Here is a 72,089-nt window from a genome sequence, read left to right on the forward strand (position 1 = left end):
CAGGTATGTTTCAATTTTGCCGTATGCCGTTTGGCCTGGCTTCGGAAGCCTCGGTCTTCCAGCGAGTCAAGGTCAATCTACTCAAAGGAATAAAAATGTAGCGATCTTTCAGGATGATGTCTTTATATATGCCAAAGATCAAGCAAAACATGATATGACCTTGAGTAAGATTCTCTCCATCTTTCAAGAACAAGGAGTTCTTCTCAAACGTGACAAGTTTGTGTTCTCTAAAGAAAAGGTGGAATATTTGGGTCACACTATCCCCAGTGCGGAAGTCACACCTAAACCCAGTCTCGTACAAGCTATATTGGATGCCTCAGCTCCAAAAGACAAAGCTGGTGTGAAATCTCTGCTTGGTTTGACAGAGTTCTATGCTCGCTTTATTCAGGACTATGCCACCAAAATACGAGCCATTTCAAAATTGTTGAAAGACAAAAATGAATTTGTGTGGGACAATGACTTTAAACAAGCATTTACATGGCTCAAAGAACAACTAAGCACTGTCAAAGCATTGAGACCATTTGAACCCTCTGTACCATGCACGTTGACTGTGGATGCCAGCAGTTACGGTCTGGGTGCAATCTTGACGCAGGAAGTTGAACATCAGGAACATACTATTGGCTTTGCATCAAGAGTACTGAGGGACACTGAAACACACTACTCTGTAATTGAAAAATAACTTCTAGCATGTTGCTGGGGCATTGAGAAGTTCAAAAATTACCTATGGGGCAGGAAATCTACATTACAAACAGACCACAAACCTTTAGTTGCAATTTTGGGAAACACCAACCACCGTAATGCTACACCACGCATATCATGTCTTGCATCAAAGATTTTACAATTCAACTTTGACGTCATAGACATAGCAGGTGGAAAAAATGTCAGGGCTGATGCACTGTCACGTTTGCCTCCAGCGCCGAGTGAGTCTGGCCAGTGTGATGTGAACATTGATTACGGTGAAAAAGAAGACTGTATAATAGCTAGTGTTGAGTTAATGAATGTGTGTTCAATGGGTGAAGGGAGTTGGTGTCCAGCTATGGACAATGATGAAGTCTTGAAAGATGTAAAAAAATACATAATCCAGGGGTGGCCCAAAGAAAGGAATGTAAATGTGACTATTCAACCTTTTGTAAACATCTGTGATGAACTTTCAATAGAGGATGGCTTGATTTTCAGATTAGATAAGTTAATACCCCCTATAAGCATCAGGAGCACAATTCTTAATAAAGCACACAAGGGACATCTGGGAGCCACTCTCACCAAATTCAGGGTTGGAGAATACTTTTGGTGGCCACAAATGGATAGAGACATTGATGCCCTAGTGCTGGAGTGCACCATTTGTGCTAGCAGCGATAAGAGTCTCCTATATGACCATTCCACCTCTCACTCCCATACCTCTTCCTGAATCTCCTTGGGAAAAACTGGGCATTGATGTTCTAGGACCTTTCTACACCTTGCCACATCAGAACAAATTTGCCATTGTAGTGATGGACTATTACACGAAATGGCCCGAAGTAAGATTTGTACCCAGAGCTGATTCTAAGGAGATCCTTGACTTTATGAAAGAGATTTTCATGAGGGAGGGCTTCCCAAAATCCATCATCTCAGACAATGGGGTGCAATTTGTATCATCTGATGTGGAAGAATTTCTTAAAGAATCTTCTATCACTCACCTCAGAAGCTCACTTTACTATCCCCAAACCAATGGGCGTGTGGAGAGACTAAACAGAGTTATTGTGGATTGTGTTAAGTGGGCCATTGAACACAATAAAGTAGTACCTCCTTTGGTGAGAACAATGTTGTGGTTCTACAGTACCACACCTCACTCATCCACAGGTGTCTCCCCTTTCGAACTACTTAGAGGCAGAAAGCCGTGCATGGAATTTAAACCTGAATGGATGTCCAAATGGTTCAAATCCAACACTACACCTCAGGAGCTAGATGAAAGTGTCAGACGCAAAGTTTGTGATGTCCAACACAAACAAAAGAAATACTTTGATAACAGGAAGAATGTTTCCAGCAGGGAGTTTGCTGTAGGTGATCTAGTAAAAATAAAGAAACAAGGTTTTGTAAAAGAAGAATCAAAGTACAGTAAACCTGCTGTTGTAGACAAAGTGTGTGGCAGTGCTGTACGCGTCGATGGGCGCAATTGGTGGAACATGAACAAGATCGTAGAAGTAAATGATGTGGTCAGTGAAACGCGAAGTTCTAATGTTGATGTCGATGTGTCACGTAATTCTGTTTCTAGTAACAGTAAGGTTCATGATTCAAGTAATCCCCTTACTTCCCAAAGGAGGAGTTCCAGAGTGGTCAGACTACCGGCCAGGTACAGGTGTTAGTGCTCTGTAACTTCCGCCTTTTCTTTTTCCTCCATCCTTTCCTCTTTTATTCCTTCCTTTCTTTTTCTCCCTCTCTCTCTCTTTCTCTCTCTCTCTCTCTCTCTCTCTTCTCTGAGAAAATGAGATATATGTAATGGTCCCATCCCCTGTGCGCCCTGCGCGAGGACATTGGTCTGCCCTGGCCACGCGCTGCTCGTTGGCACGCAAAGAATGTTTGTCTGTGACAGTTGATTCGGTTGGCGGTTTACCAGTTTATGCTGTGCTGGCTTGCACGCCAGACAGTTTTGTGGGAACTGAATAAAGCTTATCAATTTTTACATCCACTCTTGTCCGTGTGTCATTACACACTGTTTCAGTAAAGAAATAGTCGCTGTAATGCCTGTGTGCGCAGAGCCCAATCCATTGTGTGCAGCTTGTATTAAACCTTGCCAACGATCCATATTTGGTATTACTCTATCCCCCACTCCAGGAGTCTGAGCATATGGTATGTTTTGTGCATCTCACTTGTAGGAGTATTTAAGTGGAAATTGTTTAGGTACTGCTGAGCTGCCTTTGCATGAAGCGATGACAGATACCATAATATCTCAGTCTATTCTTGTTTTTGAAAGAGTGAGTGCAACTAAGGAAGCCATGCGACCAACAACCCCCTGTGCGGCTTCATCAGCCAATAAATTCCCTGTAACGTGAGCGCCATCACGTTGATGACTCAGTGTGTGAATCACGTGAGTCCTCGGTAGCTCTGCTTTCAACTATGCTACCTGTTCCCATAGCATTTTATGCATAATTGTGCCACCTTTCGCATATTTGAATCCGTTTTGTTGCCAATGTTGTAAGTACTCCTTGAATGACTCTACACAGTAATAAGAATCACACATGATTAGTGTGGGAAATTCGTGGTCTGTATTTACAAGTGCTTTTAATTCTGCCAACTGTGCCATGCAGTCTTCTAGAGATTGCGTTTTTGTGCAACTAGGATGGAACTTGCTATCGCGCATGCAACCTTTAACGATAGCACACACCAAAAAAATATTGCTGCTTACTTCCTATGGCCGGTTGCACAGATCGGTCAGTATAAATAATATATTCATACTGATCGAGAGGCAAGATTTCATTTGGCAGAGGATATTCTTGTTCGTATTACGGTAATGCATGTGTTTTTAAACTTGGATCAAATCTGTATTCAACATCTGTTGCACTAAGAAAATTAGCTCATGTATCTATCTTGGATGTAATGCTTTCGCATTTGGGATGCTGGTCTTTGTAACAGATTCTAAAGCCGGTACCATAGATAAGACAATAAGGCGCTTCCCTTGAGCCAGTGCTTTTTCTCCTGCTACTGCAGTCTGAACGTCTGTCAGGATTTTTTCTGTTGAAGTGAAACACATTTCTGCATTTGTGTACAGGTGTGATTTGTATGTGATTGGTACTGTTTCTCCTTCATTGAAGGTCAAATAAGTGTACCCGCATTGACCTGCAATTATTCGGATCATCAAGTGGCGTACTTTTGCACATGTTTGTAAGTGTTTGGAAGCAATCATGTCTTCCTGGAGTAAACGAAGAATATTAGTATTTTCTTGTGTCCAATTTCTAACTGAAAGGTCAGGTTTTATTAAGACATAGAAAGGTTTTACCCTTTGTGCGTAATCTTAAATGTGTGTTCTACCGAAATTTAGGAATTCTAGTATTGATTGTACATTTTTCTTATGATTTTGGAGGCTGGAGCAGAGCACACGTTTCTAAAAAGTTAGCTGTCGACTTTTGTCTTCACTTCACAGCTCATATCCCAAAAATGGGACATTGAGGTGGGCTATTTGTAGTATCTTGGTATTCTCTATGTTATCTCCCTCTACCTCTTTTGGAATGTACATGTGATGCATCTATCAGAATGTTGGTGATCTGCCTGACAGATTACAGTTGGCTGGGCTGAGCACCATGTTGGATGCTCCTGGTGGGGTCTCTCTGTACATATTGGATTAAAGCATCTCTAAACTACATCATCTCTTGTGGACATCTCATCATTACATTTATGGCGACGATCTTAAGGAAGAACCTACACCTGTCAAGTCAAGAAGTACTTAAAACTCTAAGATATTAAGAAAGAAATCTACAAAGTATGAAAGGAACTCCTGCAACAAGAAAAGCTACCCCAACTGCCAGCATGACCCCACCAGTGACCTCCAACCGGTCGCCCACAGCAGTCTGGCAGTTGTCCTGTGTACCAGTGAGTCTACAAACTTTAAATTGGAACTGTGCCCTGATGCTGGGTAGGCCTGTTTGTTTTGACTTTGAGACTCACGCTGTATTCTCACATGAGGGTAAGCATTTTATTGGGCAACTCTGCATTTTGTCCTATTTACAAGGAGAGTCTACATTATGCTGTGTTGGAGCTGTGCCCTTTAATGGGTTAAACCTGAATCTTTTTGCTCCTGGCTCATCCTGTGTTTTGCCTTCACATAAGAGTAGGCATTGACTTTCTTCCAATCTCTCTATGCTGTTTGGGGAAGAATTGTGTCTGACCTAGTATGGATATACATGAAACTGTGACTTTTAATTACAAAACCCTTGAAGGTGAACTTTATCTGTTTCAAGATTTATATGACAACAGGCTGATTGAGTGCCTCGTGAACTGAAGCATTAATTCCATCGTTTTCTTTTTTATTACGATTCAAATGGTGTTGTAATTTCATTAGTTTTGCCAGCTTGAGGAAATTAATACTTTCTGCAACCTACGGAGGAATTTTTGGTGAACTTTGGCTATTCTGTTCCATGTTACAAAGTGAGGTTTGCCTTTCTTATGAGCTAAATTCAGCGAAAATCGAGCCACTGTAGCCATCAACAGTTCAACTGTCTTTTTCTTATTTAAAAATCCAGCGCGTGTCGTCCACTGTGCACGCACTCACCTGCTGTTGTACGCGGTGCTACTGTGACGTCCCTCTTCTCTGCCAGATTCTCCGATGTCGTTTGCTGTGTGGGGAAGCGCCGTGAGCCACCCTGCTGTGCGTCACTGTACGTGCCGCGCCTTTTACGTCTGCTTCAACGTCATTTGAGTTTGTCTCATGCGATCTAAGTTTCCTTTTCAGTCTTCATTTCCTTGCGATGCAGCGAACAGGGAGATACACTACACGTGACATTTACTCTCATTCTCAACGAAGTGCTGAGACTAATCTAAGGTACTGTGCATTTTCCTGCAGTGGGTTTTTAGTCCTACTTGCCAATTCATGATGTTTTTGCGATGGGTCACAATCCCATTTGTCTGTAGTGGGTCCTATTCTCATCTGCTTTATTCAAATGTTTATGCTATGGGTTTAAGTCCCAATTTATTGTAGTGGGTTTTAGTCCCACCTGGCTCTACGTCAGTTGTCCACATGGACCTTGTCTATTTTTGTTTTGTGCCTGTTTGGTGTGTGTATTTTTGGTCTCCTTCAGAGGAATTATGCTAGATTTAAAGTTTGTTCTGATTTGATGTATCTTTATTGCAACTTTTTGCACTTTTACCTCTTGCATTACATTATTGTATTTTGCTTAGTGGTAATAGTGTTTTGATGAGGTTTCACCTCTACTTGTCCTCATCTTCTTGAAATGAAGGTTTCTTTTGTTCTTTCTCTTTTCTATTACCTTCCGTTGTTTTCTTCTTTTTAAAGTTCTGTAAGAAGAGAGGATGGTTTATATGGTGTAAGAAAGGAGTTTGGTTTATATGTTTTTTTTCCATTCTTCTTTCTTGTTCTTTTTTTAAGGGTGTTTCCTCTTTACTGTTCCTGTTTCCGCTTTTCCTCTATTTACTTGCTTTCATTTCTTCCTGCTCTCCGTTGTTGTTTTTAGCTTTTTGTTTTCTGTTTAAGAGGAGAGGATAATGTAGTATCTTGATATTCTCTATGTTATCTCCCTCTACCTCTATTGGAATGTTCATGTGATGCATCTATCAGAATGTTGGTGATCTGCCTGACAGAACAGTTGGCTGGGCTGAGCACCATGTTGGATGCTCCTGGTAGGGTCTCTCTGTACATCTTGGATTAAAGCATCTCTAAACTACATCATCTCTTGTAGACATCTCATCATTACACTATTTTTGATTTATTAAAGTAAAATTTGTAGCACTCAGTGTCAAATCCCGTAATAATGGTGCTTACGATAGTCAAGTGCCTCTCTAAGTCGTCGTATGTCAGGAAAATATCATCCACATAGGACAACACTTCTTCATCAAATTTTTGAAGTAACTCTGTTACCCTTGCTGAAAATACCCCGGGCTGTTCATGTACACTTGGGCTAGTCAACAAAATTGTCGTTGGGACCCTAACGCAGAGAATGGGGTCAGATACCTGCTTTCAGGCACTATATTTTAGCAGAAAAATCCATTTAAGATACCAAGTGTGGTTTTGTATTTTTTGCGCACAATGTTATTCAATAATGCAGTAGAATGTGCATTTTGGACAGAAAATGTTTTTATGCATGAGTTTAAATGTCTGTAATCTAAAACTAGGCAATATGTATTGTCTGGTTTAGAGACGGGAAACAAAGGATTGTTCATTGGAGAGGTATATTTTTCAATGACCCCCTGGTATTCAAGTTGATCTAAGGTCTCCCTGACCTGTTTTTTAGCTTGATATTGCTTCAGAGCAATAGGTGAAACTATTAACGGGATCACGGGGTAGGTTGAGATCTCATCCCACCCAATGTAATTTTCGTACAATGCTGGAGCTTGGGCTACTGCCCACTCCTGTGCATATGTTTGTTTAAGGTGAACTGGAACATGGTTGGATAATACAGGAAAAATAATACTTCCCCCCCTGGGGCACTCCAATAAGAATACTGGTGGCCAATATTGTTCTGCTAACAGGATGTCATAACCAGATGATAAGTTCTTCCAAAAAATGCCTTTTACTTTGCTGGGCTTGTCCCCCTCCATCCGGAGTGTTATTTTATATGTCTTATGTGGGATGCTTACCCTGGCGTCTGGTGTTTCCACTGTGATGTAATCATTCAACTCCGCTGTCACCAGAAATTCTTTCAAATTCTGGTGAGCTATTGTTACTTCAGCCGCACTGTCTTGCATCGTCAGAGCCTATTCTTCGTTCAGAAGTGTTGTGCTCAGAATTCTGGGCATGTCTGATTTTTAGACCAGAAACTTTCTTTTTCTTAAATTGAGGTTTTGAGTTTTGCTTATCTTCTTTTTCAGAAGTAAAGTCTTGAGCACACTGCTTGTCTCTGGACTGCGTGCGCTCCTCTCTGTGTTCTGACCGTCGTTCTCTTTCTGAGCTTTTCTTTGAGCCCTGAAAGGAACCTGTATCAGTATCCTGATACCTGTCAGGTTTCCTAATATTATCCCTATTCCTAAGATTGCACCTGTTTTCAGAGGGCTCCTGTTGAGGAGACCTGTCTCAGGACTGAGATCTCTTGTCTTTAGAGTTTTCTTTTTTATTATCCCACTTCTTTTTAGAAGAAGTAGGTGTCTGTTTAGAAGTGTCCTTCTCAGGGCTGCCGAGTAGTTGATGTTTTAAAGCTTTTCCCCCCCAAACTATCCCTACCTAATTCTGCAGAGGGAGTTTCATTATTTTGGGTAGTTCATTCACCTGTTCTAACGGAGAGAACTCCCATAGGAGTTGGCGGATCGACACTGATGCTGCTTCCCCTTTAATGTTAGCTACTATTATGGCTGATACCTGGTCGTATTTATTTAATAACTTCATCCCTAAGCTTAGAGCAGGCTCTGCTCCGTACTCATTTTGTATTTGTCTTAATATATCAGGTATTACTGCTAATGAAGGAATACCATGAGTTCTGGTACATATAACAGCAAAGACTGTACCTCAGGATGTACAATCCTATAATTGTGGTAGAAACCACATGGGCAAGCAGCTTGTTAACATTCTGTGTTTTTCAAATGGTGTTGTATTTGGGAATACTGCTTCTAACTGGGTTATTTTCTGAGCTATCCAGAAAGTAATTTGTTCACGTTTTGTTGGCAATATACCCATTACAGCAGGGGTCCCCAAACCGGTCCTGGAGGGCCGGATCCATGCCAGATTTTTAAAATTACTACATGTATCTCAATGGGGATATCCAAAAATCAGGCATGGATCCGGCCCTCCAGGACCGGTTTGTAGACCCCTGCATTACAGCATGTAATATTTGTGGTGTAATTTTAGTAGCAGTGCTCTGTGTAGGAGCAGAATTAGGTGTAATTACTGTAGTTTGGACCGCTAGTGTCTTCAAGACGAAGTGTGTCATGTTTCTGTAAAGGTTTATCAACTCTTTGTGTTGAACAAGCAGTTAATCAAGTGGAACTGTGTCAATGTCAGGATGTGGTGCAAGGTCGTTAATATCGGCCATGTTGCTCCTGGTCTTCCTAAAGGAACAAGCCTTTCTATTATTCTAATGTGGGGTAGAGCGCCATTAAACCAGAAAATGTTTTCATGTTAGTAAGCGGAATCTCAATCCCCTCAAACAGAGTGTAAACCGCTGGTGTCTCTTCATGTGTTTAATAATGAGAAGTGTTTGTTATGGCATTCGCTGCTGGGAATTTAACCCATGAGTGAAATACCTCTGTTTAGAAATCTTCGTGTGCCTCTATCACAAATATTACTACACCTACTCTGGGTGGTAACCCATTTTTGAGTAGTTTAACTGTCAGAGTGTGTCTTACTTTGACTGCAATATGTATTGTATTGACATCGTCCTCACCTTCTGATTGATTCTGTGTCTGGTCTATTAGGTTTACTATTCCCTCTTCGTTTGCCATTGTGTATATAACACAGACTACCTGTCCAAGGAAATAATGAAAAGGTTTTATGCACACTTCTGGGAAAAATTCCTTCAAGCTTGAATGACCAATAGCCAATAAATAGGATATTACGCCTACTCAGCTGTGGCAGAGTTTTTGTGTCCACCCACTCCAGACGTCTCTGGGTTTTGTAGATAGGGTCTCTGAGAATAAGCATGCATGAGCTACTCAGATTCTACTGTTAAATAAGTACCAAACGTTGGTGGCGCCATGTAGTGTAGTTCCTATAGTACCCTCATGCAGGACCTGCGCTTTTGGATAACATACACTGTGGGTCGGGTGGTAGACTGATTCTGTCTACCTCCACTGCTAATGTTAGCCGTGTTTTGCATTACGTAGCTCACAGTGGCACTAGAATTTCCTTTTTTCAGAGAGATTCGTTTTTGGCAACCTCAGAACACAACAAACCCTGATTCCTCAGACTTGTGGAAACAATATACTACTTTTCACCCAGTCACTCGTGCTTGCTCATTTTCTCTCAGAGAGATACACTGAAGAAACTGCCAGGCGTGTTTACAATAAGAATTTATTGTACTGTTGTACTTCTAGTGTAAAATATATGCGCTACTATAACTGTTACACAGTAGCAGAGATATAGGATCAGCAGTACAGTGAAAAAAATGAATAGTAAAGCTATACCATTTTGCAATAGTCATGAACCGATACATGATTATAAAATGCATTTATAAAAGATAGTGCATACTTCCATGATACCTGTCTAATGTACCTAAGTGTACCTAGCATGTACGTAGGTACAAGAGAGTCTATGCCTAAGACCCTAAGAGCCAAGAATTCCACTAGGATTCAGTTGAATCCCATTACCTGAAATAGTGAGAGTGTGGGACTTCGTCCTGGACTCGTATTGAACACCCCGCAAGGGATAGTCAGACCACTGTCAGCTGGAGCGATTGCATGTCGGAGCGGCAGCGCCTCTGGTTAGTGCGTCGGTGTGAAGTCTCGGTCCCTCCTCCTTATTGATAGCAAGAGATGCTGTATTTATACAGTCCATGTGCGTGTGTTAGCTATTGTTAAGTATGAGGATAACGTTGGGGATTAAACCTTGTGCGTGGATGGGAGAGGTGAAGTATACCCCTGGGTATTGTTCTCATAAATTATTCATATGCGCTAAGGATGACATCTTAGCAATATCGTTTGGGAAGAACCCTCCCTCAGCATGGAAGTAGGTGAAAGGTTTAGTCCATAAAAGATGTCAGTACTTATAAGGTGTTCAGTCCCTATAAGGCACTATGGGCCCGATGTAGGTGCCCTAATACCGGTCGGAAACGGACGAATTCTGCCGTTTCCGACCGGTATTACGGTTTGCAGATGTAGGGCATGCATTTACAGAATCGGTGTTTACCGATTCTGTATTTACCGATTCGTTAAAATTACAGAATCGGTAAATACAGACTCGGTAATGCCCATTGATTCCTATGGGCTGCAATGCCCATAGGAATCAATGGGCTTTACCGATTCGGTATTTACAGAATCGGTAAATGCCAAATCTTAACGATTCGGTATTTACTGAATCTGAAATACCTACATTTCCCCCTTCTAATTTACCACTTCTTAAATACCGAATCGGTATGATTCGGTATTTTAGAAGTGGTAAATTAGAATTACCTACATCGGGCCCTATGTCCTTATTAGGAGTTATGCCCTCATAAGACTTGTTCATATGAAATGAAGGGGACATGATGTAGGGAAAGTGTACAATGTTCCTTGGACCTATATTATGGTACCGATATGAAATATAACAGGGTGAGGTGCAAAGTGGAGAAATATTTTTCTTTCTCTTCATTTTTTCCTCTGTCTATGTGAGTTACATTCTTTGGCACACACAGAAAGAGGAAAATGCCTCTGAGGATTGTTTTTGTGCAGGAAGGAGCCCCTTCCTGCACAAAAAGAATCCTCATTACAACTCAGGTACTCTTGCACCATGATGAAAGGATGTCTGCATTGGCACTAGGCCACCCAATCGTTGCCAGCACAGGGACAAAGGCAGGAATGCACTGTATTCTTTATAATATGCTGTGTTCCTGCCCTTTTCCTGTTATGCAGCACTGCAAGGTGGTTTGCTGTGCTACTCTGCACGACTATGGCCCTTAGTTTCTCCCTCAAATCTGATCTCACATTCCAAGAATACATTGCCAAGAAGACCAAGATGGTCTGGTACCAGTTCTCGCTTCAAAGGAATACAAAACAATTCCTCCTGAAAATCAACCTAAGAACTGCTTGCAAGGCTGTGGTAGCACCCTGATCAACAGTTCTTCAGACACCACACTGCTCCCTTCCCTAAGGGCATCTTACACACCACAGCACTTCTCATCGAGGACTGATGAAATTAAACAATTTTACCCCCTCCTTAATAGAACTTCACCATCTCATTTTACCATCCTGCACCATCTTCAAGACTAGTTGCATCATTTAAAAAGACATCATGAACTACACCCTTGCCTGGCTATTAATGCCCCCAGGTTTAGCAGCTCTCAACACTCCTACAGACAGGGCACTGCTAGATTGGAGATGAGGACATCTAAACCCAGGATCTGAAACAACACCCTGTTATCCACGTGGGGCACACTCCCCTCCAAAGATCAGATGATACATCTCAATGCAATTGAAATCCCTGTTAACATGAATATTGCAGCCTCCTACTATTGACCCAGTCAATATTCACTACTAATACTCCAAGGAATTGTGGGACCCCTTACGAGATAAGAAGTGTGTGTGTGGCATACAACCTTTTAATAAGTTGTTTGGTGCTTCTTTGACTTTTATCAGAGACCCAGATTTCCAAACAGAAGCTTGTAGAAACCACCTGCAAGACAATAGGAAGATGGAGCTTACGAGTGTGGAAAGAATAGAAGGAGCAAGGGATGAGAAAAGAATAGAGAAGAGGATGGCTGTACAGAGAGATAGATGACTGGTTGAGGTGATGCATGGAGAGAAGGATGAATGCATTCAGAGCAAGGCATAGAGAGAGATGGGGAGAAAGATAGAAGGATGGAGAGAAGAATAGTTAAAAAATTGTTTCGCATTTACATTAGTTAGTATTTGTGGCACCATTGTGTGCCTGGGCGCCATTTTAAATCATGATCAAAACTAATCATTTGCTATATCCTAGAAACAGCTTCTTCTAAGTTATGTTTCTTCTCTTTGAGTTCTGCTACACTAATGAATGCACTGTTTTATTAGCACATACCTTTCCCTTTAGATATGGCTCCTCTCCCACTACCCTAGTGGTGGGCTCAGGAAGAGTGACCTTGAATAGTAGATAATGTGTGCCCAGCCTCAGAATCTAAACCTACTCCTCTGTGATTTACTGTCCAGCATCATCTGCTTGGAAAATTCCATAGTGGGCGTGCTGTTTTTCGTTTTGAAGTGTAAATAATGTATTGCTATGCTTGTTGATGTCAGACCCTCAGCAGCACCCCTAGCGACTGGGCAGACAGTGCTCTGCTCTGAGTGTACTTTGAATAAACTGTTGGTTTGTATTCTCTACTGTCCAACAGACTCTCCATTTTGTATAGAAGGCTGTGAGGTTGTCATTAGTCACCCGAGTGACCCTAATCGGGTCATTTCTTCACAATTGAACAGATGGCTGTATTATTGGAGAAAAATAATGATGGATGGATGGAGAGAATGATAAAAGAGAAGGATGAAAAATGGATGTGGACTGATGGAGAAAGACAGGATGATGAAGAAAAGGATGGGTGGATAATTGAAGGAGGTTGGAGAAATGTCTGGATGAATGGAGGTGGGGGTTAATAATGAGATGGAAGGATAGATGAAGAGAAGAAAGGAAGAAAAGTGTGTGCAAAGTCATCAGGGATGAAGGTATAACAGGTACAATTTGGTCACAATGTTTTCAGAATTCAAAGTATCTGGAGGAAGGGTGCTTGACTTGCATATCTCACGTACTTACTACTCACTCAAAGTCATACAACTCAGGAAATGGTTCTAAGTTGGGTTATTTTTAATTGTTCTTGATAGTGCCTTGTCTTTGACCCTGTTCAGGGCCCTGTTGTCCTTGGCTTATGTATGATTTGAGAGCACTTTCATTTAATTTTATTTATTTTAAGTACTAATCAGGGGTGTAAATATCTTTTAAGGTGTCATGGTAGTGAACAATGAATGCATAATGAAACCAGGTCAAGTTAATAAAAGGCAATCACATACATTATTGTCTTGATAACTATTAGCCAGATGTACTATTTAATGGTAGCAATTTGCAGATTGAATTTTTGCAACCAACAAAGAATTTTATGAACTGACTTTTGTATTGGTAGGTTGCTCAATAAATTCCGAATCATATTCGATCTGAATCTGACCGACCGCACTACCTTTGGAGGACATGTATGTGATTTTTTATTTTATGAAGCAAACGTTTTTTTTAAATGCAGCCCAATTTCCTTAAAGGAAACAGAACTCTGTTTAAAAAGGCAATTTGTAAGTTTTTTTGGTTTCTCTAAGAGTTGGCAGTGGTCCCCTGTACCACTTCTTACTCTTCAACAAACCTTTTTTGCATTCACAAAGTGGAATGGTCTTTCCTTTTGCATATGCATTACCAGCTCTTTTGAGATGTCAGTAAAATATTGATATTTTGATACTTAATTTCAGTCATAAAACATTGATATATGTAAGATACTAATGCAGTACTTGGAAACTTGGAAAGGACTTTTACAACAAGCCTCTTCCAGATACCAAATGTGTATTCATTCAGAATCCCATTTTAGTAATGTCCAAAAAACGTTTTCTGAAACCATAAATGAGATTAGTGCATGAGAAAAAGCCTTCTAACTTTGACAAATGTTCCAATTTGGTGTTTGTGACTGTTAAAATGTGTTATGCATTTGGTCCTATGTCTTTAATACATTCTAAACGTCAAGTGAGTCCAAAAATAGTGTAATTCAGGGGTAGAGACCTACAGATTTTATCAACCAGTAATGAGAATGCTCATCTGTGTTCTTGACCTTTCCTAATTTCATGGAGATTTAGGGCCTGATTAGGATGGTAGTCTGATTTATGTCCAAATGCCATCCTGGTGGGAAACAGGACAGCTCGGACAAACTCTTGGCTGTCCCGCACTCTGAATCACGATGCAACCGCCTTCAAGGCAGTCTCAAGGTGTATATTTTGGATTACAGCGGGTGCTGGGCGCTGCGAAAATATACAAAATATGCTCACTGTGCATATTCCTGCACTATGTGGCAGGCACCATGCGGTGCCAGGGATGAAGGGGGCCTGCTAGAGACCCCCCAATGTTCCTTTCCACTTGCCTTTCATGGTGGTTAACCAACATGAAACGGCCGGGGGGAAGAGACATTGTAATCCCTACGGTGATGCCCGGCAGTCACCACAAAACGGACATCTAACATTTGCATGGTCTTCTCATACACAATATTGGGTTGACCATCTCTCATACCCAAAGAAATTTCAGAACGACCCTCATAAATCCATCACCCTTCCACACCAATATGATGAAGCAATATGGCTTGCCTCCTTACAGGTGTGTAATATAGTAAAAGAATGGATAGATTCACACTCCTTGATAAACGGATTTTAAGTTTATGTGGTAACAGAATGTGAGTGAATGTGAAGAACTTATTGCGTGCATGCACGTATAACTCGGAGAGTACCCTGCTCCCAGAGAGTAATATAATTAATGCAATGAGTCTTTGGAAACCTAAGGCTACGTGTCGCACAGCTACACAGGCCAATAGGCCTAATGAACCTTTCACAAGTTTACTTCAATTTTTATCATAAAGTATATCAAACGTACTCAAAATGATATTGCATCATATTTTTATATCTGTATTGCAGTATATTATCACTTTTTTTCTGCGAAATTCATTCTTTGATAAGAAACATGAAATTAAATTCAATGAAACAATCCAAAATGCTTTGATCCGAAGTCACATGGAATCGGTTCTCCAATCCAATGTAATTAAGACTGAGCTCAGAGGTAAAAAACGGACTGTAATACCTCTAGCGATCTCAGAGATAGAAAACGGACTAAGACTATTCGGCTAAATAAAGTCCAAGGAGGGACATTGAGTGTCTAACTCTTCAAGAAAACTTTATTTGTTCCCCACACGAAAGTCGTTTTCACATGACTTAACCCCATATTATCCAATCAGGGAAACACAATTAAACGTGGTTTTTTCAAGTTCCTCTGTGGTCTGCCTGTTTCCATGGGAGTTTTTATTTTATTTTTCCCCTACGGGTCGTCAGCGGGTGTTGTTTTGTCCGGCGGAGTCCTGTCCTCTGGGCCTGCCCCTAAAAAAGACGGTTTTGTAGTTGATGTAGTCAGTGCTTCTTCTCTCGTAACACCCATGCTTTGTGATATTGATGCCGCACTAGGTCTATGTAGTGTCAAGTCCTGATCCGTTACCATACTCTCCTCTGAAGAGGTTGCTGCAGGTTTTCTAAACACCTGTTTCTGTGCATATGCTTCCGCCCACGTATATACCTCGTCCAACTTGTAGTCGATAGTATCCCTTCTAAATTTTCGTGTTTTTCTCTCATGCACTTCTCGAGCATGTTTGTCCAAATTCTTATTTATGTTCTCCAAGACTTTTGTCCAATCTTCTTTATCCATATTAGTTGATATTTCATCCTTAAGTTTGTTGATGTCGTAAGTAAGTTCATTCAGAGTTTTTGAGATTTCCTCAATGATGAGAAGAATCAAATCAAGGGAGCACTTATTTAAGATGGCATACCAACGTGCCATAAAAGCTTTATCAAATATGCTTGCACATAGGGAAACTTTTTGGATAAAATACTTGGGGACTCTAATCCCTGGGGGTCTCAATGAACATTATGAATTATTGTGCTTCCTGTGAATCGATTGCAATATAATTCGATTGTAAGGGAGTCTGCTGTTGCATGTCACATTTTTCAGCACTAAGATTGACTTATGTTTCTTTTCTTTTGTTGTTATTCTGTTTGCTTTGGCTTTCTTTGAGCTTTTAATCGTGTTTCCCTGGTTGGATAATATGGGGTTAAGTAATGTGAAGACGACTTTTGTGTGGGAAACAATAAAGTTTTCTTGAAGAGTTAGACACTTGAAGTCCTTCCTTGGACTTCATTTAGCCAACTAGTCTTAGTCCGTTTTCTATCTCTGAGATCGCTAGAGGTATTACAGTCCATTTTTTACCTCTGAGCTCAGTCTTAATTACATTGGATTGGAGAACCGATTCCATGTGACTTTGCAGATTCATCAGATGGCGGCAGGATTGAACGTCATACAATAGTACAGAACGGTATGTTTAAGATTAGATTCTGTTTAATTAAATACTTTGCGATCCTCGCAGGATCCAGTATTCATTAGATTCTTCTTTACCAAAAATTTTCTCGAGGTTGACAGACAGTGGGACACACGATTTTTACGGCAGTCTACTAGGCTTCGGTAAGATTTTTTTACCAGCTGCATGAATGTACACAATTAATAGAATTAAGAAACAACGAATAAGGGTTGTTATGCTTTCGGCAGGTTACAGTTGATTTCGGCATAGTGTCCACATTGAATTACGGAAGGTAGGAATGCATGTGTATCCTGTTTTAACATGGTTCAACCGCATTGGTTTTCACGAGACAGCTCACGATGTAAACTTGGAATCCATATTTTGGAAGAACAGCACATGACATGGGGATGTATTTTAAGATTCTTGATCGACATAACACTGTGGGTGACGTTTCTCTGGTTGCTTCTCTTTGCTTTAGATCATTTGGGTTTTTACTAGCTCGTTCTTTCTACAAATTTCACATTTTGGTTTCTTTTCTCTATTTGAGTTTGATTCACACACACTCGTTTCACCTGAGGTTTTTACTATTCTACAGCAGAGCTCTCAGTACTAATTAGTGAAATATCATGTACAGTACCAACAAGAACTAAAAATATCATTTTGTGTTGTAGATTCGGACGAGAATTACATCAGAGTCTTCCTTAACTGAATTATGTTTTATGTTGTAATTTGCTAACCCCCTGACGAAGGGTTCAGTTTGAACCCGAAATGTATGGGGAAGGATACTATTTTGCATTTGTTAATGACATTGTTATTGGATCAAAGCATTTTGGATTGTTTCATTGATTGTAATTTCATGTTTCTTATCAAAGAATGAATTTTGCAGAAAAAAGTGATAATATACTGCAATACAGATATAAAAATATGATGCAATATCATTTTGAGTACGTTTGATATACTTTATGATAAAAGTTGAAGTAAACTTGTGAAAGGTTCATTAGGCCTATTGGCATGTGTAGCTGTGCGACACGTAGCCTTTGGTTTCCAAAGACTCATTGCAATAATTGCCTCCTTACAGGGCCATACTTGTCTGTACCAATTGCCAGCATGCAAGTGCTAAACAGCTTCTGCCACTGTTTCTACGGTATTGAGGGCTCAATCGCAGTAACCGGAATTGTTGGAGGTGGAGCCAACCCTTGATCAGTCATTACAAAATTGCACTACACACCTCAAAGAAATGAATATAAGGTATCCAATATGCACTTTAGATACACTTTATATGATAAAGTCCCACCTGCAAAGAAATCATGCAATTAGTAAACACAACTAACTAAAATAATTAATCACCACCAATAAACTAAGAAAACAAACTACGATAACAAACAAAATAAAGATAAAGATCTATGGCTATTAGTTTGTCATCCTGATATGTTAGTGAGGTAGTGTGGCTCACTGGTTAGAGGCGGCAGACCCGAGAGCAGAGGACGGCCCGGGACCAGGGTTCGATTCCCGGAGCGGCAGGTTTCTGGACCAGGGTCAGCGGACTTGATAATTCTCTCGCCTCGGTGCCCACTCTGATCAGAGATCACACTCGGCAACTCTGGGCATTAGCTTGCCTCATCTTCACTAACGGCCCCACCAGACCGCCGGGGATGCCTGGTCTCACCCTGGAGATACCCATTAAGGGACCATCTCTCAGGGAAGCCAGGAAGGGTTTCGCAGCGGTCGAAGCGCGGAGATACTCCCCCGGGAGTGATTCTAGCGCTATATAAACACACAAATTAAATTAATTAAATTTTCCACTTCTACAGATATGTCTCCCTGCATGCAGTTAATGTTAATGTTAATGTTATGGGAATTTGTATAGCGCACGGCTGCCCCAGCCAAGGGGCGTCCCGGCGCTGCGAGCTGACCAGAGAGCAGAGTGAAGGTGCACAGAGAAGACCGATTATTGAAAAAGATGGGTTTTAATGGCCTTTCTAAAGGCTAAGAGGTCTTGCATCCCCCGTATGGTTTCAGGCAAGCTGTTCCATAGTTTGGCAGCAAGGAAGCTAAAGGATCGGCCACCAACTCTGGCAAGTCTGGTGCAGGGAATGATCGCTAGATGTTGTCCCTCTGAGCGGAGTGATCTGTTAGATGTGTACTCAGACATAAGGGGACACAGCAATGGGGGGGAGGCGGTTTTGAGGATTTTGAAGGCTAAACACAGAGCCTTGAACTGGATCCTTTTCCCCACCGGGAGCCAATGCAGTTTTCTTAAGGTTCCTGAGACTGAAGAATGGCGAGGGAGGCCGACCAAGGCCCTGGCAGCCGCATTCTGGACTCTCTGCAGTCTGGTGGTTTCAGCCAGGTTCGCTCCCAAAAGGAGAGAACTGGCATAGTCCAGTCTAGAGAGGATCGTCGCCTGGACAATGAGCTGGCGGGTGCGGCAGTCAAAAAACTTCAGAATGGGCCTGATGTTGCGTAAAATGCCAAAGCACGTGGCAGCCACTTTCTTGGTATGGGTGGTATATTTTAGAGCCGAGTCGACCCAGACACCTAGATTTTTAACACAGTCTTTTGGCTTGGGGGGTGGGCCCAGGATGTCAGGCCACCAATTATCTCCCCAGGATGCGGTAATTTTTCCCAGGAGGAGAATCTCTGTTTTACCGGCATTTAATTGGAGAAAGTTCGCCGTCATCCAGTTGGTGATGTCAATGAGTGTCTGTTTAAAGTGATGGGCTTCCAGACCACTGTTGTTATTCAAAGCCACCACCAACTGGGTATCATCTGCATATGATACCAAAGCCATTCCATTCCTTCTAGCCACCTCCGCTAGCGGGCGGACATAGACATTGAACAGGGTAGGGCTAAGGGACGAGCCCTGCGGCACTCCCTGTCCAATGCTGTGCTCCTTCGAGATGTAAGGGGGGGTGGAGACTCTGAAGGACCTGTTGGACAGGAAGTCTCTGAACCACCCCAAGGCTGCCCCTGTGACTCCAATTTCCTCTAATCTCGTCAAGAGGACCTCATGTGACACCGTATCGAAGGCAGCACTGAGGTCCAATAGGACCAGTGCTGCAGTTCCGCCGGCGTCAAGAATGGAACGGAGGTCTTCAGAAACACTGAGCAAGGCTGTCTCGGTGCTGTGGCCAGCTCTAAACCCGTGTTGGGAGTCATCCAGGATGTTATTGGTGAGGAGGAAGTTGGACAAGATGTTATTGACGTGTGCCTCGGCCACTTTGGCAGGCCAAGGGAGCAGGGAGATCGGCCTAAAGTTCTCCGGGAGTGAAGGATCTAGAGTGGGTTTTTTTAAAATAGGGGACACCCACGCCTGCTTCCATTTAGAAGGAACACTGGCGGTGGAGAGTGACCGATTAATGATGTCACGGACGTGATCTGTGATGAGTACATGAGCTTCACAGAAAAGGTCAGGCTTTAAGGGGTCTGCCGGAGATCCGGATTTAATCTTTCTACAGATTTTAGAGAAATTCTCACGGTCAAGTGTGGGAAGGGAAGTGAGGGAAGGCCTGGTAGGGTCAAAGGTGACCGGTGACTGTGGGCCTTTGGGGAAGGTGTCGTGTATCTTCTTAATTTTATCTGTGAAAAAATTGGCCATATTGTTGCAGAGATCGGGCGAGGTAGTGATGCTGTTGACAGATTTTTTTGCCGTGAGGTCTTTCAGAATTTTAAAAACCGATTGCTCTGTTCCTTCTTTTCTATTCTTTTCCTATGTGAGTTTCACTGTATTGGGTGTTGCTAAGGGTCATTTCTCGAATCTTTCACTTTCCTCTTCGTGCCTCATTTTCACAACAACAGAAACCACCAAGGTTCATTCCTCTAACCTTACCTCATGATTGACTGACATGCTGTAACACCTAAAGAGATTTCCCAACAGCTGACTGTGAGAATGTACACGGATGAAGGACGCGTCATAGAGGCTGCAGACCAATCCTAAGAAATGCTTTCCCGGTTAATGAGACTAAATGCAGGGAACAATGTGAGTGTTCATCGAAGCTCTGGGGTGAGATGTGCAAGTTGAGATACAGACACGCGGTGCATTTACCTTTCAAATGTATGTGTGGCAAGTGTATTTGTATTTAAAATGCACTCGCGGCAAGAGTATTTCATTTCCTTTGACAGGGTGCATGCTGCAACGATAAAGCGACACGCGACCAGCGCATTTGTTTTTAACGTACTCCTTTCTGAACTGCTAATTGTAATCAAACATAGATGCAGTGCCAATTTCAATGTGAAGTTTAAAAAAAATGGTTTCACTCAATTAGAACTGCAACGTTTACAACATAATAAAAATCCTTTCCATGCTTTTCCCTAAACGCACGATAGCTGAAGCAAAGTCCTTTCCACGCCTTTCACTTTTTATCAATCACTTGAAAGCCAATGGTTGAAAGCATATAACGTTAGTGGGAGACGGGTGCACTCCTGCATTATCCAAGTCAACATTTTTAAACCATTTACTTCAAACTAATAAATCTTTCTGCGTGCATACTTCTCAAGTGCAATGCCCGAACGCACTTCCGTAAACATAACACCAAGTTGGGAGCGCGCTAGCGCCCCATTCCGTTGCACAGCATAAATGCCTATTGGCTCATTATCCATCAGTTCTACCATCATATTTTCAATATAGCTTGCTTATCACAGTCATTTAAGTTTCTCTTCCCATTGATTCTTTTAGTCCTCACTCGGAATAGAAAATGCCATTTTTCCAGGTTTCTAATGTTTTATCCGCGTCCATCCGAACTTCACAGAAAAAACATGACTAGGGCATGTTGTATTCAGGACAGTGTTTATTTAAAAAAACCCAATGCATTTCGTGCATAATTTGCACTTCGTCAGGGGTCACTGTCGTGAACGTTAATATAAAAGCGCCTTCCGTGTCACTCTCAGCTGGATGTTTAAACACTGTCCTGAATACAACATGCCCTAGTCATGTTTTTTCTGTGAAGTTCGGATGGACGCGGATAAAACATTAGAAACCTGGAAAAATGGCATTTTCTATTCCGAGTGAGGACTAAAAGAATCAATGGGAAGAGAAATTTAAATGACTGTGATAAGCAAGCTATATTGAAAATATGATGGTAGAACTGATGGATAATGAGCCAATAGGCATTTATGCTGTGCAACGGAATGGGGCGCTAGCGCGCTCCCAACTTGGTGTTATGAAAGCATATAACGGCATGCAGGACGCTTCAAACTAATCTTCCTAACTGAGTAAGAAGTCACAGAGGCGCAGAACAATCACAGCCGATCAGCCCGAAACCCTAGGAAACACTTTAACTAGGAAATTGTATACGCTCCTTTCTCATACATTCCACTCCCCAGTGTCATGTTCCGTATAGAGGAACTTTCTACAACTCTACAAAAGAGTTTCTGACTCGTGTTCTCCATACACCCTCTGATAGTAACATTTTAAATGAGAAAATGAGAAATACAAGTTTACATCTTAGAATCTCTTGATATCAAACCAGGGGGCTATAACAACGATCCTATTACTTTGGGGGGTATGGTTAAAATGCATATCACGTTTAACTATAGACACGCAATGGGTATAGTATATGCCACTAAACAAGGATTCAATTCATTGTGGTAGGGTGGAACCACCAGAAAGATCTAGGAATCAAATTAGACCCCAACAATAAGGAACACTTACTCATAGTAGATAGATATGTAGTGGATTTTGAAATATGTGATACATTTTCAGAAAGCTTGGGTCTATTGAGGGATGTTATGCATACTGAAAACAGCTGCAGTAACCATAGTACACAATACAAGACCTGTTAAAGAAGGAACTGGATGTAATGGTGAAACAAGGAGTAATAGATATGACTAAGTGTTCAGAATGGTTGTAACCAATTGTTCTTACACCTAAGAATGAGGGAATAGAAATACACCTATGCATTGATTTAAGAGGCTAAAATACCACTATTTAGGTAGCCCTTTATCCCCTTCCAATAATTAATAAAATACTAAATCACATATGTTGGACTTGGCCATTTATGCATGGTCATCCCTAAACCTTTTGCCTTTCTCCTAGCCTTTTCTCTGACATGGTGTTGGTGGTTTTAGGCATCTGAGCACTTTAGCACTGCTGTCCAGTGTAAAGTGCTTGCGCTCTCTGTGTTACATTTGGTTAGATTGGTCTACACCTGTTTGGCCTATTTAATTTACCTGTCAGTCCCTTGTAAAGTGGTATCTCAAATACCCAGGGCTCGTAAATTAAATGCTACTGGTGGGCTTGCAGCGCTGATTGGGCCACCCACCAATGTAGCCTTGCAAACCTATCTCAGGCCTCTGCCATCACAGGACCTGTGCGCGCAGTGTTACTGCCGCTATCACATGGTACCCAAAGTGTGTGCCATGTCTGTGACCCCGCTTTTCCTGCATGTCAGTCACTCCTAAGGTAGGCCCTAGCTAGCCCCATAAGCAAGGTGCATCATAGGTAAAAGATAGGACATGTACCTTAAGTGTGTGACATGTCCTGGTAGTGACAAACAGTCATTTTTGGTTACTCACTACTGTGGGCCTGCCCTCTAATAGGAATGCATTGGGGATTCCCTGATAATGGTTTCAGTGGTAATTGCTGATATGAAAGGAGCAGTGTGGTCAAGTTTGGTATATTTGGAATTCTCATAATAAATGCTGCACAAGGGTGTGCACAGATTTATTATTACTATATTAGAAATGCCACTCTTAGAAGTAGGCATTTCTGTGTGCTATGTGTCTGCCTGCCTGATGTGAATTGCATGTCTGGCTTGTGAGTGACAGGGGCTGGGAGGTATGTGTGGCTCCAGGAGGGGCAGGGTGAGTCAGCATTAGGCTGAATGCGACATCCGCATTGGGAGTAGTGGGAAGTGTAATCCCTTGACCCGTAATAGATCTGTGCCAAGTATGTACAATGCTGGCTCCGCCCCCTGTGGTGTGTCTGATCATGGAGCCCCCATCTGACAAAGCGGTAGAGGAGCCTGGTAAACAAAGTGCTCCAATTCCCCCCTTAACCAGTTGCATCTGGTTCCCCCAAGCCCTGCACTGCAGACAAAGGAGAGAAGTAGTATAAGTATAGGGCCTGTTACCCCATGATTTTGTGCTGTTCCTGGACCTTTGAGGGCTTGCTGCTGCTGGGGCCCAGGAGGAACCGCGATGGGGGCTTGCCTCCCTGCTGGAGGGCCCTGTGTGCTGGCCTCCCTGGGCCAAGCTTTCCCCCTTCCCCTCCTAGGAATTTTGCTGCATCTAGCATCTCGTGAGCTCTATATTTTAATCATTCCAAGGAGAAGTGTGTGTGGGCCTTGCAGCGCCGAGCTACACCTTATTTGGGGGGAATCCCAATGTGGGGATTCACCCTCCCAGTGATGCTGTGGAGCGGGTGCCCACCCTCATTCTGTGCTATTTTAAATATGCTGTGCCCACCCCGCTTTGTGCCTTTTGAGTGGGTGCTCACCCTCTGATTCTCTGATTTTTGCGGGTGCCCGGCCCGCTTTGTGCACCTTTGATTTTGCGGGTGCCCACCCCACATTTTGCAACTTTGATTTTGCGGGTGTCCACCCAGCATGGCTCATTTATTGAGGAGTGGGTGCCCACCCTGCATTGCACCCAAGTGAGGAAGGAAGCAGCCAAGAGAAATCGCCGGGTCGCAGTCAGGTGCGACCCTGAAGCCAGGCGGCTTTGCCTGAATATGGGCTGGGCCTGCAAAAGACCCGTCTGGAGCCTCGCAGGCTCCACGTTGAAGTCCCAGCCCCAGGAAGGGGACTGGGTGAAGTGAGGATGGAGCCCCACCTGGGATGTGGATCACCTGGGACAAAGAGAGAGTCCCCGAGGAGTGGGGGCTCTCCTGATGCATGCCACCAGCTTCCAAGAACCGCACAGAGTCCCGACAGAGTCCTGGTAAGCAGTGGCTCTGTGATGGAAGCAGGGGCTCTGTGATGGGATGGGGCTGCTCCTACGTGGGCTGCATTGTTATTAGGGCCCTCGTGGGGTCCAGAGGGCCGGGGGACACGTGACTTTTCTAGTTTTTCTATTTTTACAGCTGCCCGCCTGATAGAGGGCAGCTGCAACAATGGCGCAGTTTTGCTTAGAGAGCCCCAGAGCAGGGCCAGTTTGTTACTCACAGCTGCATCGCCGTAACAGGCTGCTGCAACGTTGGTGCATGTTTGTGCAGAGAGCCCAGAGCAGGGCCTAGTTGTGTATTCCTCAGTTGCGCCGCCGTAACGGGCAACTGCAACATGGGCCACATTTTCGTTTTACAGAGTTCCAGTGGGGAGCCACCCAGAGGGCACAGTGAGTGCTCATGACCACATTTGATTTCCCAGCTGCACTGCAATTAGTGGCAGCTGCAATGTTTAGGCCTGCGCAATTGCGCACTTTTGATTTTGCTGCATTGGCAGCCCAAGCCCTGACATTATGGACATAGGGCATTTGAGCCCTCTGAGAAGGTCAGTTGGCCAAGGGGACTGTGTTAGGTTCAGAGGGCACCAGGCCCTAATCTGATTTATGTGGTGTGCAGGGAATGTGATTTATGCGCTGTAATTTATGCCTCTAATGTGGTTATGATTATTAGGTTTTGCATACTGTGTTTATGTTTATGAGGTTTTTCTCTACTGTGATTTACGCCTCTAATGTGATTTATGATTAGGAGGTCATGATCTAATATGTTCAGGCTTATGAGGTTGGCACAACATGTATTTTACCCCTGATGTGATGCTGATTGCATAATATGATTTGTGTTGCAGGATATAATGCTGAGTACAGTGTTTGCCAGTAATTACTGGTTGTGTTCTACGTTTAATATTGGTTCTACATTTACTATTTTCACTTTGTGATGTTTCTGTCAGTGACCCAATTGGCCCTGGCATGTGTATGTAATCCCCTGTGAATAATGTCTAGTGCCAGTTGGCACAGTGTTTATTGTGTGATTACTATTCAATGTGTTTACGATAATACAAAGGCTATTTTATATATAACCTTGTGTGGAGTTCCTTTTGTGGTGTTCCTAGTATGTCCCTGCTGTGGGTGTGTGTTGCGCAAACGCTTTACACATTACCTCTGGGATAAGCCTGACAGCTCGTGCCAAGCTACCAAGGGGTTGAGCAGGGGTTATCTTCAGCGTGTAACTCCCTTCCCCTGACTAGAGTGGTGTTTTCTGCCTGGCCCCAGCCAACCAGAAATCCCATTTCTAACAACATACATGACACTAAGTATGACAGTGTTCTTGATCTTTCCTTGGCATATCACCAGGTCACTCTACACCGAGTTACAATCTTCAACCACGTTCACTGCTCCATTTGGAACATACAAATTTTTAAGGATGCTATTTGGCTTGGCTTCAGCAGCAGCAGCCTTTCTAAAGATAATGGAGCATACTTTACGAGAAACCTGTAAAGTCATGTGTTTGCAGGATGATATTTTAGTTTATACATCCACAGAACAGGAACATGACAACCACAAAAGCAGTGTACTTGGTAAACTGTGATGCAGGACTTCTTATAAAAAAAAGTGTAAGATTTAAGTCATATTGCTTAAATATTTGGGGCATATCATCTCTATTGAAGGCATAAAACTAAAATAAGCCTTGTAGATGCAGTTAAAACACTCCTATTCATTAGAATAATGAAGAAGTTAAGGACGTTTTGGGGTTGGCGGAATATATGGCACAATTTGTAGAACCTTTTGCTAACGTGGTGCAACCTATGAGAGCTCTGTTTAAAAAGGGTATACATTTTGAATGAAATACCCAATATGAAGAATTGTTTAACAGAATAAAAAATGCCGTTGTAGCGCCTGTCAAGGTTCCGGGGGTCCAAATAAGAAAAATTTGAACCCTTAAAGAGTACCATTCATATTGGTTTTCCATAAGACTTATCACCAGTAACAACAGGAAAAAGCTTGATAGAATTCCTTTCCAATGCATTAGTTACAGAAGGAGCCCCAGTACACTCAACACTGATAATAAGGGTCAATTTTGCTCTGATTAAATAAGAAGTTTCATGGCAGGATTATCTATTCAGCATGTGAAAACCCCATTATACGGGCCAAACGCAGATGGTCGGATGGAAAGAGCAAATAGAATGTTAAAGGAGTCCATCCAGCTAGGCTTAGCTGTGGGTAAACCCATTGTCCAAACTATAAATGAAATGTTCTGTTCTTCTCATTCCACCGACAATTGTGTCACACGTTTCTTAGGGAAGAAAACTAAGTTCAAATTGGCAATTTGGGGGGAGAACAATAAGGAAGGATCAGAAGACTGTTGCAGAGAGGGTCCCACATCATAAAGATCAGTACAATGGTATGATAATAAGTGGGGTGGGAAACATCAAGAATGAATAGAAAGATATAGTTATAGTAGATAAGGTTATAGTAAAAGAACAAGTAACAGTAACAGTAACAGTCACAATACATTTAATAAGTTTAACAAACCTGCCAGAATCAAAGAGGTTAGACGAAAAGTAGTGATTTTGGAAGAGGGACTCAAGTGGAGGCTGAATAGATTAGTCTGTGCCCCGTAAACATTGTACCTATTGGCTGAACCATTCCAGTGAAGGAAAATCATATGCCAAGGCCCATTAAACTATACAAAAGACATTGTAATCCTCTCATATGGTAGAATGACTATGTTATGTGTTAGCTTTTGTTTAGGCTTTTGATGCTGTCTTTTTTCACCCTTAGAGTTGACAAGCTTTGTCTTCCTGCATCTGTATAAAGTACTACTTTCTATATTTTGTTATATTGCATTTTCACTAGCTACTCTCATATGTGTAGTTGATCTTTGAAGTGGTTCTGTTGTCCATATCTATTTGTATTAATATGTCAGTAAGGGCGATGTGTTGTAACTTCAATCATATGCACCACCCTTCCTTTTCCTCCCAAATAGTTCATGTCAGTATTATCACATTTCCTTTGTTGGTTCTCCCTCTCTCTACTCCCTCTTTAATATCTACATTTATAATGTTGGGTGTGAGTTTAACACAGAGTTTTGCGATGAAAGAACGAGTCATGCAAGTGACACCAAGAGCATAAGTTGGTGAACTGCGGATTGACTGTTGAGACCTAATAAAACTTTCTATTCACCTTGAATTTATTCTTGCTGTGTTCAATAGGAACCATAGCTGATTTCAAGGTAGGCATGCTTTAATATAATCAATTATCATAATTCTAGAACATTATTTTGCAATATCAACAATACAGCAAAGAAATTACATTATTACATTTAAATAACCCAAATGCCTAAACTACATAGAGAAAACCTTCTTTCTAAACAAACGGGCCTCCTTTAAAGACAATCTTCTCTGATAAAATTCTAAAAAAAGACTTAAGCAAAACATTTAAAAACAAAATAGCCCCTTTCAAAACAAATGGGCCTCCTTTCAAATTAATCTTCTCTTAAAAGAAGTGTTCTTTAAGAAACCAAAATACAAACAGGATTTATAATATTATCTAAATTACCGAACATCACTTTCTGGACTCTGTAAGAAAATCGAACACAAACTCACAAACGCATCTTTTAAAACAGCAACGCTTCACATACATATTTAATATAAGTGAGAGAAAAGTGAATAATTACTGGCATTCCTTTGAGAGAGACCACTGGTATATAAGTTAGAATGTGCCCCATATTTAAAAAAAGATTGAAATACAAGGTCTAATAGGAAACGTACAGACATAAGTTCAGGGGCCAGTGCCATATTTTGAATGTCAGAAGCCGAGAATGTATGTACTACACATAAGATCACTGAATAGTGGCCACACACTTAGTGGAGACCACACACTAAGACCCTCCCACCTCCTACAGCCAAAAGTACTGTTTGTAAAGGATTAGAAGAGAGTAAACAGCTACCATAGACTCGACTGTTTTATTCAAAGGTTTCTGTTTGCTATACAGGAAAAACAACTCTCAAGCATCTTATGTTGGCCTCATCCATCTATAAAGGAGTGCTGCCTGACAAAAGAAGACCTACCAAGAGAAGTCACTCTTGTATTTAAAAAGAACTCCCACTCACCAACCTCTCTGCTGTGCTACGACGCCTGTTTACAGCAGAGCAGGTTTTTTTTGTCAATGTGAGTGAAATATTGGTTTTAAAAGTGCCTCAGTTTCATCCCCAAAAATATTTTTGGTTGGAAAACCTAGCACAGATAAAAGCAAGTGTAGCAGATGTTTCCAAAAGGGTTAAAATGATCAGAGACATTCTAGTCTGAGGTAAAAAAGTGTATGGTCAACATGTTCCTGCCTACTATTGCTGTTGGCGAGGCATTCTTCAGGACCAGGACACCACAGCCGTATGCACATGCTAAAGCGCACCCTAACCAGTGGTGTAACAACACTGAATTAACTCACAGTTATGACGGTGTCTCTAGAATTTCCTAAGGACATGTAAATCTGAAAGAGACATGTAAAAAGACACCACAATGCAACAAATCCCACAAAGACATGATCTCTTAAGTGCTTGAATTTGTCTTAAGGTAATAGGGGTGATAAAGCTTATGCCACAACTGTGTGCTTTTCATCATGCAGTCCTGGGCTAATTACTAATATACTGTGGATAAGTATAATTGGATTTATAATCACTGATATTGATGTGCTAACCAATGAGCCTGGTGAATTACCAGGCCGTCTTTAACATCATTAAATATTTTCCTAGTTTTTACTAAAAGCATGCGTTTTTCCTAAGAACATGCATTTTGCAAAATACCAACTTAGAAATTGCCGGTACATTAGTGAATTAAAATAGAGTGAACATGACTAAAATCTACAGGCGTATGAGCGGATGAAAGGCTCATAATACCTGTGAAAGTATGGCAGACTTAGTATATGGAGCAAAAAAGGAGCTTACTTTGAAACAGTTGTGAATTCACAACATGGGTCCTGGTGGGGGGCGGAGGCTTATAGTCACACTCTGCAATGTCAAAAATACTCTTGTCGTAATCGTTACATTGTATGTGTAATCGCTATCTATCTCAAATAAGTTGGAGAAAAAAGGAACTCAATTTACTTCGTCAAAGCGCAGCACCCGTATGGCACCCGCATACACCCATCCGACCCCGACGATCATATGATGTCTGACCGGGGATTTTCAAAAGAAAGCCGAAGCCCAGGGATCTATACTGCGTGATGACATGTGGGCGCATGCAACTTTCTATGCTATCTCAGCTCCCCTTAGAAAGCTAGAATGTCAACTTTAAATTGCTCGGAAGTGGTGTTCTTTTTAAAGAACTCCTGCTAATGTGTGCGCGCGCTCAGTTACAGGTCGGGTACTCTAGCGGCTGGTGAGGTATACTGCTAAGGATTCCGAAACCATTAACACTCTGAAAGCTTTATTAGTATGTGAATGTTAAAGTGTCCTAATAAATAAGAGGCAGATTTTTAAATTGTGGGACCAATTTTACCGATTTGATGAAATGGGTAAACAATTGATGTTACGCAGTGTGATGTGGTGAAGAGACCCCTTATTCTGTTTAGATAGATAGATATCGATTACTCATACAATGTAACGATTACGGCAGAGTATTTTTGACATTGCAGAGTGCTCAGAGTTGTTACACCACTGGTTAGGGTGTGCCTTAGAGTGCGCATACTGCTGCGGTGTTCTGGTCCTGAAGAATGCCTCGCCAACAGCAATAGTAGGCAGAAACATGTTGACCATACACTATTTTATCACAGACTAGGATGTCTCTGGTCAATTCAACCAGTTTGGAAACATCCGCTACACTTGCTTTTTTCTGAACTAGGTTTTCCAACTAATACAATTTTCTTGGATGAAACTGAGGCACTTTTAAAACCTTGTTTTTAACTCAAATTCACAAAAAACCTGCTCCGCTGTAAACAGGCATCGTACCACACCAGAGGGGTGTTCGGCCCCTCTTGTGGGAACCCAATGATGAAGCATGTCACCAACTAGGTTGGTGTGTAAGAGGTCTTTTTAAATACAAACGTGACTTCTCTTGCTAGCTCTTCTTTTATCAGACAGCAATTTTTTTTTTCTTTAATTGATATTTCCTAGGGGGACCAAGAGCGGCTCCGTTTGTTTCCCTCTCTCTACTGTTGGTGAAGCTCATCCATCTATATACATGTTTATTTCACATCTGGATGTTTGTTTCTTTCATCTGCTGATCATTTTCTTGATGCCTGGCTTCATCTCTTTGGTCCTCAGTCCATTGACTATTGGATTCAGTGCAGGTGGTACAATGAAGTGAAGGACATTGAGTAAGATAGGGACATCAGGTGCGATTACCTTCTCAATCTTATTTGTGAAAATTAAAACCAATAGCAAAGTGTAAAAGAATCTAATCAAAATTAAATGTGAGGAACATGTGCTTAGTGCCTTTTTGGCAGCCCCTTTGACACAAATATGTATTACCACCCGGAGTATAAGGCAGTAGGACAGGAAGATGAAGACAGAGTCACTTCCTAAAATCCAGAAGGCAATGGCCAACTGGTAGACTGCATTAATTGTTCTATCACTGCAAGCAAGGGATGTTACTGCTACATTGGTACAGACGCAATGTTCAATGATGTTTCTGGAGCAGTACTGAAGTCATGCTGTTAACATTGGATAAGACAAGCACACCAGGATACTCCTGAGCAGAATAAACAGAAAGGCGTTTGTAACAAATCTGATGCTAATTACAGAGGGATGCCTCAGGGGGTTGCAAATGGCAATATACTGGTTCAATGCCATGAAAAGAAATGTAGCAGACTCCATTCATGGCGAACATCCGAAGGAGGCAGGCTGGCAGGTCAATGACCTTTAGGTTGAAGCAGAGGACTCCCAAGAGTTTGGGGATGGTGGCCATGCATAGGACAAGATCTAAGATAGCGAGGATCCCGATCAAGTAGTACATGGGTTCATGAAGGCTCAGCTCTCTGCGTATGACTTCCAGGATTGTGAGATTGGAAATAACAGCGATAAGTAGAAGAAAAGCCAATGGGATGGACAGCCAATGCTGCCAGCTCTGGATGCTTGGAAAGCAGATCAGCACAAAATAGGGGATTTGAAAGAATGATGAGGTGTTGATGGAGGACATAGTAAAAGTACCAGCACATCTGCATCTGCTGAGAGAATCAAATAATGAAACAAATAATTAACAACTTATCTTATCATTTACTATCATGCCTTTTAATCTTAAATTAGTTTACCATAATTTATGCTCTACATTTCCTGCCTTACATTAGTAAAGTGTACTCCAGGGCCATATTGGTTTTCAAAAGGTCCGAAGAAGATATTACCTGAAAATGCAATTCATTGGTTTTGGACATAGGGAGTATCTTACTTGTTCAAATAAACATTGATTATAGAAAATTGTTAGAGGCGCATTGGTATAGATGAAAACTACTTTATTTTTGCTTTTTTGTGTTTGTTTCGGGTAATTACAGCATTTCAAAATAGGGAAATAACATAAATGAATGGCAAAAAATATTACAGAAAAAATATACATGCAAAATTGAAGAAATTACAAATGTTCCCGACGAGCTCAATGGCTGCAGATACTCAGCACATTTATTGATGTCATCTTTATTGAGTCATTTTAGGACCTTAAAAGCACAGAATAAAGCATTTACATCTTCATAAAATATCAGCAACACACTAAAAGCATAATAAAACAGATAATCATCAAAATGCATAGATTCTTTTCACTTTGATAGCAGCAATGATATGACTAAGAACAGCAGCAAACATTGTGTGATTCTAACCTTTGCAGATAGATCGAGTTCTCTTTGTAAGGATTAAAATGCTTATGTAATAGGGTAGGGCATAAAAAGCGCAATCTAAGAGAGTCATATAAAGTATAATAGAACATAAAATGCACAGTTGATTGGGCAGTAACATGGTCCCAGGGGCAACATGGGAGGGAGGGAAACTCAGAACCCACTAGTGGAAAAGCCACAAAGAAATTAACTATGTTTAGTCTAAACCCAGTGAGATAACATTTAAATCTGTGCTCTGGAGTTACTATCCAGTTCAGATAAGGATCCATATCAGATGAGGTGAATATCAGCATACATCTTGTAACTGTAGGCATATTAAGGAATTTTTCTAAATCAATACCCTCTTTGTAAGTTTCATAGCTCCCCTTGACTTCCATTTTAAGATCGGGTGTTAAACTTTGCTGTGACTCAAAGAGATGGCTGTACCCCAGGCAATGGAAGGTGTTTTGCACATAAGCCAACCATGGGATTGCAGTCATGTTATCTGATTTTAAAAAATCTAGTAAAATCTTCCACAAGAACTTTGCATTTCCGGAGCTCCAATAGCTTCATCCATAATAAAAGAGGTGGCATGGAAATCCGATCCTCCATAAACCCTATAAAACAACACAAAACAATGGCAAAACATGTAATGCAAAATATAAATACCAAATTGTAGACATTACAAATGTTCTCAATGAACTTAATGGCTGCTGATAATCAGCACATTCATCTAAAGATGTAACGCTCTAGCAGTCCAATGATAGGAAGGACAAATCCATTCCCCTTTCATTGACAGCATATCTCTTTAAATTTGGTGTCCCCAGCTTGGTCCTTCAATCCTACAAAAATTGGGTAAAAAAGACCTACATGTTTTAAATCTATGTTCATATTTAAACAACAGCTGCCTCTCTGGAAGCCTGTGATAGAAATTGTGGCCTACATTGCAAATATTTCTACAACACAAACCACATAGGCAAGCATTTCTTCTTTATACTCTGAAGTAGAAGTGACTTTTGATTGTATTCCAAAAGACATCAGGACAGTCGTTGTGTATCATCATCCATCTTAAGTTTGTTTCACTTGAAATGACTCAGTGGATACCTTTAGCAGACCTGTTTTCAAATATTACATGCTCCCCAGTGTATCTTCTAAACATGCATGTAGTGTGGCAGGTGCTTTCATCGCCTACAGAAAGGGTTAATCTGATCAATGCAGATTTTGACAAGCTAAATTACACTTACAGTAAACAATCATTTGGTACGCCGCAACATAGAATCCAGAACAACTGTCTCTATAGTCATCATTGATGTAAAGGTATTCAATGCCCTGACACCTCAGTCATTCTTTGTTAAGAAGCCATTTATCTGATATTTTCCGCTTGTGTAAAACTGAAATAAAAATAAACTTAAAGGTAGATCTACTGGTCTGTGTAGTTGTTGTTAAAATGTATTAAATCAAACCTCTTACATTAAATAATTAACTTCACTCAGAAATATGGTTCAGCAATGAAAACTGAAAGACAAAATGGTGGCAGTTATGCAAGATCATAGATGTAACAACTGCTACCTATGCTATTAATATTATGCCTGTCTGACACTTTCTTTTTATGCAAACCTCCGTGGTTATATTATCATCAATATCTTTGGTAGGACAACTCTCACACTATCATTACTTGAGATAGAGAGAAGCAGATAGTGTGGAACAAGGTCAATTGGTACAGAAGAATGTTGTCCAAAAATATTTTTTACAATTCCAAAACATATAGATTAAATAGACTTAAAGAAATATAAAAACAACAGGCGCATGATTGTATTGTTCACAAACACAATTTATTTACATCCCACAATCAAGGAAAACAAAGTAACACAATATAAATATTAGCAAATGCAACAAGTGTGGGTTGCATTTTTAATGAATACCTGTAATAGACATATTGTGTTACATGATGGCACCATTAGTCCATGCATCTTAATATATAGGCACTTCCTCATGTCACAATAAAGCCATGAAGGAAACTCAGTAGCACACTGGGTCAACTTCTGGGGCATCATCTTTGATATTCCAGTGCTCTGTATGCATCTTCTCTGGCATTTGTGTTTGGTGACTGACAGACAAAATTGTCTGTAGCCAAACGGCAAAAATAAGTGAAACATTTTTACGTCAAACTACACTTGCCAGTTATACTGTTTTTGGATGTGCTGTTGTGATTATGCATTTCCACATCCAGAAACGATCATAAGCAACAGAAAGAAATGCAGAGCAGAATCTCAAAATATCAAACAGATAAAGGAAAATGTCCCAACCCATCCACCACATGAAGAAAAACTTTGTCTTCTGTTGTCAGAGTGTAATCAGTATTGATAAAAGTCAGACATTCAGAATTGAACACTGTCCAACAGCTAATCACACTTGCTAGCAAATCAACATTAAATAAATACTAAGTTCAAGTTCAAGTTCAAGTTCAAGTTCGGGAATTTATATAGCGCACTACTCACCCAGAGGGTCTCAAGGCGCTTGGGGGGTGGGAGGGGGGGTCATTATTTATCGAATAGTCAGGTTTTAAGTTCTTTTCTGAAGGAGATGTGGTTCTGTGTAAGGCGGAGGTGAGTGGGGAGTGAGTTCCAGGTCCTGGCCGCCAAGTAGGAGAAGGATCTACCTCCCATGGTGGATCTTTGGATACGCGGAACTGAGGCGAGGGCTTGGTTGGAGGATCTTAGTTGGCGGGTGGGTGTGTAGGAGGACAGTCGAGTGTTGAGGCATTCGGGTCCTACTTTGTAAAGGGCTTTGTGTGCGTGGGTGAGGAGACGGAACGTTATTCTCTTGTTGACGGGAAGCCAGTGGAGGTCTTTTAGGTGGCCGGTAATGTGATCTTGGCGAGGGATGTCCAAAATGAGTCTCGCTGATGCGTTTTAAAATGCGTTGAAGTTTTTTCTGTAATTTAGCTGTGATTCCGGCGTATAGTGTGTTTCCATAGTCCAGTCAACTCGTGACCAGTGCGTGGGTGACAGTCTTTCTTGTCTCGGGGGGATCCAATGGAAGATTTTTTTGAGCATACGAAGTACGTTGAAGCAGGAGGATGAGACTGCGTTGACTTGTCTGGTCATCGAGAGTGAGGAGTCCAGGATGAAGCCAAGGTTACGAGCGTGGTCTGTGGGTATGGGTGCTGTGCCCAGAGCCGAAGGCCACCATGAGTCGTCCCAGGCAGAGGGGGATGATCCTAGGATGAGCACCTCCGTTTTGTCGGAGTTAAGTTTTAGGCGGCTATTTTTCATCCATTCGGCTACTTCTTTCATGCTTTCGTGGAGATTGGTTTTGGCGGTGTTAGGGTCTTTGGTGAGGGAAAGGATCAACTGGGTGTCGTCAGCGTAGGAGATGATGTTAAGGTTGTGTTGACGCGCGATGGGTGCGAGTGGACTCATGTAGACGTTGAAGAGGGTGGGACTGAGTGATGATCCTTGTGGTACACCGCAGATGACTTCGGTGGCCTCTGATTTGAATGGGGGAAGTCGGACTCTCTGAGTTCTCCCAGCGAGGAACAAGATGATCCAGTTCAAGGCTTTTCCTTGTATGCCGATATTGTTGAGGCGTTGTATAAGGGTGTTGTGACAGACTGTGTCGAAAGCGGCGGAGAGGTCGAGTAGAATGAGGGCCACTGTTTCTCCGTTGTCCAGTAGTGTTCGGATGTCGTCTGTCGCTGCAATGAGGGCGGTTTCAGTGCTGTGTTTGGCTCGAAATCTGGACTGAGAGGGATCGAGGGAGTTGTTGGTTCAAGGAAGGTGGCGAGCTGGCTATTGATGGCTTTTTCAATGACTTTGGCAGGGAATGGGAGGAGGGATATGGGGCGGTAGTTCTTAAGTTCAGTGGGGTCTGCTGTGGGTTTCTTCAGGAGGGCGCTGAGTTCGGCCTGTTTCCAGCTTTCTGGGAAGGTAGCAGAGTTGAAGGAGCAGTTGATGACATCACGGAGATGGGGTGCGATGATGGAGTCTGCTTTGTTGAAGATGTGGTGGGGACATGGGTCGGTTGGCGAGCCAGAATGGATGGAGCTCATTAGGCGGATGGTGTCTTTAGTGGTGATTGGGTTCCAGGCGCTGAGGTTGTTAGCGGGTGGTGTAGGTTCGGAAGCGGGTGGGGAGTGTTGTTCGTTGTAAATGTTCTCGAAGCTGTTATGTATGTCAGCAATTTTGTTGTAGAAGAAGGAGGATAACGAATCGCAGAGGTCTTGGGAGGGAGAAATGTCGTTTGAGGCAGCGGTGGGGTTGGTGAATTCTTTGACGATGTTGAAGAGTTCCTTGCTGTTATGGGCGTTGTTGTCGAGTCGATCCTTGAATGCTGATTTCTTGGTGGATCGAATCAGTTGGTGGTGTTTGCGGGTGGCTGCTTTGAAGGTGGTCATGTTGTCGGTGGTTGGGTTTTTTCTCCATGTTTTCTCTAGAGTACGGCATAGCTTCTTGGATTTCTTAAGGTCATCGTTGAACCAGGGGGCCTTTTTGTTACCTGATTTGATCTGGTGGTTTTTCAAAGGTGCTAATTCGTCAGTGCTGTGAGTGATCCATTGTTTGAGTTTGGTGGCAGCTTGGTTTGGGTCCGATGAGAGTGTGGGAGGGTTTTGGTTGAGTGATGTGAGCAGTTGGTCAGTGGTGATTTTGTTCCATTTTCTTCGAGGAATACTGAACCATCTCACTCCGAAGGAACCCCTGAACTCAGTTAAATGTTTTATTATTTACTTGCAAGATGAAAAGCATAGCACACAAACTCTGGCCACAAACTAACACACACCAAATAGCCAGTGCTTGAGAACTGATACATCTTTCCTAATCATACAGTAGAAAAAGACCCCTCTTAGGCGATCACACCTCTTTTTATTACAATGATTCAAATCTAGGAAACAAAGCTCCTACAGTAGTTTCTGTAGGCATGTGCATACAGTAGACACAGTATAGACCTGCAGCCTCACAGCATTTGACAATTTCCCAAAGCCAGTCGTCACCAGGTGACTGCTACTACTTTCCCCCCAGCTGTCCCTGTTGCTGCCCCTGTTCTAGCATCAGACCTTCTGGCATATGCAAAGGATAAAGGATAAGGATAAGGGACTTCGGCCTGACAAACATGTCATTCAACACTTAAGATGCAGCCAGCACATCAACAGATAGTCAGTGGCATTTCCTAACACTCCAGCTCTGCTTGTTTATATCACTTTCTATGCTGCAGGCACAAACACTTGTCTCCAGCATGCTGTGTTCTCCATGCACTCTGCAGTTGGATACAGTGGGTGGCCTTCCAACATGCTTTTTGCCATGAATGAATAATGCTATCAATAGAATTATTTGCATACAGTTTCAATATTCATCAACAGTTACTCTATGCAATTAATGGCATCTAGATTAGTAAATCTTCAGACCAACATACATTACATTTTCAACAATATACATTAATTAAAAGCTATCATCCAATTGTCAGTGTTCAAACCAGAAGTAACAACATATGTGTGATATGTCCTCAGTGAAAAATGAAAAAAACACAATCAAGAGTGCCAAAAGGAAGTGACTGTGATGTAAACCTTTGTGTATTTATAACAAATGATAATTCACTGTAAAATTATAGTACAATGATATATAGTGTGTTTTTTATCTTATATTGTTGACGGTGTTTCGACCTTCAACGTGATTCAGGGGTCTCATCAAGACTTAATTGATGAAGGGACATGATGCAAAGTTGTAAGTACGTACTAACAGGAACAGTCTGAGACTAGGGGGACACATGTAGCAGTTCTCATTGATGTTGATAATAAAATCAATGCACTCACTCATAAGAAGTAATATGCAACCCCGCAAGATGAGTAGGTGATTTCTGTGAAATGCCACAATGAATGTTGTGAAAGCTAGGAGGTGACACCAGTGCTTCATGCAGTCAATGGGTATAGTAAATAATCATCTATCGACATGCTTACAGTGTTTCACCAACGACAGTCAAGGATATCTTCACTGCAGTGCCAGCACTGGTAAACACTACCATGTGTGTCTCTGTAGTCTTGGACTGTTCCTAGTAGTAACTCATTACACATGAGCATTACGTCCCTTCATCAATTATGTCCTCGCTTTTGCCAGTAAAAAGGTAACTTTCTAAAAGTACCCTTTCTAAAATATGTATTACAAATCCAACTCAGGAGAAAATTGGGCGTTTGAATAAATATTTCAAAATCTTTAATAATGGAATTCATAGCTGTTTCCTAGCCTGGGAGATAGTATTCTTAAATGTAATATTGCATCCCAATGACTTTCCATGGATTAGCCAATCCTGCTAAAATTACCATTTTGGGACTCTATCACTGTAAAGGCATGTTCAACATTATACTTTCCAGCCTGCTTTTAAATACCATGTACCCTGCCTTATGTGGAGTAAGATCTGCTTAGGGGTAACTTACTAATATTCATAAGGAAAGATTAGGCCTGTTAAAAGGGATTATTTTGAAAGGTTGAATTGGTAGTTTACAACTGCATCAGCCAGGCTATAAATGGTAGGCCTGCAGTTATGTTTGCTCTGTCACTTCAGTGGGTGGCACAATGGGTGCTGCAGCCCATTAGTAACAATTAAATTGCAGCCTTAGGATACACTTTGTATCATATACTAGGGACGTATAGGTAAACTAAATTTGCTAATTAGGTGCATGACATTTTCATTTCAAAAGGGAGGGCTCAGACACTTTACCACTGGTTAGCAAAGGTAAAGGTACAGAGTTCGAAAGCAAACAAGAACAGTTTAGGGAAAAATGTGGGTTTACACCATGCAAATGATGTCCATTTCTAAATGGACCCACCCCCTGAACTCAGAAATTATTCCAAAAGCAAGATGGTGGTTTGATTCAAACCGCATAGCAGCAGCTTACCTGAGCTCCGATAGCCGTTTGGAGTACACAGGGATCACCGGCCGCGAATACAGGCTGCATATCTGACAAATGGACTAATCTCCCAAGTACGAGTTAGTGCTTCGATTCTCAAACATATTTTACAACAAGGGGTTCGATTTTCAAAACAAACAACTCAAAATAATGCCAAGAGACCCCTTTAAAGACTCACCGATCTGTGTGTTTTGCGCTGCAGGAGCACAGCAGCGATCTCTGTTTACCTGCCTCAATCATGCAGTCCTGAGGTCTCTCTGTGCCGTTCTGCCTACGGGCTCACTCCGGGCTCAGCGTGTCCTCTGCTTGCTGGATTTGGACGTGGTCACACAGCCGCAGGAATTCTCTTCTACCCGCGACCCGACAGCGGTAGCCCAGTCAGACTCAGCAGCTTGCGGGAAGGCACTGCAATTTTCGTCCTCCGCTCCCAATTGTCAACAGGAGTTTCCCGATATGCCTCCGAAGACGGCCTCAGCAGTTTCCTCGGCTGCTGCTCGTGCGAGAGTCGCAAAAGCAGCTCGAACAGTCAGGGAAGAGACGGAGCGGATTCTGAAAGATGGAGCCGGACCTGACAGTGCTTCTACCTTGACAGGGAGGTGCAGGGGAAAAGCCAAGAAACCTCTGCTAACGGAGTGCTCACCAAGACACGAGGCTCTCGCTGTCAGAAGGAAATTGACCCCCCAAGCTCAGCCCTCCCCTGGTGGCTCAGTAATAGATTTGCTAATGCGGAAAAAAGGCGCCCTCAATAGGAATCAGTCTGCCACACCGATCGTGACTGAGCTCTCGAACAACAGTCAGCCTTTTCAGAATCCATATACAGCTGAGCTTTCCACTTCACCACCACATCTGACTCCACAAACTGTGAGTACTGGGTCTCTGCTAGTGACTAGTGATGCTAATGCTGCCAGGAATGATTCTGGGGATCCGTTTAATCCTACTCAAAACTTAGAACTGAATGAGCAGAACGAACTGGATACTGTAGGGCTCTGTATGTCTTTCTCAGGTGAAAGTGCAAATATATTGGGAGTTGAACATCAAGATGAGCTAGAGGCTCAAGCTGAGGGTCAAGGCTTGACTGATTCGGGTGAAACAAATATCCTCATGTTGGAGCAAGCACCGATCAACGCCAAGACGAGCTTTGAACTAACTACTGCCAGCTTGTTAAATACAGCCTTAGAACCCTCCTTACCCCCTGCTATCCCTGAACCTGAGCTACCATCAACCATAGTGCTGGAAATACGCATTATTGCAGACGGGGATAAAGAACCTTCCGAATGTTATTCATTCTCTGATGAAGCGGGGACAGAGCTAGAAACGGATGGTTCTATAGAACCTGAGACTGAATCAGACACAGAGCTTTCATCCGATGTAGAGGAGGGACAGGACTCAGAGTATATATGCAGCTCCTCTGAAGGCACCAACGAATATCACTCAAAAACCAATACTGTTTGTACTAAACCAGGTGCAAGCTCTAGACCGTTGCAAAGTGGCATTGAGGGGGATTATCCCCCTCCGAAGTTGTCTCTCTCCCCTGCACATGAGCCTGACCACCCTAATCCTAGCGAGTTTTCTTCAGCAGCTGTAGAGACCATTTTGCAAGCTATTGCAGCCCATAGGGAAGAGACTACCTTAGAAAGTAAAAAATCTAGAGCTGCATTACGAAAAGTTCAAGGGGTAGTCAGGAAGCTCACTAAGTGACCGAGATCGAGTCAAGGGTGCTTCTCAATGAGAACGAGGTGATGGTCAATACTGAAAAAATTAAGTTGCAAAACGCTGAATTAATAGATATGAAATGGAAGCTCGAGGATTTTGAGAATTGACAACGCCGCAGCAACTTACGTTTCTTGGGAATTCCGGAAAAAATTGAGGGCGAGAACATCCGCACATTTGTAGTGCAAATGCTTAGAGACTCAATGCCTGAACTAAATGACTGGAACTTAGATCTGGAAATACAACGAGCACATCGAGTTCCTTTTAAACTACCTACTAAACCTGGTGTATACCCACGTGCCATCTTAGTATATTTTGGGAATTTTTTTGTTGCGGCAGATAGTTGCAGAGAAAGCTAGACCCGATCATAAATTGAAGTTCAAGGACTGTTCTTTTTTCACAAGACCTGACTTCCTGACTTCTGTCATGCAACTGTTGAGCGGCGATGGCGCCTACGCTCATTGATCAAGCCATTTCAGGATAAAGGAGCTCAAGCCTATTTGAATAATCCTGCCAAATTAAAAGTTGTACGTGCAGGACAGACTTCTTTTTTCACCTTAGAGATTAAAGCCAAAGCTTATTTAGATGAGATACAGTAATCAGACTATTGAGTCATAAACTTCAGGGCTGAATCTCCTTTTTGTTGTTATTTTTTCACGACGTACTAGGCTTGCTCCTTTTGTCGGTGACCCTGTGGTGATTATATATACTTTATATATACCAGCTTCTGGCTTCTCACCAAGCTGGCTTCCGCTCGGGTCATTCGACCGAAACCGTGGTGTTAGCCGTCCTCGACGAGCTTAAGGCCAAGGCCGACGTCAACTCCCCTCAAGCTTTGATCCTCCTCGACCTGTCCGCTGCGTTTGACACGGTCGACCATAACATTCTTCTGGACCGTGTCAGCGCAGCGGGCATACGAGGTTCTGCCTTCTCCTGGATCACCTCTTTCCTGACAGGGCGTTCTCAAGCCGTTCACCTTCCCGGCTTCTCTGCTTCTCCCCTCCCGGTGCCCTGTGGGGTCCCCCAAGGTTCCTCTCTCTCTCCCCTTCTCTTTAACCTCTACATTCACCCTCTTATCTCTTCCCTTCTTGAGCTGGGGGTCTCTGTGTATAACTACGCTGACGACCTCCAGCTCGTCTTTGATCTTTCCTCTTCTTCTCACTCTCTATCCTTTTTTCACTCCACCATGGTCTTTATCTCTGGGTGGATGAGCGCCAATCACCTCAAGCTCAACCCAGATAAGACTGAGCTTGTCCTGATTGGCGGCTCATCCAGTCCCTGGTCCCCTGCTTTCTGGCCTCCCATCCTTGGCCCCCCTCCCACCCCCGTTCCCTCTGTTAAAACTCTGGGCATCAAGGTCAGACAGGACCTGTCCATGCATGGCCAGGTCAGTGCCGTGGTGTCCTCCTGTTTTCTTTCCCTCCGAATGATCCGGAAAATTTCTCGTTTCTTTTCTCTCGACTCCCTTAAAATTATTATTTCCGCCCTTATCACTTCCCGCCTTGATTATGGCAATAGCTTGTTCGCTGGCATCCCTGCCTATGAAACCCGCCGCTTACAAGCTATCCAGAATCAGGCCGCCCGTCTCATCTTTCATTTGCCCAAAACCCATCACATCACTCCCGTCCTCAAATCCCTTCACTGGTTGCCCATTTTGCAGAGATCTCTGTTTAAACTAGGGTGCCTTGTTTACCGGGCCCTTGACCACTCTGCACCGGCTTTCATCAATTCTTTGATTTCCCGTCACACCCCTGCCCGCACTCTCCGTTCATCATCTTCTGCCCTCCTCACTGTTCCCCGCTTTCACAAATCTCGCACTGGTGGAACCCGTTTCTCTGTTCTTGCTCCCCGGTTCTGGAACTCCCTTCCTCTTTCTATGCGTTCGATCCCTATTTTTTCTCATTTCCGTAAAGCGCTGAAAACTTTTCTGTTTGCCCTGGCCTACCCCTGCTAAACCTCCTGGCCCTGTCTGTTCGGTTCTTCAGAGCTCCCAGCGCCAGGAAGCCGTTTGGCCATCGTGCGCTCTACAAATATTTTTCATTCATTCATTCATATGCTTAAGTTGGTAGCTCAGGTTTTGCTCTGCTCCTCATCACCCAGACTCTGGTAGAGTCTGAATGCCTTTTGTTGTGGGAAGGGGGTGTGGGGGGAGGGTCGTGCAAGTGTGGTAGGGAAGGGGGGGTCGGAGAGGGGGGGTGCATCAAAAACAAAAAAAGAACCAGGCCAGAGAAAAGGATACACAGCTTGTATGAATTACAATAAAATAAATTTTAAACAGAAGGAGTTGCCAATGCATATTATTTATATTCAAATATTCTCAGGCATTATACGTCGGCAAACATACAGCTTTGAAAATGGGTAAGCTAACGATTCAAACAATGAATGTAGGGGGGTTACTGACTACTAATAAACGACAGCTCCTGGCTGAATTAGTCCGCTTAAATCCTGTTGATATTCTATGTCTCCAGGAGACGCATATACCCTGGGAAAAAAGATCTCTGTTTAAATTAAGGGGATATAATGTATTAACAAGCTCTACACAAACCTCAAATATAAGGGGTGTAGCGATTTTGGCAAAAACTCATTTTGGGACATCAGTTCGGCAGCTGTCAGACCCGCACGGCAGGTGGGCGGTGGCTAAACTGGCCCTGGGAATTACAATCTGTACAATCTACGGTTCTATTCAAGATGAACCAGCTGTTTTTTAATTTTTAGAAACAGAGCTTCCAACCTGGCAGGGCCCACTCATCATCTGTGGGGATTTCAACATCTCTCTTAAAGTCCAATCTGCCGTAATTCCACTTCAGCAGAAATACGTAGGTCGTAAACCTAAGGTTTTCAAAGCACTTGTCAGATTGTCCAATAGTTTAGGCTTAGTCGATTTCTGGAATTATTCAAACAAAGATGACCCTGGGTATACTTACTTCTCGAACCCTCATCAGAAACACGTTAGGATTGATTATTTTTTCGTATCACACACCATAATCCTCTTATTCTTTTAACAAAAACACCCGACCCTATCAGTCAATGTAGATCCTGGACATTTGACCGTAAACTGCTGGTGAATAGCCAATACATCTCTCATATAAAACACTGGACAACACAATTCTTTGAGGCCAATCGCTTTAGTGCTCCGAGGAATACAGTTTGGGATAGCTTTAAAGCTTCTCTAAGAGGCGATACTATCAGTTTTCAAAATCATGCTAGGAAACAGCAACTTAACGATTTTAATTTAAAGATGCAAGCTCTAGTGATAGCAGAGCAAAAACATCTTACAAATATCAAGAGGTTGTGATGCAAAGCATGAGATGTATCAGGTCATAGCTCTAAAAACAGACCTCAATCACAATCTTAGTCAGAACGCGGCCCAAACTTACAGAGTACATAGAAAGGATGTTTATGAGAGTGGAGAAAAAGTTGGCAGACAATTAGCATTACGCACACGTCAGAAGACCACTACTAACAATATCACCTCTATTCATGATAGTGGTCAGGTCTATACCCAAACCGAAGATATTGCTAAGGAATTTCAACAATACTACCAGAAATTATATTCTGAGGACGCTGTGTATACGGAAAGGGATTCCGCTACTTAACTCACTTAACTCTCCAGACGATGAAAAACGTCTCGATGACGTTTCTCGAAGAGATTTAGAAAAAGAAATTACAATAGAAGAAGTGCTTGCTGCTTTATCGGCAATGTCCTCCGGTAAGGCTGCAGGCCCTGATAAAATTCCAATTGATTTATATAAAATACTGACCCGCCAGCTAAGGCCGCTTCTCCATGATTTATTCTTAGGTATTCAATACAATGGGATACCTCCCGAATCCTGGAATGAAGCTAATATTGTTGTTTTCCCAAAGTAAGGTAAACCCCCGGAACTGGTTACCTCCTACCGTCCAATATCATTAATTAATTCGTACTCCAAATTATACGCTAAGGTGATGGCTGTTAGGTTAAGTAGGGTCATTGAACATCTGGTCTCCCCGTGGCAACATGGTTTCATCCCAGGGAAAGGGACTACCAACCATATTAATAGAGTTATTACTTTGTTTGACTCCATGTCTGCTACGGGTGACCGGATGTCAATGATCCTGCTGGATGCAGAAAAAGCCTTTGACCGCGTCTCTTGGTCTTTTTTATGGGCGGTTATGTCGTGCCTTAATTTCGGCCCCAAATTTATAAAATCAATTAAAACCATGTATTATTCGCCCAAAGCTAAGATTCAGGTACCAGGGTCCGTTTTCAGTTACATCAGTATATTCAGGGGCACTAGACAGGGGTGTCCTTGTTCCCCCCTACTATTTGCACCTTTAATTTTAAAACTCTCAGAGACTCATTTAATTAAGCCTGTGGTCTGTGGTCAATACCAAACAAAAGTATTAGCTTACGCAGACGACATAGCCATTGTTACTCCTGATCCTTCTGAGGCTATTATTACTATTGACAACCTGACTACCGAATACGGTAAATTCTCAGGGTATTCTCTTAACAAGGGGAAAACTTTAATTGTATGCACTAACAACATAGTTTGTATGGATCCTAGGGCTGTGAATAAAGCTACATATTTGGGAATTGTGATCAGCCCAGATATTAAAAGCATAATTAAAATAAATTTTGACCCTCTCCTAGATAGAATTAAAAATGACCTTGATCGAGTGAATAGCTTATATCTTTCAATTATAGGCAGAGACAACTTTTTAAAAATGAACGTCCTACCTAGGTTTCTTTATTTGTTCCGGGCTATTCCTTTAGCCATTGATGATAAGATCTTAAAATTATTAAACTCACTTATGTCCAAGTTCATTTGGCAACACAGTAAAATCAGGAGGTCACACAAACTGTTGTCTCTACCTTTAGATAGAGGAGGTTTAGCTATCCCCAACACTACTTTGTATCACTGGGCTGGCTTCATACAGATCTTTGCTCCCCTGATCAAACCTAAATGTGTAATTGATAACAGCGTAATTACCTCAATCCCATCTATTTATGAGCTCATATTGGGGAGCAATGCTGAAGGCTTGTTCCTTCGATACACATACACAGAAACTATCGCCAATATACAACTATAACCAATGCCCTTAAAGTCTGGAAAAAGATTCACAAACATATGCATATTAGCAAGATTACCAGATATACACCTTGGCATTCCTCTCTCACCTCCAATATCGGTTTTGATTCCACAGCAAGAAAATGGAAACTCCTGGGTATTCTAACGGTTCATGACTTTTTGTTTAAAGGTTTTGAAACTACCTTTCTTGAATTAAAAACGAAATATAATCTGCTCAATGGAGATTTTCTTAAGTATGCTCAACTGTTTGCTAAACTTAAAGCTAATATTTCAACTGTGGACCTGTCAAATATCGAATTATTGGAGCTAGTGAGTAGACCCAATATAAGAATTGGCACCCTGTATGATACCTTTATGTTTAAAATCTGGGACGATCTTGAGAAAACTGAAGCTAAGTGGGCAGTGAAGTTTGAGAATCCCGATGTTGATTTGTATAAATGCATTGAATTATCAAATCACCTTCTCATGTCTAGTAATCTTAAAGCCCAGCTATATAAAACCTTGTTAATTTGTATTACACCCCGGCTAAATTGTACACCTGGGGTAAAAGAGAAAATGACCTCTGTCCTAGATGTGCAGGGGGACCTGCTGATAGTATCCATATGTTTAGTAGCTGCTGTAAGCTCGATTTAATAAAAAGTATGATTTCAGACTATTGGATGGCAATATTCGGCCACAGACTGCCCGAATCTGATTGCCTATATTTAATGGGCTTTGATGGGTCCCTAATGTTCTCTAGAAGTGAAAAAAGACTTGTTTTTATTGGTACGGCTATACTAAGAATAATTATATCCGCCTGTTGGAAAGATACTGCTCCCCCTAGCTTCCATATGTGGCTAGCTCGCCTTCTAGCGGTTTGTAACTATGAGACATCGATTTATGCTACCAGGGGATTGAAGGCTAGGAAATTGGGAGAGGCTATTTGGAGCCCTGTACTACGCTGGCGGGATGGTATAAATCCAACTTTAAGTGGTAGTCAGCAATGTTTCTTTTCTTTTCGGATTAATGTCTTCTTATGTTATGTCATACTGCTATTGGTTTTCCCTGTCTATTTCTATTTTGTGTGTTGGTGGAAATCACACCAACAGATCTTCTTTGTTCATTTCATGAAATGCTATGTATCCAATGTACTGTTCTGGTTTAATAAATTTTTTTTAAAAAAAGACATTTTCATTTCAAAAGGGAGGGCTCAGACACTTTACCACTGGTTAGCAAAGGTAAAGGTACAGAGTTCGAAAGCAAACAAGAACAGTTTAGGGAAAAATGTGGGTTTACACCATGCAAATGATGTCCATTTCTAAATGGACCCACCCCCTGAACTCAGAAATTATTCCAAAAAAGGTATTGTGAGAAGTTGGCCTGGTATATGCTGTCCACTAATTACAGTGGGTACCTTGTACCAGCCAAAAGAACCCTTCTGGTGATTTAAGGTGTCAAAGATAAGCTTAGAAAGCTTTCTAAGTGTTAACTGTGGAGAGCAGCCTTCAGGCTTAGTCTTGAAGGAATATTAAGCAGCCTATTTTACCTAAATGCAAACTTATAACATTGATTAAAAGACAGGAGAACAACACAGTAGTTATGAAAATATGTAGTTATTAAAATACCACTCTCTAGTAAAACACCCTAACTCATACATGAAGATAATCACAAGGCACACAGCACTTAAGCACATAAATAACAGTAATAGCACTAATACACAGTGGGCCCCTGGGGGGATCAAACCCTATACTAAATAAGTGGTATAAGAGCCACAACCTGGGCCAAAAACAACAAAGTTATGTCACCAGCACAATATGGTTTCAGACCAGGACATTCTACAATAACACAATGTCTGAACCTATACCTAATTAGTGGCAAATATACACTGGTCAGAAACGGTATACTTAATATGGCCTTTATGGACCTTTCATCGGCATTCGATTGTGTCGACAGAAATAAACTTTGGGATGTCTTGCTGAAAATGGGGGTTGAAAAAAACCTAATCAATTTCTTGGCCGATCTTCACAGCGATACACAAGCGAACGTGCGGTACACCAAAGACTTAAAAGTGACCAAAGACTTTAAAATAAATCGGGGGGTCAGACAGGGCTGTATTTTAGCGCCTTTTCTTTTTAACTTATACATCAATGACTTAGAGGAGCATCTTTTAAGAACAAACACAGACTACCCATACATAGGTAAAAGGGGCGTCCCCGTCCTTCTCTACGCTGACGACGCCGTCCTCATCTCAAGAACCGCACTTGGCCTTCAAATTTTATTGGATTCTTTTTTTCATTTTATGAACTCACGAGGCCTGTGTATTAATAACGCCAAGTTATTCATCATGAAGGTAGGACATGGGTTCAAGAAGACTTACCCTTTTTCCGTTAATGGGGAAAAAATACCCTACACAACAACTTTTTCCTACCTTGGCGTACTGTTTGACAGTAAACTTACATGGGGACCAGCGCTAAAGAAAAAGAGAGGAGACTTAATAAGGACCAATGCGGCAATAACTGACTTTGCTCACAAAATGGGCAACACACCTGTGGCTGTGTTAATGAAATTATACCAAGCCAAAAGCATATCAGTTGCCTGCTATGGGAGTGACCTCTGGGGGTTCTCACCAGTGCCTGATCTAACAATCACTGAAAATAATTTTTTAAAACAAATCTTATGTTTACCGAAGAGTACGGCCAACTTCTCCATCAACGAGGAACTGGGCACACCACATTTAGAGGATAAAATTGCAGTAAACCCCCTCTTGTGCTGACTAAATTGTTGGATGAACAACGAAATACCCTTCACACAGAATATTTTATCCGAAGCACTCACATGGGATGGGAAACTAAAGATACCCTGGATAAAGTACATTCGAGACTATCTTCAAAATCTGGGCAGATTGGACCTCTTCTTAGCACCACAGTCAGTAACAAAGTATGATGTAACATCTGTAAAGACTACTTTTCTAATGACCCGTCAGTTGGCGAGGGAAGAGACTGAACTGAAGAAGGGTAGCGTGTTGAGCCACATTTTATCCAAAACATGCATTCAATTAGAATCTTATTTATCCTGGGCCACCTCCAGATATGAGCGCTTTTTAATGACTAGATTTCGTTTTGACCTTTTTCATCTGATGCTAGCAGTGTCCAGTGGAGCCCATAGGGGACAAGTGCTGCCAGCTTGCGGCTACGACAATAAGTCTCCGCAAGATCAGGCGCACTTTTTATTTATATGCTCCTACTATACCGTACCTCGAAAAAAGTTTTTAAAACCTCTTCTTAAAAAATTGAATTTTGTGCAATTAAGGCCCGCACTAATTTATCTTAAAATGTTGCACAGTGAAAGCACTTTATACGTACTCAACTTTTTAAAGACAGCCCTGAGATTTAGGAAAAGTATGGAAGGTCAATAATTACTTTAATGAATTGTACTGTCGCTCTTGCATGAGCTGTGATAGGGTACATCGCAATCTACTGTTTTATATTTAATTGTTTTTAAATGATGAACTGATTACATATGTGTTACCTTTTTTTCTATGTACTTGTATGACTGATTTTACCTTCAGTCGAATAAAGAAATTTTGAATTGAATTGAATTGGTAGTCAGTAATGTTTCTTTTCGGATTAATGTCTTCTTATGTTATGTCATACTGCTATTGGTTTTCCCTGTCTATTTCTATTTTGTGTGTTGGTGGAAATCACACCAACAGATCTTCTTTGTTCATTTCATGAAATGCTATGTATCCAATGTACTGTTCTGGTTTAATAAAAAAAATTAAAAAAAATACATTTTCATTTCAAAAGGGAGGGCTCAGACACTTTACCACTGGTTAGCAAAGGTAAAGGTACAGAGTTCGAAAGCAAACAAGAACAGTTTAGGGAAAAATGTGGGTTTACACCATGCAAATGATGTCCATTTCTAAATGGACCCACCCCCTGAACTCAGAAATTATTCTAAAATAGGTATTGTGAGAAGTTGGCCTGGTATATGCTGTCCACTAATTACAGTGGGTACCTTGTACCAGCCAAAACAACCCTTCTGGTGATTTAAGGTGTCAAAGATAAGCTTAGAAAGCTTTCTAAGTGTTAACTGTGGAGAGCAGCCTGCAGGCTTAGTCTTGAAGGAATGTTAAGCAGCCTATTTTACCTAAATGCAACCTTATAACATTGATTAAAAGAAAGGAGAACAACACAGTAGTTATGAAAATATGTAGTTATTAAAATACCACTCTCTAGTAAAACACCCTAACTCATACATGAAGATAATCACAAGGCACACAGCACTTAAGCACATAAATGACAGTAATAGCACTAATACACAGTGGGCCCCTGGGGGGATCAAACCCTATACCAAATAAGTGGTATAAGAGCCACAACTTGCATCAAGACAGTGTCGAGAGGACGTAGAATTGCTGGGACCCCAAGGAACCACACATGGTGAGTAAGTAGGGAACCCACAGAGGAGGGCAGCAGTGTGGGAACATGACAGTTTGTTCCGTACAAATCTATGGGAAAGTAGCAGTTGAAGTTTTAGAGTTTAAGGACGCTTTCAGTGGACTTAAAAGAAGTCCCGTGGAAGACAGAAGGTTGGAGAGTCACCCCACCCGTGGATACCGAGGTACCCATGTTATCTAACCCAGGGAAGCCAGGTGCATAGTCCTGAAGTGGCGTCGGAAACCGCAGTCGAATCCAATGGAGGACTTGGAAGAAAGGCCACTGCTGGAAGGAAGAAAAGTGTCAGTTGGAATACAAAGGTGGATTCTTGTAGAGAATAACCTGAAAGCAGAGGGGCCAGAGTCTGGGTCACTTAGGAGTGATCAGGGGCTCGAAAGACGAATGCCCACCAATGTTGGGTGCCTCAGGTGCATTGATGGAGACCTTGACTCTGCAGCTGCGGGGACCAGGAGATGTCGAGGACAACCAGGGGCCGGATACAAGTTGTCCCATGAATGATTTTGAGTGCTGAGGGGTCAGTGTCCTCCAGGAGCACCAACAAGAATTGACAATGGCAACCCATGCAGAAGGTCAAGGATGTGTAAGGTTCAACCCAGCACGGTCCAGGAGACTAACTAAAGACAAGAAAGTCAGGGTGAGCCTGGAACAACCAGGGGAGCCACAGAAAAGCAAAGTTGATCCTCAAATGGACTCACAGCATGGAGGTACAGGAGTCATGAGAGGACGTAGAGCGATTTCACCAGACAACAGCACACAGAGCACTGAGTGTGAGGAGGTAAAAGTTCTTGGTAGACAATGATGGCAAAGGTTGGGGCTACTTGGAGCCCAATGCACTTGTTCGGGAAACACCAACAAGCATATACACTTGCAAATGTACGCAGTGCACAGGGGTTCAGTTATTGCAGCCCTCACAATGAATTCTGACCTCAAACTTGGTGAGAGGGCAGCTCAGACCTCAAAGGATATAGAAACCCACCTCCTGTGTTGCTGAAGCCTTTGGATCTGTAGGAGCTCAGGGTCAGCAAACTGGGCAGCTGTATTGTGGTGCCTGCTGATGCAGGGGAATGATTCTTCACTCCAGGGGAGATGTCTTCAGTTGTCCTTGATGGTCCTGAGGTACTGCACAGATCATGTATGGTGCACAGGCACAGATGATGCTTCAGACTGAGAGGGAGATGAAGTCAGGCCCAAACTAATTCCAGTGAAGTACAGAGTGTCCAGACAGTTGAGGGTCAGTTTTTTCTGGTACAGAATCTTTTCCATGTCGTACCTAGAGGCCTACAGTCAGATAAGCCCTTACATACCTACGAAAGAGGGTTGGCAAAATTCAGGGGATCCTTCCAGAGGAGCTTCTAAGCAGGGGAGGATTACTCCCAGTTCCTTTGTCCAGTTTCCTGCCAGAGCAGGAGCCAATGGCTCACAGGACTGGTTTGAACTGGACTGTGCACAGGGATACCAAATGTGCCCCTCCTGCAGACTTTCAGTCACTTGCAAGCGCACCCACCCAGCCTTAATACACTAAATTCTGTCTGGGAGGTGGTCACGCCTCTCTGTGACAGGATGCCTATTGTTCTACCTTCCCCTGCTCGAGCTTGGCTCAGCTTTTTAAAGAAAACAAGGGGACCCAAGAGGTAGCTAAGGACCAAGGGTGTAGGTTATTTCAAGAAACAAAGGTCCTAGGCAATTTAAGGAATGTAAACAAATATAATATAGAACACGATAGTTACTATATAGTTCTCCTGTCCATCCGGACCAGGGATTTATTTAAATAGAATAACAGAATAAAATTGAATACAAAGGCAACAATTACTGAAAGTAGGGCACAGTCCTGTACCGTACTTGTGAAAAGGACAGAGTAGTAGAGAGAATTGAAAGAGAGAGTTTCACAGGCAAAGAGACAGAGCAACCTGGACACTTTTAAATCAGTGTAGGTAGTGTTCTCCAGAGTAGACCATACACAATAATAAACAATGGTTATATGTATGTCCACTTAACAAAGTCGACAACCTTTAGATCCATTGCTCTAATTGAAAGGGATCATCATCAGGACTACAGATAAGATTATTTTGCCTGGTTTGAATAATACGCCTGTTAAGAAAGTGAACAGGGAAAAAGAACAATAACATTTTCTTAGAGGGTCAAAAGTCAGAAAAGTCAGCATTTCAAACGGTTTTACCACATTTGCATTTTTCGGAAGCGCAGTGAGCCTACTGCTGTTGTGCCACTTGTGAGGACACGTGCAAAGGTGAATTTTAGGCATGCAAACTCGATCGAATCACGAGATGTGACTCGCGTTGTGAAGGAAGTGCCGGACGGAAATATCCACATAACAGTGTGGGTGCCGATCGCAGTATCAATTTTAGCATCTGAAACCCATGTCATGCATAGCATATATAAACATGCTTTATAAAGGACTGCCGTCATAAATAGTGCATATCGGTCTATGGCAATGTTGATTAGGGGCTACGGAGGAGCAGGTCTTCCTCGGGTGGACGTCGTACCGCTTTTGAAGGCATATGCAAGGGCGAATTACGGCATGTAGAATGCATGAAATGAGAACCTCGTTGTGGAGGGAGTGCCGGTCGGAAATGACCCCATAGCGACGAAAGTTCTAAACGCGGTGTCAATTACATAGAGAATAAGTTTTAAGCATCTCGAAGCTTGGTCGAACCGGGCGTATGTAACCATGCTTATTAGAATACTACAGAGCAAAAGTTGTGCATATCGGTCTATAGCGATGTGGTGAGGGGCTACGAAGGGGTTGGGTTTAAGGCTTACCTCGGGTGGTAGGGACCTTATTGCTACAGGTAGCAACCGCAGTTTCGAACCGTTGGTCGGGTTAGGAGTTGCAAGTTTGTTTGGTTCCAACTTGCGCTGTGGAGTCAAGGAATGGAAAGTGAATTAGCATAAGGGGGATATGGCATGCATTTCTAGCTGGCGGTGCTGGTGCCAGAAACCTACCGAGAAGGTACTCGGTCCGCGGCAAATTGAGATAACAGCTGCGGTGTAAGATTACACGTCCTTCCGGGCAGTCTTAAATGAGAAGATCCGCTGTGGGTAAAAAAGGGGGAACCAGGTTACGGGGAGTTTGTGGAAAGTAAGGGGCGGGCAGCGAAGGGAATGACAGACTTACCTAGTTACTGAACAATGTCAGGTTGTGCGGGCAAGGACAGCGAGAATCCGCCGAGGTGCTCTTGCCGATCGGATCACCTGGGAGTCAATTCGCGGCCATGTTAAGAAGCCGAGGGCTCATAGTCAAGTGATCGTGAGCCTATGTCACGTGCTTGTGGGTTTGAGAGGCGTAGCCACGGGGGCGTGTAGCTGTGGTAGACATCTTGGAGGGGTGAAAGGTGGCTTGATTATAGGACGTGAGTAACTAATAAAGTGCGTTTAAAAACGGCCCGAGTGAGGGGCCACCTTCAGTGACAGTGAATTAAAACCGTGAAGTATACACAGAAAAAGTTTTTCACATTCATAATTCAGAGGGCAATGCTGTGGTTGGTGAGTGGTACAATATATCGCCCATCTAGATAGAAGTCTTTCACATTCACAATTCAGAGGGCAATGCTGTAGTTGGTGAGTGGTACAATATATTGCCCATCTAGATAGAAGTTCGAGGTCATTTGAAAAGGTACACAGTACAGTTCATGTGGTCAAGTTCATTTGTGGAGTTCCAAGCTGCAGTAAGGTAGTCCAGTCCTCACTCCTATTGAGGCCAGTCCGTATAGTGTCAAACTGGATGATGTTTTTGAGCTCTTCGCGGTTCATGAGCTGAGCTAAGTTGCCGCCTCTTGGTGGTAGTTTGACAACCTTGAGGATTGTCCATCGAATATCATCTTCAGTGTGGTTCTTTTCTGAGAAATGTTCCACCAGTGGTGTATTGGGAGTCCTGCACCTAATCCGACTCCTATGTTGATAAATGCGGGTCTTTGCTTTCTGAGTAGTCTGTCCCACATACATTTTAGGGCAAGGGCACAATATCGTGTAAACAACATTATTAGAATTACAATTTGAAAAAGATTTCAATTCAACATTGACGCCATTATGACTGAAATTGTGTGTCTCAATTGCATATCCACAAACGTTACATCCACCACATTTTACATGTCCTAGCAGTGGGGGGAGAGTCCAAATTGATTCAAAAGTTGATCTAGGGGCAGAGGCAGGAAGTGCTGCTCTAACCAGGTGGTCCTTAAGGTTCTTGCTTTTGCGGAAGGCAAAAAGGGGTCTCTCCAAGTTAATTGGGCCAGCATTAATCGTGGGCCAATGCTTGAGGATAGATTTCCTGATTTTATGCGACACAGGCGAAAAGGTGATGACACAAGCTATCCTTTCTGATTTGTCACATACTTTCGGTGTCAATAAAACCTCTCTTGGGCAGTACCATGCTCTTTTGGATGAAGTTTTAACTAACCTTCTCCGGTAACCACTGTGTTTTAGCTTGTTGGATAGAATGTTGGCTTCCCTAAAGTAGTCGGATTTGCATGAACAATTTCGTCGTATCCATAAAAACTGGGAATATGGCAGAGAGTCTTTTAATGCCCTAGAATGGTTGCTGTTATAGCTGAGGAGCGTGTTCCGCTCCGTAGGCTTTCTGAAGAGGCGTGTGAGTAATTCACCTTCTTTGTGATAGATTGTTAGGTCCAGAAATGCAATCTGTGCTTTGTCATGCAAGAGTGTGAATTTAAGGTCGTCGCAGTTATTATTTAACCAGTGCCGGAACTGGTGTAGCGTGTTGATGTCCAGATTCCATATAAGGAAAATATCATCAATATATCGGCGTCACAATCCAATACCTGAATGAAAAGGGTTAGTATCTGACAGAATTGAGACAGATTCCATTGCATCCATAAAGAGAATTGCCAGGTTGGGGGCAAAATAGCCCCCATGGAAGTCCCTTTATCTGTTGATAATAAACGTTATCAAAGGTGAAGAAATTTCTAGTCAAACACAACTCCAGGAGTTGGAGAATGAAAAGAGTTGGTATTTTATGTGGACGTGGACGAGAGTCAAGTTTTTTTTGGATGACAAGTAGAGCCGCTGTCTGGGGGATGTTCGTATACAGCGACTCTACATCCAGTGTACATAAGGTATTGACTAGAGGGTCAATTTCCTCCTGGACTTTCACTTGTTCCATTAAAGGAATCCTCCTCACTTTTGCCACAACCGGGACAGCATTTTCTTTTAACCTGATATGATGTTTGTAGCCCCGCAAACACCCCAAACTCTCTTAAAACACATTTGGAAACTGTTCTGATAAGACATTGGACAAATCATCATTCTTCTTGACCTGCACAGAATCATTCACCTCCTGAATCTGTACTTGTGGTGAAGCATTAGGATCAAGTTTTACCCCAAGTTGACGTTGATGTTGCCACCCCAACAATGCATCACCTTTTTTAGCTACATATATTTTCCCAACAATAATGCGGCTTCCCAATTCTATTACAGCCATAAAATAGCCTAGCATTCTAATTAGTTTCTCTCCATAGCCCAATGGGGAGATATCACATCTCATCAATTGCACTTTCTTACAAAACATTTCATTAAATAACTTCTCATCAATCATCGTTATTTTAGAACAAGAGTCAAATTTAAAATTTATCATCAAATTTTCTACACTAACTAGATGAGAGGGATGATCTGTCTTTTTACAACTCCCCTCAAAACACACAGATCTAACCTAAGGTTGTGACCATTTTATTTTAGAAATATCACCTTTATACATTTTCGTTCTACAAAATTTAGCATAATGCCCTCTTTTACCACACAAATTACACAAAACTTTTAGGGCAGGACATATAGATGAATTAGCTAAATTACTAAATTGTCCACACCTAAAACATGAAAACCTGCTACTCTGACTGGCATTTGAGGTATTAGGAAAAACATTTTGCTTCTCCTGTACTCCTGTACCCTCCTGTTTCTTAATATGATATACAATCTCCTCTACTTTAGTTTCTTCTTGTGAATCAGCACAAGGTGGTTTCTCTTTTTATTTCTTTAATTCACCAACACACTTAGTCATGTGTTCTACTTGTTTTGCAATGACCAACACTTCTTCCAGAGGGGGCTCATCTTTTAGCCAAAGCTCTTTCCTAATGTCATCATGCGCACACCTCAAAACAAACTGATCGTGAATTCTTTCATCTAAAGTCTGACCAAAATTGCACGAAGATGCTAATTTCCTGAGAGATGATACATATTCTTTCACCGTTTCATCTTTTTTCTGCTCTCCTAATCCGAAGAGATACCTCTCCATTATAGTGCTGAGTCTTGGTAAATAATGTCGATCCAGTTGAAGAATTGCAATCTCATACTCATTTAAGTTTCCTTGTTCTGCTGCAGTTAAGTCTGGCAAATGTTCCAAAACATCCTGTCCTTCTCCACCAAGACAATGTAGAAGTAGTGAATGCTTCCTTTCTGCACTTAAATTCGTCCCACATACTGTTGCATAGTTTGCAAATATTTTTTTCCATTTTTTCCACTTAACATTTGGTTCGCCTGGGGTCGTTAAGAAAAAAGCTGGTTGTGTTACATTCTGCATTTTTTCAATTAATATTATTTATATTATCCTTTTTTTTTTAGACCATTAACTTCTTTAAGCCTCTTTTTTTTATTTCTTTGAATTTATTTGAACCAAAGAAGTTTTATCATATAAAATAACCAGATGAGCAACAATGCAGAATTCCAATTACTCGTGTGTTTTCCTTTATTGAATACATCAATATGTCAAAAAGCGTGTATCTTTTCTTTGGACTTTGCAACCCAAGACGTCATAGTAAAGAAAGTCTTTGTTCCTTTATGCGCAGACTCTCGAACACTGACGGGCAGTCTTCAATCAACTAAACGCGTAACAATTGTAAACTGGAACGCACGCATTCCTACTTGAGCCGCAACGTTTGAGTTTCCAATTACCTCATACGTACGTCTGTCGGCTGGAACGCAACGTTTAAGACGTTCAGCTGAAACGCAGGATTTTCCCTTACGTCATCAAATAACAGTCTCATTTCACGCGCACAGTTTATGCGCAAAGCTTTCAACTGTTTTCCAGTATACAATCTCTCCCGTAATTTCTTCAAAGTTATGTTTACCCTCCCTCCGCTCTCCTCACTGTAACCTTCACCAGGAGAGAACAGATCTCCTTTCGTTTTCGGCCGCTGTGAAGTCAACGCTTCTCTTCTTTTCCAATCTGCCGCTGGAGGAGAGGTGAAATTCAGTTCTTCCTCGTCGTGTTGAGGTTACTTCTCCAATCGTCGCCAAATAAATGTGGTATCTTTCACATCAAATAAATAAACAGCACATCATGAAGCCGGTAAGTGGGTTTATTAACCTCAGCCACTAACGGACGCTGGTCAACTGACCAAGTGCAAATAGCATCGTTCTAAACAATAATACAGAACATAGGTTAGATTCCATGGTCTTAAAGGAATAGGCAAGTAATATACAAGAGAAAGGACACATTATCACAGATGCCTATGTTAAGAGAGAGGGAGGATGGACTGCTCTATGACTGCTTTCATAACACTTTTGTATTATAACGTTTTAACATGCTGCACAGCAGCCACAATGCTTCACAACATAGTTTAAAAACATTGGCAAAGTCAGTAACTCTGGCAAATACTTACCAGGTCCCAAAGGCGAGACCTATAGGCTAAGCCAATGCTTGTTTTACTTTGGGAAGAAGAGTGCCTGCACTTCTCAATAGTGACAAATTAAGCTTAAATGGAGAGTTCTGGCACATCTCAGAGTACCTGCACTTCTATTTTGCCGTTTCAAGCACTGACCCCATCCATACCCTATCAGCACACCATGTTGCATTATTTTAATACATGAATAAAATCTATATTTTTTCAAACAAATTCCCGACACTTGCATCTACATTTTCTTATCCATCCTGCCACGTTTCCAGAAATGGATGTCACCTCTATTAGTATTTATCTCATGCAGCACAAAGCATGTAAAATGAGGCGAAAGGCACCTTCGCCTCTTAAACGTGCACACAGATTTGCATTTCCAGAAACTTTAGTTTGAAGATACAGTAATACATTTTATTTAGAAGAAACAATGCCCCAAGAACTGACTAGGACATGCAAACATCAACGCTCAGAAAATGCTTGTTATTTCAAAGAAGCGCCTTGAATCCTGTTTGCAGCTCCTTGTCATGCATTTCTCTTGGCCCTCACCTCCTGTTGTACTGTTTACGGTATGACGCCCTGGGTGAGCAGGGCTGACTTTAACACACAGACTCAGAGTGATGAAGCCGAGGCTCGCCTCCTCCTGTGGTACTTAGCCAGGCTCCAGCTCACATCGCCCCCTGCAGGCAGGGACAGCTGTGCCCTGGACATCCTGGGCTTGGCCATGTATTGCCTTCTCAAGACCTGCACCCGTACACCGCTGCTCAACGGGCAGGGCTCGAGTTGGGGTACCACGCGGGTGGATGGCTTCCCCCACTTATTTTACAGGGTGGACGCCATCCCCCTGCCAAACAGCTGGACTTCACCTTTTTGGCCTCTCTGAGACAAGATCGGAGCCACCTTTCATGACGTCACTTCCTGTTGTGACGTCATTTCCGGTGACAGCGTCCCCCCACTTCTTTTTTTAGGACTTGTGCCCTGTCTACGAGGACATCCCCACTCCTGTGGCATTTCTTTCTCTTTTGTAGTCTAATTAGTTTTGTCCACAGAGGACATCTTATTTGTCACAAATAACCCGCCATTTACAACTCAAAAAAGACATTAGAACAAAAATAAGAATACAAACACATGTTGGGCAGAGAGCAGTCCAACTTTTGTGTCAAGCAATAAATAATGCAACATTTTCGAGAGGAAAGACTGAAAGCCCACATGGAATTTGACTGAAAATTATGTAGTTTAATTAAAAAAAGTCAAGCCTTTGCTATCTGATTGCATTTTTAAGGTCTGTCATTGATGGAATGCTCTCTTGGCGCCAAGTAATTAAGCATGGGCTGAAAATTCGTTCCGTTCGTGGAATTTACGGATTTTCCGCGATTTCGCAATCCGCGAATCTGATGAAATCATGGTAAAATCCGCGAATCAGCGGGGACGAATTTTCAGCCAAGCACTTACAGGGTTACAGCAGCAGTTGCAAAAGTTGAAGCTAATTTTTTGTAACCTTTTACCAAAGGGTTAGAAAGTAATTAACTTCAACTTGGGCACCTGCTGCTGTAAGCCTGTAAGTGCTACCTGGCACCTCGTTGCCTACTTGCAACTATTCTCTGACCCTGCTCTGACCCTTGAAGCAGGGTCAGAGAATAGTTACAAGTAGGCAATGAGGCACCTGTCACGAAAATTAAACCTCAACAGGAAGCACTGACAGATATAAAAACAAGCATTTGCAATGCAATAGGTCTCGCATTAGGAAAGTTTGAGCTATTGGTCTTGTAAATGACAATTTTTTTTATTTATGTGTTGGTTTTGAAAATAGGTAAATTAATAGCTTAGTCATTTACATGCCAATAGTTATAACTTTCGCAAGTGTGACACCTATAGCATTTGCAATGCAACATGTTTTGTATTTACGTGACTTAGCTGTATTGATATTACAAATTACAATGGCTTTTAATTTTTTTAAATAATTAATACTTAAATAAAAGTGATTTTACTTTATAATGGCAATAGCTTAAACTTTTGTAAATAACTTTTGTGAAGATTATGTTCAGTGTATTTTATTGTGACGAAAATCCAAGAACAGATGTGACATTTGTAATAAAGTTTGAAACATTGAGAGAACATATTTGAACCAGTTGTTGTTGAATGGTTGCGCAGATTGATGCTGGGGTGGCACTAAGTGGTGCTGTGGTGGTGCTGAGTGGTGCTGTGGTGATGCTGAGTGGTGCTGTGGTGGTGCTGAGCGATACTGGGATGGTGCTGAGTGATGCTGGGGTGGTGCTGAGTGGTTTTATTGGGGGTGCTGAGTGATGCTGTGGTGGTGCTGAGTGTTGCAGTGGTTGTGCTGATTGGTGCTGTGGTGGTGCTGAGTGATGCTGTGGTGGTGCTGAGTGGTGCTGTGGTGGTGCTGAGTGATAATGTGGTGGTGCGGAGTGATAATGTGGTGGTGCTGAGTGATGCTGGGGTAGCGCTGAGTGATGATGTGTTGATGCAGAGGGCAGAAAGGCACAAAAAGCAGTCTAACAAAGGGCAGAAGGGCAGAAAAACTAGGGAAAAACGAGTGTAACAGAGGGCAGAAGGGCACAAAAAAGCAGTCTAACAGGTGACAGAAGGGCTGAAAAACAAGGGAAAAACAAGTCTAAGAGAGGGCAGAAGGGCACAAAAAACTAGTCTAACGGGGCAGAAAGGCACAAAAACGAGTCTAACAGGGGGCAGAATGAATCCCGCCCTGCGTGTTTGTCCACGAAGATGCCTCCTTTTTGTGCAATACCTCTACTCAACTGGAGTACTTTCTACTGTCTAATCTTATCTAATCTAAACTGTCTAATCAGTAAGTGCTCCCTCGTTGGCTAAATGTATAGGGGCAGATTTACAATAACTGGCACATGGCTGGATTTAGTGTTATGTTGTGTCTACCTTTCCCTGCGCCAGGACGCTCCTTCGCTGGAGCAGCTGTGCGCATTAAAAATGCAAATAACATAACAAAATAACATCCCCAGGGATGCACCAGTTATTGTGCGCCGCAGCTCCGCCACCCATGGTGCGTCGTATTTACAATGCGGCGCACCATGTGGCAAAAACGGCACAGATGCGTCACGCATCTGTGCCGTAAAAGCAGCGCATTGCTGGAGCTGCATCGCGCTTGCGTCGCAGCTCCAGCAATGCTCTGGGGGGCCCTATCTCCCCAATGCTGCATCAAGCATTGCGCCTGCTTCAAGCAGGCGCAGGGTTTTGACAAATCATTGGCCTAAAAGTGACTGAGTGAATTCTTGTAAATTTCACTCAGCCACTTTTTGGAGGCGTTCCTGCGCAGGAACGCCCTCCCCTGCGCCGGAACGCCTCCTGATGGAGCAGGGCTTTACAACGTGACGCATCTCTCAGATGCGTCACGTTGTTAATACCCAGCACCATGGCGCATCTTTTGTGCTGCCGCTGCATCACAAAAGGTCTCGGTAGAGAGTGGGAGTGGTGAACCAGAGGATGGCAGTCGTGAACCAGAGGGTGGCAGTGGTGAACCAGAGGGTGCTGTGATGAACCAGAGTGTGACAGTGGTGAACCAGAGGTTGGCAGGGGTGAACCAGAGGGTGGCAGTGGTGAACCAGAGGGTGGCAGTGCTGAACCAGAGGGTGACAGTGGTTAACCAGAGGGTGGCAGTGGTGAACCAGAGGTGCTGTGATGAACCAGAGGGAGGCAGTCGTGAACCAGAGGGTGGCAGTGGTTAACCAGAGAGTGACAGTGCTGAACCAGAAGGTGGCAGGGATGAGCCAGAGAGTGGCAGTGCTGAACCAGAGGGTGGCAGTGGTGAACCAGAGGATGGCAGTCGTGAACCAGAGGGTGGCAGTGGTGAACCAGAGGGTGCTGTGATGAACCAGAGTGTGACAGTGGTGAACCAGAGGGTGGCAGGGGTGAACCAGAGGGTGGCAGTGGTGAACCAGAGGGTGGCAGTGCTGAACCAGAGGGTGACAGTGGTTAACCAGAGGGTGGCAGTGGTGAACCAGAGGTGCTGTGATGAACCAGAGGGAGGCAGTCGTGAACCAGAGGGTGGCAGTGGTTAACCAGAGAGTGACAGTGCTGAACCAGAAGGTGGCAGGGATGAGCCAGAGAGTGGCAGTGCTGAACCAGAGGGTGGCAGTGGTGAACCAGAGGGTGGCAGGGGTGAACCAGAGGGTGGCAGTGGTAAACCAGAGGGTGGCAGTGGTGAACCAGAGGGTAATGTGCTCATACACAACCGCATGGGTAACTTCGCCATGCAAGCGGCCGCGAACACGCAAAAAGCCCCATGAACACGCAAAAAACAAAAATCCGCAAATTCGCACGAATTTGCGGATTTTGCGGATTGCGAATTCGATTTCGCGTGAATTTGCGGAACACGAATTCGCAAATTTCACCCATACTTACAAGTAATGCAAAGTCCAGTGAATTTCCTAAGCAAAACATGTTTTGTCTTAAAAAGTAAGGGCCAGATCTACAAGAAACTAAAGCAGCAAGGTGCAGCAAGTCATTTTGCAGCGTGGAGTAAATTTTGAAGCAAAGGGATGCAACATATTTAATCAATCAATCAATCAGATACACTTATAAAGCGCGCTACATACCCGTAGGGTCTCAAGGCGCTGGGGGGGGGGGGGGGGGTGCCGCTACTGCTTGAACAGCCAGGTTTTCAGCTTCTTCCTGAAGGAGAGGTGGTCTTGGGTCAGGCGCAGGTCGGACGGGAGGGAGTTCCAGGTCTTGGCGGCCAGGTAGGAGAAGGACCTTCCTCCTGTAGTCGCTCTTCGGATGCCGGGGACGGCGGCGAGGGCGTGGTTGGCTGATCGGAGGTGGCGTTTGGGAGCGTAGAAGTTGACTCGGCTGTTGAGGTAGCTCGGGCCTTGGTCGTGTAGGGCTTTGTGTGCGTGGGTGAGGAGGCGGAAGGTGATTCTTTTGTTGACGGGGAGCCAGTGAAGGTCTCTCAGATGTCCGGAGATGTGGCTGGAACGTGGGATGTCGAGGATGAGTCTGGCTGAGGCGTTTTGGATCCGCTGGAGTCTCTTCTGGAGCTTGACGGTGGTCCCGGCGTAGAGGGCGTTGCCGTAGTCCAGTCGGCTGGTGACGAGGGCCTGGGTGACGGTCTTCCTGGTCTCTGTGGGGATCCACCAGAAGATCTTCCGTAGCATGCGTAGGATGTTGAAGCACGCCGAGGAGACGCTGTTGACTTGCCTGGTCATGGAGAGGGAGGAGTCCAGGGTGAAGCCCAGGTTTCGTGCATGGTCTGTCGGTTTGGGTGCGGTGCCCAGGGCGGGAGGCCACCAGGAGTCGTCCCAGGCGGAGGGTGAGGAGCCCAGGATGAGGACCTCCGTCTTGTCCGAGTTCAGTTTCAGGCGGCTGGTCGTCATCCACTCGGCTACCTCTTTCATCCCTTCGTGCAGGTTGGCTCTGGCGGCGGCGGGGTTGTTGGTCAGGGAGAGGATCAGCTGGGTGTCGTCGGCGTAGGAGATTATGCTGAGGTGGTGTTTGCGTACGATGGCCGCGAGGGGGCTCATGTAGACGTTGAAGAGGGTGGGGCTCAGGGATGATCCTTGGGGGACGCCGCAGATGACTTTGGAGGCCTCTGACTTGTACGGTGGTAGGCGGACTCTCTGTGTTCTTCCGTCCAGGAAGGAGATGATCCATTCCAGCGCCTTGTCCTGGATTCCGATGTGTATTTAGAACAATATGGCGCATCTCTGTGGCTCCCCCTGCGCTGGCGCATAAACTGCAGCCATGCGCCGGAGCAGGCACCCTTGCACCATGGTGCAAGGATGCCTGCGTCACAGGGATGATTGTCTATGTGCAGGAAGGGGAGCCTTCCTTCACAAAAACAATCAATTGAGGTGATTTCCTCTTCCTATGTATGCTGTAGAATGCAGCATGCATTGAAAGAGGAAAAAAATGAATAAATTTCTCCTTGTTGCACCCCGTTACGCCACCCACAGTGTAGCGTATAATTCTGACGCATTTTCAGATTTACAATTACTCGTTAATCTGTAAATGCATCAGTTGACATGGGTGTTACGTGGGAACATCCACAGGTACAACCATGTCACGCCCCTAACATGCAAAGTGTGTTGTGAACAGGGGCGATATTTACAAGCACAGGTTAAGTCACGCAGGGTGACTTTCCCTGTGCTTGTAAATATCACTCAGCAGGCTGCGCCACCGGTGTGTCACACAACGTGATGTACCGGCGGCACAAGAGGCTTCTAAACCTGCCCCTAAATTGTGAAAATTAAAATTGATTTGATTTGCGTCACTTTTGTGATGCAAACAGGGATGAAAATCTTAGTAAATATACCCCAAAATATAATCAAAGGATCTCAGTCCTACAACAGCTGAAAAAATATTTTGGAGAATCTGTTCACTCATTCACGGACTTAACAAATGCTCTTCTATCACGACTCCAATCCGGGGAACACCCGTTACAACGGAAGTATTGCATCCCGCTTCAGTCCGAACGTGACTAGGACATCGCGGCAGGCTTCACAACGCATGCAATTATGACGCAGGCTATAACATCGCATGGAACATTACGTTGCTAGCGATTACATAGCATCTACATCTGGAAGCTGTTTGGAGGCTGATTTGGATGGCGCTAAAGCGACTTCAACATAGCATCTACATTTCACAGCTTGGAGGATGATTGACCGGACTATAAAGAGCAGAAAAGCCGCAATATTTAAATGGCAATGCCTTAGCAATATTGGTAAACATTCAACATTCACATAGACCGTATAAAGAGCAGATTAGCGTAGCGTCTAATAAAATATAATTGTGCTAAGGCGACAGCTCTTAGACCGGTGAATAAGTGAAAGACGTGCAAAATGCATGCCCAGCACAGAGAGAGAGAGGATGTGGCCATACAGATAGCGTTGACGACTTTGGTGCTGGGAACCAAGTTTCGAACCTCGCTGACCCGCTAAAAAAATGTACACTTAAAGTTTTTCTTTTTTTCATGTTTCTGATTTCTGATTTGTGTTTATGATTTGAGATGTTAAGTTTTTATGTGAATAAATACCTGGGTGGATGCATGGGTGGATGCATGTTGAATAATGAATGGATGCGTGCATGGGTGGATGCTTGTTGAATAAAGGATGGATGCATGGATGAATGATTGTTGGGTGGATGGATGCATGCATGATGGATGGGTGCAGGATGGATGGATGGCTGGGTGGATAGCTGGATGGGGGCATGAATGATGTGGTGGGTGGGTGGCTCGGTGGCTGGGTGGATGCATGGATCGATGAATGTTGAATAATGGATGGATGCATGGGTGAATGATTGTTGGATACCAAAATAAAGGACACTTAGAAGTGCTTCTCACTTTCAAATGCCTCTTTTTTATGTATCTGAGTTATGATTTATGTTTCTGATTTCTGATTTTATGTTTTTATGTAAAGAAATACCAGCATTTTATTAGGAGTGTACCCCGTGCAAAATGCAGGCCCCGCACAAAGGGAGAGGATGTGGCCCTACAGATAGCGCTGCCGACTTTGGTGCTGGGAACAAAGGTTCGAGCCTAACCTAACCCACAAAAAATATGGACACTTACAAGTGCTTCTTTTTTTATGTTGACTGTCAAACATCAGATCCATCAGATGGTACTTCGTTGTCTATCTATAGGCCTTACTATGGAGCACTGCGCTGAGCTGAGTGGAGTCCTTTCTCTCCGATATGGTTCACATGGCTGAGTAGGGACCCTTCACCTGCGGAACATGGCTTGTCTCATGGCGTGTGCATCAAGGTCCTATGATGCTCCCTCTTGCTCATCTTATGTCTGTGGGCTTTGGCCCATCTGCTGCATGGAATAATACTTATACTTTATGTATACAGAGGACAAAAACCTTCTGTTGAACACATTTTCCAATATTTCACTGGACCATCAGGCAGTACCTTTTTTTAACAGTTTCTTTTGTTACACATTTCCCTGCAGAAATATTTCCTTTTTTGAACCTGCCACTTACGATTTTAGTCATCAATAGTGTTATCCATTCTCACATTTATTACTATTGTGGCATTTTTTAGGGCTGCCTTCTAAAAATATACAAGGCTTACAGAATAAATGCAGCTATAAGATCTGTCTTGCGTATACAGGTGCAAGATGACGTCACACGGGTGTGAACATTGAATTTCACGCGGGTGTGAACATTGAATTTGTGCTGCAATGACATGACAGATGCAGTGGAAGATTATGGTACGTTTTAAAAGCATGACAGGTACGTGCACAAGATGACAGATGTGTGATGTGCTGCCGTACACACCACCTCCTCATGCTCCCCCATCCTATGTACGACAATCTAAAGGCATCCTTGATAAAAGAATCAGCTCTATAGTTCTAACAAAGACTTAAATGAAACCATTTTTTGTGTAAGCAGTACATAGGCATTGGATATTTTGGACATTTTCTTCTGAACTAAGTGAAGGTGCGAGTGAGTGTCACAAAGGTGACCAGAGCACTTCAGCTTGAGTTGAGTCTAGTATGATATCGAGTTTCGAGCGTGATCCATCGGGGTGGGGGATTTCCGAGGGCGGAGGGCCACCTGGAATCGTTTTTTGAGGAGGGGGTGGAGCCAAAGATGAGGACTTTTGTCTTTTCTGAGTTGAGTTTCAGGTAGCTGTTCTTCTTCCAGGTGATGACGGCTTTCAACCCTTCTTGGAAGTTGTGTTTGGTGATGTGTGGTGTGTTGGTGATGGAGAGAATCAACTGAGTGTCATTGGCGTAAGAGACGATGTTGAGTCTGCGGTTCCTGATGATGGTTGTGAGGGGGGCAATGTAGACGTTGAAGAGGGTGTAGTGTACTTCCTATTTTCCCAATAGGCCCTGCGCATTGGAATAACATAAACAGTAGTATCGACGTAGAAGTGCAGATCTTCCAGGCCTCCACTGACTATGCTAAACTTAATTGGGTTTGTTACCAACTAGCTCAGAGGTCACTGGAAACTTTCTTCTCTGAATAGGAAGTGATCAGCTTCCCTGGTACAGACAAGAAGGGATTCAGTTTTCCAACAACCGTGCAACATGACAACTTTGCTCCTCAGATCAAGAGTCAATCTCTAGGGTCGTGTGAACAATAGACAGTTATTTTACTCAGTCAGTGGTTGTGCAGTTTACTTTCACAATATGTAGAGAATAGAGAGACGGGCGTTGTCAATAAAGGGTAACATTTATTGAACAGTCTTTCTTCTCGTACAAGAGAAATGAATTGCCACAATTGCAAGACTTGTTATTATAAAAAGTACGTACAGTAAGATGAGTATTGCGAAATAATACTGTAAAAGCTTTGATATGGCTTCTTAGCCATACAATGGTTTAAAATGAATAAAATATATATACATTCATATATACATTAGGCTAAAATACTCAACTGGTGCTTCTAACTACGCCTACCCCAGTGTACCTGACCTAAGCCTTATACTTGGGAGGGGAGTAAGTAAGTAGCTTTAAGTTAAGTTGGTTTTGCCAAGGTTTGCTTCAGGAATTCTCTCTAAGGGTTTAGTCAACACCATACCTCTGGAATGGAATGATGGAGGTCTGGTATCTCCTTCAGGGGGTCGATATCCCAGTCACCCGCAAGGGTAGACTAGAAACGCCGGAGCTGGATTTCTCTGCAGGAGAGAAGACAGCGTCTCTCTCAGCGCGTCGAGGAGGAGGAGGAGGGGCAGCGTCCGCGGGCAGCTTGCATCTGCTGGGCTCTTGCAGGGGACGGCTGTTCAGCTCCTAAGTTAACCACACCATCGTTCACTAGTTTGTAGCGATAGCAGCTATGGTGTCATCAGCATAACCGCTTCTTCAGCAGCAGCGAGATAGCTAGCAGCATCAGCTTCAGCGAAACAGCAACGAGACAGCGTTTGCTTAAGGCAACGTTGGTAATATTTATACCCGAAAGGTGCCTTGTTTGACGTAAGTTTTTGGACATAAGACGTCAATAAAGATGTCACTAGTAAGTGATCGTCTATCAGTGCTCATTAGAGTTCTATTACTAATCAAAACATAGCAAGCGGGGTTTTCCCAGGTTGCTGAGTTTTATCTTGTTGAAGAACTCGGAGTGTTAGTCTAGGAATCTTAGATAGGGACTTCTGCTATGTCATTGCACTAATTGGTTGCAAAGGAAGTGGCAGAGAAAGCGATTCCGAAATGTGGCTCTGTTCGTGTGAGGCCAGAGACGAGTTTCTGAATATTGCACTTGAACGGTTATGCCAATATAGGGATAAAATGGATTTATAGCCGAATAGGGGCATAAGGCCACAGTATCGATCAGGGTCCTAGATTAGAACGCGACACCGACTCCACGAATTCATGTCCATCAAATTACTAAAACTAGAGCAATAAGATGCATGTGTAACATTGCCCACCCCAAAATACATATATGCATTTGAAATAGGCGTATTTGTAATACGTGAAAATTTAGGTACTGTACGTTTTTGAAGCATAGAAATCATTCAAAAATTATAGCATATGAAGTCAATGAACGATTATGCAAAAAGAATTACACATGAAATATCTCTGAATACAGAAGAAGGGCGAGATAATTTCATCACATATAAATGCATTGCAGTTAAATCTGCTAGAGGCTGATGTAAAGTTATTATGTCTCTAGATGTTTCCAAAAATAGAAGTAGAAGCTTCTGTTCTCTATGAATAGTTTTACTTTAAGCAAATAATTTTTCGTGCCAAAAAAGGGTGAATATTAAAAAGTGTTCAATTCAAAAGAATTATTGCTTGAACGGGGAAATTAGAGTTCCAACGCTTTTAGCAGTTTTTGTTGTTCAAAACTGAAGGTCGAATCCAGAGTTCATGGGAACGCTGTGTGTCGGAATACTTCTCTAAAGTTATTGTTTCTGTTCGTGTGAGAACATCATATCAGACAGGCTCTCAAAGAATTGGTCTACAAAATCAGGTGACAGTTCGACCAAATTCGATAGTGCTGTAACTTGGCAGGTGTGAGAATGATTGCTGTCATCAAAGGCTGGATCAGCAATGCTCACAGAAGGTCGTACCTGGGTGATGTTGCTTTTGTCACTCGCTCCACTGTTACCACCTAGTCGTACCACAGGAGTCTCAACGAATGCCGTCATCAGGATTGGTAGCCGCTGGGGACAACACAATGCGTGAGCCATTATCAGACTTAGCAAAGTATCGATATCCATTGGTACTGCTGATGGAAGTGAAAGAAAGGTGTCCAACACGCACTCATCTCCACATAGCATACATCGAAGTACAGGTAAGATGCAATTTTGCCATATCGGTCTGACTGAAAGGAACCAGGTCATGTTTAGATCTCTCAGCCTGGCCAATCCAAGGACTCTAGTTATTCTGTCCGAATTGCTAGGATTGTTTCTTCCATTCCCATAGGAGTCATGTCTGAGCTGTGGCTTGCCATAACGAAGCAGGAGGGTCAAAAATAAAATCCCTGCTACAAGTCCCAAAAATAGGGGTATGCCGCCAAAAACAGAGTGGACAAAATTTGGAACGATTCCCAGAATTGCTTGAAATGGTGTAAGCAGTCCCGTAAAAATCGTCTCAAATATGCCTAGGATGCCTGTGGCACTAGACATGTTAAGGAGTTGGCTCAACATTTCTATGAAATGCACGGGGCAATTTGTTGATAAAAGGACATGAACCTCCGTAGCTGTCCTTGCAACTAGGAGATCATACGTCTCTTTTGATGACGTGATGGGCACTGTTGTCTGCAAAAGCACAGACTTCATTTTGCTTAAAGTATCAATTCGTATAGAAGAGAAATGCAGACGAGGCCATATGGGAGTCTCTATGTCTCCAGGCCCGCTCGGGAACAATGCTTGCATACAGCATTTGACCATGGAAGTTACGTTTACGAGATAACTTTTCCCTGACAAAAGGCCACAGCATCTTTGATCCATTCTCAGAATGTAACTCCCATTCGCGAGTTGCATAAAGAAGGGCTCTATCTGCGTTGCAGGTGTGACAAGCTGGTGGCATGAAAGGTTGTTAGAATTACCTTCACAGGCTCCGTGTAAATTAATACCCTGGCACAAAAGTATACCGCTTAGTGAACGCTTACAGTTTTCAACACTAAGAAATACATTTTTGTCGCTGTCACTGTAGCATGAATGTGTGTATGGTAATTTCCATGCTGATTTAACATATCCTTTACCCAATCGTTCATACTGGCCAGTAGGTATGTATTCAAGGCATGTTTTAAATCGGAAAGTTGTTATCGGAATAGTGATAATTCCGTGTATTATCCATTCAATGACAGGACTTTCTGACATTGTCAATGGTAATCTCTCAAGTTTTTCGATGCTCAGGATTGTATAGTCTGCTCCTTTCTGTGCCAAGCTGATTTGTTTATCAGTAAGGTTAAAAATGGAAAACAATGACGTTGTGCTGATTAAACGCCAAGGCACATAGCCTGAACGAAGATTTTGCAGCGTCCAGCGTAATTTTACAATAGAACGTAATTGTGACTGGCCATGCTGTAACATTAGCAAGTCTCTGTCTATTATATCAAAGGCAGAGGATACAATATTGTCCAATGAATATATTCTGGAGGACAGAGTCATTAACTCATTGTCCACTACAGAAAGTGATTTTTCCAAATTAATACGATCGATTTCTCGTATTTTTTCTGCTGTTTCAATTTGTGTGACTTTCCAAGCCTCGTTGTACGCAGCATAGATACTGGTTGCTATGAAACGCTTTTGACGCTGTTTGCGTGGTCCAAGAATGAAATCGCGCAAATCAGCACCATCTTTAAGTAAAGATAAGTGTTGCTTAATTTCAGCCAGTGTGGATGATCCTAGCCATTCGAGGCAGAGTTTCCCTACACTGTATGTTGTTACTATCCCTGGATGGTGTCTCTGGGAGTATCTAGGTTCTTGTCTGGTCATTTTTAACCCCTGTGTTTTGTTCAGGAATCTATCTTGACAGTTGTTTGTGTCTGTAGGCCAGATTAACCACTTTTTCCAATCAGGATGTGTTCTGTTAAAATGTAAAATTTTAGTTAAGTCTATCTCAATATCTGTTGTTGCATTATCAGGTATTGGCTTCGGAATAGACGGTTTGTTTAGGTCTTTGATCTTAGCTAGGCCAAGACAGGAAGTTTGGTGAATTTTGTCATTTAAAAACATCATTTATTCAGGTATCATGCAGGTTCTGAATAGTGCTTCTAGGCCTTGTACCTGCCACTCTTTCGTACCCCAAATGGTTTTTGTTTCAATGTTATTTTTCCAATAATCAAAACCAAATGTCATCATTTTTTCATAAAATGCTTCTGAATATATTAATTTAGTGTTTGTCAGCATTGTTTTCATTCCTGTTCTATCTAACAGTTTGTAATAAAGCGTTTCTGCATCACTGGTGTTAAACCCTGAGAAGTACTTGAATTTCTCAAAGAATGTTTTAGAACTGCTTTTAGGTGGTGTAGCACAATGTTCCCATTGATTATACTTAAAAACATTTCTAGGCTGTGCAGATTTATGCAAATAATGATCGCCATAATGTGTATAACAGAACAACTGTTCATAACTAGACGAACCTTGTAGATAATCATGTTCTGTGAATCTAGCTGACATTACTAAATCAGACATCATGTCATTAATACTATTAAAGTCCCAATCATCAGAGAATGTACTAGGTTTTACAAAGTCACTTAATGAAACCTTCAGTTGATGAGGATACTTTAGGATCTCGACCGGATCATAGATCTCATAGTCAGTTTTCTCCCATACTACCCCACCAGGTATTGGAATGGCTGTGACATTTACTGTTGACAGTTCTCTTTTCTTCACGTGGGATGATCTGTGTGGTTTGAGGACTAGGTTGATGTTCTGACTTGCTGTGTCCATTCAATTGTAATAAACTTTCCTAAAATTAAAACTAAAATTAGGCATAGTAGGAGTATGAATACCCCTGAAATAATCCAATGCTCAATCAATGGTGCATCCAGATATACTTCTTTGATTTGTTGAAAGAGTTCCGTAGCTTTTTCTTTAAAAGTCTTTTTTGTTTCTGGCATCACTTCAGGGTTACTTTGATCCTCTGAAAAGTTGTCGAAGTCGATGAAATAACCAGAGGCAGTTCTGTCAATTGTTGGGATTGTTCTTTCAATCTGTCTTTCGGTAGCACTTTCTGATGCCACATTATTGTAGACTGGTGTTTCCTGACGAACTGTTTCAATCTGTGTCTCAAGAGGCACAAGTTCCATGGCATTATTGCATAGTCCTTCTCTGTGCACTGCAGGCTGATCGAATGTGATTAGTCTTTCAGTTTGAACCTCCTGGATTGTTGCAAGATTGGGTATTCTGTTGTTTCTCG

The 72,089-nt window shown here is 42.6% G+C and overlaps 1 pseudogene; it reads right to left on the reverse strand.

Annotated features, from left to right (window-relative positions):
- Positions 1-30,451: 30,451 nt before the first annotated feature.
- LOC147693395 (olfactory receptor 56A4-like) lies at positions 30,452-31,376 on the reverse strand (annotated as a pseudogene).
- Positions 31,377-72,089: the final 40,713 nt, after the last annotated feature.

Source organism: Lissotriton vulgaris, chromosome 8, assembly GCF_964263255.1.
Source record: "Lissotriton vulgaris chromosome 8, aLisVul1.2, whole genome shotgun sequence".
Classification (NCBI taxonomy): Eukaryota; Metazoa; Chordata; class Amphibia; order Caudata; family Salamandridae; genus Lissotriton; species Lissotriton vulgaris.